This window comes from Triturus cristatus, chromosome 2_1 (assembly GCF_964204655.1).
Source record: "Triturus cristatus chromosome 2_1, aTriCri1.1, whole genome shotgun sequence".
NCBI lineage: Eukaryota > Metazoa > Chordata > Amphibia > Caudata > Salamandridae > Triturus > Triturus cristatus.
Window position 1 is genome coordinate 664,316,196 of NC_140581.1, and position 72,089 is coordinate 664,388,284.

The following is a 72,089-nucleotide window of genomic DNA, read 5'->3' on the forward strand; positions in this document are numbered from 1 at the left end:
CTTACATATTCCTTTCGCACTAATATGTGACAACCCATGAGCCATCGTCACAACAGCTAATACATATGCGTCTGGTAACATCCACCTCTGGCATTCCGTCAGGTCAACCCAACATCCATGCATATCCAATTTCCCTGTACTTTCTTTCCACTTGGTCTTTTCAGCTTCCGTAGCTTCGTTCTGAATTGCTTTCACACTTTCAACAGTATTTTCACACATACCAGTCTCCGCCGGCCACCTCACTAAACTCGTGACATACATTCGAGTCGCAAGATTCTTAGCCGTTTCTTTAGCAATCTCATCCGCAAATGCATTACCACGACCAACATCATCCGTCACTTTCCGATGTGCACTACATTTGACGATCGCCACTTGTTTAGGCAATGTGAGTTCATCCAAAAGATCATTCACAAGATGCCCGTGTTGGACCTTCGTACCATGCGATGTCATAAATCCTCTTTCTCTCCACAATCTTCCAAAATTGTGCGCAACACCAAACGCATACTGACTGTCGGTAAACACATTCACTCGCTTTCCCTTCGACAAAACACACGCTCTTGTCAATGCAATTAACTCTGCCGCTTGCGCGGAATTCTGGTTCAATCTTGCAGTTTCCACAACCGTACTCAACGTCACTACAGCATACGCAGTCGTCACATCACCATTCGGCAACTTGAAGCAAGAGCCATCCACATACAAAGTACCATCAGGATCTGACAAAGGAGTGTTTTTCAGGTCCACACGACCTTTTGTTTCTTCCTCAGTCCGTAAATAACAATCATGTGGCAGCACATCATCTGATTCCATATTAATCGGCAACAATGTCGCCGGATTCAGTACATTACAACGCTTGATCTGTACGTGACTTGCCAAAAGGGTCAGCTCGTACCCAGACAACCTTGCACTCGTCAGATGTTGAGTCTTTGTCCGATTCAAGAGAGTATCAACTGCATGCGGAACCATTACTATGAGCATATTGTCCATGACCAGACCTGCGGACTGCCGAATAGACGCCGCAGCTGCCGCTGTCGCCCTCAAGCAACTTGGCAACGCTCTAGCCACCGGGTCTAAGGTCGAGGAAAAATATGCACACGGACGCTGCTTATCACCAAATTGTTGCGTTAGAACACTCAACGCACAACCGTCCCTCTCATGGACGTATAATGTGAAAGGCTTACTGTAATCAGGAGTACCTAACACAGGAGCCGAACACAGCGCATCACGTAGTTCAGAAAAACTTTTCTGACATTCCTCCGTCCAAGGCAAAGGGGTTGAAACGTCCTTGCACGTGAGAGCTACCAATGGCTTCGCTAACAGTGAAAAATTCGGGATCCACTGTCTGCAGTATGACGTGATACCTAAAAAGGCACGCACATCTCTCTGAGTTGCTGGCACAGGCATTCGAGCAATTGCTGCAATTCGTTCAGGGGTCAACCTTCTTCCCGCCTTTGACAATAAGTGACCGAGATAGGTAACTTCTTGACAACAATATTGTAGTTTGGAAGGTGACACTTTATGATGTAAAGCACAGAGATGCTGTAACAAAGACACTGTAGTGGCTCTACAGAGCTGTTCAGTGTCAGCAGCAACTAACAGATCATCAACGTACTGAATCAAGGCTGCACCAGCCGGTAACACAAACGCATCAAGCTGACTCTTAAGAGCTTGACTGTAGATTGATGGACTCTCACAGTAGCCCTGTGGAGCGCGTTTGAATCTGAAGCTACGACCACCTAATGAGAAACCAAACAAATCTCTGCTTTCCTCAGCAATTGGAATGCTAAAGAACGCATTCTTCAGATCGATGACCGAGAACCATGATGCAGTGGCTGGAATCAGAGTCAATAAAGCTGTAATATCTGGCACCACAGGAAATTGCGGAACAACTACTTTATTCACCTCCCGTAAGTCGATAACTAGACGATACACGGGAGGCTTGGAGGGATCCGTTCGTTTCAGAATAGGCAACACGGGACTATTGCACACATTACCTCGTGTCTCCTCAATAACATCCTTGCCGATCAAATCATAAATGATCGCTAATAGTGCCCTTTCACCATCAAGGGAAATACGATACTGAGGTATACGTGGCAAACGCGCACCAACTTTTAGGTGGACAACATAAGGTGGTATATCCAACAGGCCCACGTCATTGGGACCTGTCGCCCACAAGGAGTCTGGAAGAGATCTCAATTCCGATGGGAGCTTGTCGATCGATAAATACATAGGGGAAATCACGCTCTTACCCAACGTGAGCTCCACACCCGTAGGAGAACAGTACAAAGTCGCATGTAACCTTTTCAACAAATCTAAACCCAAAAGATTCTCACCACAACCAGTAGTCAAAATCAAAGGAGCTTCCAGCTCATGAGACCCAATTGTAAGGGGCAAAGGGCTAGAAACTGGATTACTAACGGGGGCGCCAGAAAATCCAACGGAAACATTCGTTAAGCCAGACAAAGGCGCGCCAGGGAGTTTTGAATGCATAATGGAACTTTTTGCCGCACCAGTGTCCAACAGAAAAGGCTCAACAACGCCCATAGTGGCTACTGCAACATATGGCCCTCTCTGATCAACCGGAACTGATACTTCTCCCTTCCTTTGTCTATGGCTGTCCTAGTAGATACCGTCCGCATCAACATCACACTCAACATAACAATCATCTACATGATACTGTGTAGACCGGCCGGACGGCAGGTCGCGGCGATCGAAACAATTTTGCGAATCCGAAGACGTCGCAAAGCGTTCGGCCTGATTCTGGGTAACTCCGCGACCTCTACCACGAGAAACCTGTTGAGGGCCACTACGTCCTCCTCGAGCCGACACACCATTGTTCCTATCACGGAGAACCGGACAGTCAAACTTCAAATGGCCCTCCCCACGGCAATATGCACATTGATTATAGCCCAGCACAAGGCGAGGCGCAGGCGACACATTTCGCGGCTGTGATCTAGAGAACTGTGATTGCGATCTGTTTGGCTGCTGTGTATCACTGAAATTCGGACGCGGTGGGTAGGCTTGCTGCAACAAGACCTTAGTTTTGAGATCCTTCGTTTTCTTTTCTGCACGCTCACTTTCCTCCTTTTCTCTATTCTCATAATATTGGGCCGTAGCCAATATTTGGGCAGTGGTAGAAACAGCCCACGCACTCTCAGAATTCTTCAACTTGTTGCTAAGGTCGGGCAACAAATTCGATACAAACTTATCAACGAACAGCCGCTGACCACCCTCGGAACCCATGTCCTGACCACTATGGTCAATGAACGCTTCCTCAAATCTCGTAAAGAAATCGGAAACACTTTCATCTCTCTTTTGCCTGCACGCCGATAATTTGTCCCAATTGACGCGCATCGCAGGCATAAGCGTTTTCATGAGGGTAATTATCCTCTGGGGCAAAGCCACAATAATCTGTTCGGGTTTAGCCCCACCGACCTGCCGGGCATCTGCCGCCGTAAGGGCAGCCCAGTCACCGCCTAACTCGGCTACGTGATTCTCGTGACGAATTTTCGCCCAAATCGGCTGAGGCACCACATTGCCAAACAACATATCAACATCGGCTAGGTTCATAACAGTAGCATCCACCAATTGGGACAGTTCTTTATAGTACCCTGCAGGATTCTTACGGGGATCAGGTAGGGATTGCTTCACTTGCAAAACTTCCGATCGCTTCCAAGGGAGGTGTATCCACACCCTCTGGAAATGGCCTGGGACAGGAGGGTTAGCAGCAGCGTCACCTGGCATCCATACCGGGGGAACTTCCCGCATAGGATATTGGCCAGGTTGTGCCATCCATTCCGCGGTCGCGTCCTTAAACAGCGCACGCGGTTGCACTGTACATCGAAAGGATAACAAGCGTTCCAGAGCCTCTCGAACTTTGTCACCTACAATGACACCCGTGGCAAACCGAAGCTGTAGCTCGGAAACCTCAGGTGGTATATCATTAGCTATATCATCGTCCCACTCCTCTTTCAATGATTTACACAATTCTTCGAACACAAACCGTTGCGTGGGCACATTAAACTGGGAAAACGTTTCGAACACTACACGTGGGGTGTATTTAACAGGGTTGCGAATCCACCTACGTGCAGTTTTCACCAACGATTCACGTTCCCTACCATCAGGAAGCTGACTGCGTCTTTGAGCAACGTCTGAAAGAGTCGAGCCAAGTATCGGTCCAAAAAGCGGAGAATAAAGAGAAGAAACAGCAGTCAAAAGACGACTACGAACAGAAGGAGAAGAAGACGAAGATGCAGGCGTAGCAGCCATAGGGGTGGAAACGGTAGAAGTAGACGCAGCAGCAGGAGTAGCGGGAACGACAGGCTGAGGAGGAACATGGAAAGGCGCAGTAGGGAGAGAAGCCGGGACAAGAGGATGTACGATCTGTGGCCCAAGGGGATTCAGGAGTACGGGAGGAACGGCGGGCTGACCAGCAGCCGCCAAACCAGCGGGTTGAGGAAGAGGTGGACGAACAGGACCCATAACATCAGGAGCATAGGGAGGTGGCGATTTCATCAGATAAGACAAAAGCGAATCTTCCACCGATTCTTCTCCTGTCTTATCGGTCGTAGAAGGTAGCGCCGGATAACATTTGTCCACCGCCATGTGGTGAAGCCGAGCACTAACTTCCTGCTCTTTCTCATCTTTATCTAACTGATATTGTTCTGCATTGCGCATCACCGTAATAACACCTTCTCGTTTATTTTTCTTATTCTATTTGATTTCTTTCTGTTTGGCCTCTTTCCGCCATAACCGGAAGGAATCAAACATGGCCGGCCTAACTTTCCTTTTAAATAATTTAGCTTCCAAGTTATCTAAAATGGCAGTCTCGAAACTACCATGAGGTGGCCAACTAAGGACACCATCCTTTTTAGTGTAACGAACCCAATATGCATTATATACGATAGGACCCACGCCATGGCGACTATAGAGCTCGTAAAGCGGAGTTCCAGCCGGAGGTATCGGACATGAATCCTCCAGCCGGGAATCCATGCTGCAACATTTAAGAAACCCAAACAAAGTACTACGGCCAGGCATCGTGCACACTAACCGAGTATACAAACTTCAAGGGCTATCGGATTACGATGTCCTCGCAAAAATGCAAGACCCTCGGTTTTTGGCAATTGCAATCGTCAAATAAAACCCAACAACTAAGAACCACGAATGCTATGGAACCATGCAACCAACAAAGCAACACTGGGAGCGACCCACAAATACTTAACTGAAAGAACAATGGCGTCACCAGGAAGGCCCGTTAATCGTCTCGCCGTTCAAAGGACTACACCAGGCGCCAAAACAGGTCGACAGTCAGGGCATCGGTCCGTCGCAGCCGTCAGGAGGCGGGGATCTTCGCGGGAAAAGACGTCGGGCCACTTATTTCGACAACTGGATCGATGAAGCGGGGTGCACCTTCCCTCGGAGATTTCACACGAAGTTCCTCACGATCGTCGGGCTTTGGACCGGTACCGTTGATGTCGCCCCACGTTGGGCGCCAACTGAAGGACTGGGTTATTCTAAAGACCCAGCGGTGCCAGGGAACAACACCTGAAACCTTCGTGGGTTACCTGTTCTGGCGTACTAAACACAGAGACACGGGACACTTCCAGCGACGTCAGAGATCAGCGTTTATTTACTGCAGGGATACAGAGGTCACAAGAAGTACACAACGTGTAGGTTCTCGGAGACTGCTTCAAATTCGTAGAAGTGGATCGCTCCTTTTATACAGGTTTCGGCCATAGCACAGTATGGTGAACAAAGGTTACAACTCAGTTCCCACAATAAACTGCAAAAGGGTCGCATTCATGTTTCAAGAGGCCGGAACATAATTACAACAGTCTTGCCGGTTCCCAACTGTAAAAACATATCCCCTCCGCGATAAACACATTCCATCCTAACCATAAACGCATTAAGAGGAAAGACGAAAAACAGATGTAAGGAAAAGGACAAGGATGAACAACAGGTTAGAAAAGAGTGTTGGGGGCAATAAAGGAAACTCGATAGAGGGGTCAAAGACCTCGTGTCTAATGTATGCGTGGCTAAAACAATAGGCCGGAGCGGCAAGATGAGCCTCGAGCGGGGCCATCTGCTTTAGTCGCGTTATTCCCTCATCATAAAAGTCACCTCAAAGGAACACGTGTCCTTCGTGTAAGCTTGAGAGTTCCAGGGTCACGAAGCGGACAAGAAGCCCGTTCGCTGGCTACCTGAGGGCAAGAAACAAAATGGACGCTGTATCTAAAATGGAACCCGAGGGCTCGGATGAACGAACCCAAAAATGAGGCGAACCATACGTGGCTGCATAGCGAAACTTCGTACACCCACTATACTCGTCATTTGCGGTTCATAGATACCAAACTCATCCATATTCGTCACCACTCAAAAACTGCGGTCCCGTGTCATACGGAACCTCAAGTCATATACAGATCAAGCGTTGTAATGTACTGAATCCGGCGACATTGTTGCCGATTAATATGGAATCAGATGATGTACCACCACACGATTGTTATTTACGAACTGAGGAAGAAACAAAGGGTCGTGTGGACCTGAAAAACACTCCATTGGCAGATCCCGATGGTACGTTGTATGTTGATGGTTCTTGTTTCAAGTTGCCGAATGGCGATGTGACGACTGCGTATGCTGTAGTGATGTTGAGTACAGTCGTGGAAACTGCGAGATTGAATCAGAATCCAGCACAAGCGGCAGAGTTGATTGCATTGACAAGGGCATGTGTCTTGTCTAAGGGAAAGTGAGTGAATGTGTTTACCGACAGTCAGTACGCATTCGGCGTTGCACACAGTTTTGGAAGACTGTGGAGAGAAAGAGGATTTATGACATCGCATGGTACGAAGATCCAACACGGGCAGCTCGTGAATGATCTTTTGGATGCACTTACATTGCCTAAACAGGTGGCGATTGTTAAATGTAGTGCACATCGGAAAGTGACGGATGATGTTGGTCGTGGTAATGCATTTGCGGATGAGATTGCTAAGGAAACGGCTAAGAATCTTACAACCCGAATGTACGTGACAAGTTCAGTGAGATGGCCGACGGAAACTGGTATGTGTGAAGATACTGTCGGGAGTGTGAAAGCAATTCAGAACGAGGCCACTGAAGCTGAAAAGATCAAGTGGAAAGTGTTGGACAGGCCACATGAAGGGCTTGCTCCCTCCCCGCATGACAAGGCCCAAGCCCCGGACTCCCAGGTGTTACCCACAAGGGCAACCCGCACCCCGTCTCCCAACGGAACTCCTGCCCCCGGACAGCCATGTATCATGGGGCCGAACCACTACCGGCTCCCCCGGCCGGATCAGCCGCCATCTTGGACACTGCGCCACGAGGCCGCGTGGCCTCAGCTCGACCCTAACCCTGGGCCTGGCCCGGCCCCGACATCCCGGCACCACCATTCACCCAGGAGGTGAACGGACCACTTGGCAGGTCAATGGGGGAAAGAAGTGTCGATGGCTCTCCCCTGCCAGGTGCCGATCGCCCTCCAGCTCCCCCAGGCGCTGGCTCCACCCCCTGCTGGGTGTCTGGACTCCCTCATCCCGGACCCCCCGACCTCCAAGTGCGAGGGTCCGGACATCAAAGGGCGCCAGACCTATAACTAGGGCAGCTCCAGAGCAGGAAGGCAGTTGTATCCTGGAGTCGAGAGACACCGAGAAGAACTCAGCCTTGACGGACTACTGGCGCTGCCGTAGCCCTGCCTTGTGAAATATCGTCCTGCCTGCTGGCGCTGCCGCGGCCTTCTGCATCATCCATCCTCGTCGGGACCTGCTGGCGCTGCCGCGGACCGTTGTAACGACCACCTTCATCGGGACCTGCTGGCGCTGCCGCGGACCGTGTAACGACCACCTTCATCGGGACCTGCTGGCGCTGCCGCGGACCGTGTAACGACCACCCTCACCGGGACCTGCGGGCGCTGCAGCGGCCCGTCCAAGCTAGAACACCGAGCTCGAGGATTGTGAGCTATCCACCATACCATCTCAGCTATCAGATTGGTAACCAGACTGTCCCGCTACCCCCTTTTCCCAAACCAAGAGACTAGAACCGAGGGGACCCCTGAGTCCAGACCTCCTTGTACCATTTCATCGTACCTTAAGAAATCACCTATAAAGAACGTTAAATTCTATCCTTGTGTGGTGTATATCTGTGGGGGGGAAGTTATTCATCTGTACGATCGCTGGAGACGGCTCTCCCCGGAGACCTCTCCCCTTGTCCTCGGCCGACCCTCCCGGTCCGTCTAACATTGGTGGCCAGCGGCGCGATCCGAATCAACGCGTAATCGTACAGAGAGTAGCTCACCCCACGACAAAACCACGATGTCAACCAAAGAGAGCGGATCCACTGAGAAATTCCAGATGGATAAATTGGAAGAGTATAGCCATCGTGAACTGAAACAATTCTGCATGGAACTAGGCATTGCTACCACCGGCCTGAGTACCAAAGACGATTTTAAGCACGCCATTGAGTCGTGGGCGGAAACCGGGGTCGCCGGATCCCCAGACCAAAACGGTGCAGCATCGGAGAGGAACGCCACGGCTCCCGAGGAGCGAGGAACGGGCCTCTCGCAGGAAGAGATCCAAGAAAGAGAAAAAAACAGATTACATGAGTTGGAAATGGCACGACTCAAAATGGACGGTGAACTAAAATTAGCCGAGCAAAAACTGAACCTAGAACATCTGCGGCTCCGAGAAGAACGGGAAGAAAAACAGAGGCAGAGAGAGCTCGAAGAAAAAAGACTAACATTCGAACACGAGCGCAAACTGGCAGAAATAGAACTACGGAAGCAGAACAAAGAACCGGAGGTGCCTGAGCGACCGCGCACCCCGGGAGCAACCGAAAGGAAAGTCCACATCCCCAAGGATGTTGTCCGAGAGTATGTCCGAGAGGACGACATACAACAGTGGTTCAAAGCCTACGAGATCGCCATGACCTCCCACCGGATCGATCGGAGTGACTGGGGAGCCGGCCTATGGGGGAGGTTCGTCAACGAAGGCCGCGATGCCCTACTGCAGCTCCCAGACCATCAGATGTCATCCTATGACCACATGAAGGCTGCCCTCCTCACCCGATATGGGCTCACACCCGAAATGTACCGCCAGAGGTTCCGAGACTGCACCCGGATCCCGGGTACAACTTGGGTGGAATATGTCAACTATTTCAGCCGAGCCTTCGAGGGTTGGATCAAGGGAAGCCACGTAACGACCTACGAGCAACTTTTTAATCTCATGGTGTGGGAGCACCTGTCTAACAACTGCTTCGTCGAGCTCAGGCAGCACCTCCTCGACAGTAAATTGACTGACCCACGGCAACTCGCCGCCGAAGCTGACCGGTGGGAAAGCACCCGAGTGGGCCGGAGAGGGCCACACGAGCAAAACCGGAACAACCAAGGTCAGCACCGTCCCCGAGGAGGAGGAGGAGGCCAGGGGCGAGGGAGAGACACCGTCCCGGCCACTCCCGCGGCCAGCACCCCGCCCCCGGCCGGCCGGGGCAACCCCCCGATGCGCCCGGGGTTCCGAGCCAACGTCACGTGTCACCGATGCCAGCGAGTCGGCCACTACGCCAATGACCCGAACTGCCCGCAGAACCAAACGCGAAAACCCCGCCAGGTAGCTGCCGCCGCCCTGGGGGGAGAACAAATCTCCGAGGAACAAGAAGAATATGAGCAGGCACAACAAGAGTGGGAACCGGCCGCCATGGTTCTAGCGTGCCTAGGGGGAAAAGACATGGTCCCGCGGGCTCCCCTACCCGCCAACACCAGAAAATATAGCCAGTGGGTGAACATTAATGGGCGCCGGGCCGAAGCCCTACGTGACACAGGGGCCAGTGTGACGGCCGTCCGCTGTCACCTGGTAAAACCAGAGCAGATCCTGCCGAACATTCTCTGCCCCGTCCGCTCAGCCGACAATTCCGAGAGTCTATGTCGGATGGCCTGCGTCCCCTTCGAATGGGGAGGGGTCTCCGGCATGTTGAAGGTGACGGTCCGGGATGATGCCCCCGTGGACTGTCTCCTGGGGAATGATCTTGAGAGTTCCCCGTGGGCCGCCGTCGAAAGAAGAGAGCACCTGGGGATGCTGGGCCTCCCGGACTGGGCGTGCGTAACCACCCGGTCCACGGCCGCCCGTGCCATCCCCCGACCAGAAGAACCAGAATGGCCTGCACCTCCTCCCCCGATCGCTCCAGTAGAGGACACCGACTATACCGACCCCCCAGAGCCAACCCCCGAAGGGGTCGCCCAGCCCCAGGACCTTCCCGGCCTGGCTCAGTGGCGTCAAGAAGGGGGGCCCACCCAGGAACAGTTCCGCCAGGAGCAGAAGACCTGTCCCTCCCTCGAGGGACTCCGCCAGCAAGCCCTCGCCCAGAGCGCAGGGGACTCCACCGGAGCCCATTGGGTCTATTGGGATAACGACCTGTTATACAGTGAACAAAGAATCGCGGAGTTAGGGGCCAGTCGAGTGCTGGTGGTGCCCCTCCGTTTCAGAGACTTCCTGCTAAATTTGGCCCACGATGTCCCCCTGGCTGGACACCTGGGCCAGGACAAAACCTACAGTCGCCTGGTGACCCACTTTTTCTGGCCGAGGATGCGAAACGACGTCCTCAACCACTGCCGGTCCTGCCCCACGTGCCAGGCCAGCGGGAAGAGCGGCCGCAAGCTCAAAGCACCTCTGCAACCCTTCCCAGTGGTCACCACCCCGTTCGAGAGGGTAGGAATAGACATTGTGGGGCCCCTGGACCCCCGCACAGCACAAGGACATCGGTTCATCCTGGTACTGGTGGACCACGCCACCCGCTACCCCGAGGCTGTGCCCCTGCGAACTGTAACAGCTCCGGTGGTCGGCCGGGCCCTAATGGGGATCTTCTCCCGGGTGGGCTTCCCCCGAGAAGTCGTCAGCGACCGAGGCACAAACTTTATCTCGAAATATATGAAGTCCCTCTGGCAACAGTGCGGGGTCACCTACCGATTCACGACCCCCTATCATCCTCAAGGGAACGGACTAGTTGAGCAATTCAACCGCACACTCAAGGGAATGATTGGGGGATTGGAAGAGCCCCTCCGTCGCCAGTGGGATGTACTACTTCCGTGCCTCCTCTTCGCCTATCGAGAAGTTCCCCAGAAGTCCCTCGGTTTTAGCCCTTTCGAACTCCTGTACGGGCACCCTGTGCGAGGGCCCCTCAGCCTAGTCAAAGAAGGTTGGGAGATGGCTCCCCTAAAGACCCCTCCAGACGTCTTCAAGTACCTCCTGGCACTACGCAATCAGACCCGGCGATTCAGGGAAATGGCAAAAGCGAATCTTGAGGCCAGTCAGGAGGACATGAAAAAATGGTACGATCAGAATGCCTCCTCCGTCGAATTCGAACCTGGTCAACAAGTGTGGGTGATGTCCCCCACCGAACCATGTGCCTTGCAAGACAAGTGGACGGGGCCCTTCAAAGTGGTCGAACGCAAGAGCCCCGTCACCTATCTCATCGATATGGAGTCTCCCCGGAACCCCCTCCGGGTCCTCCACACCAACAGACTCAAACCCCACTTTGTGCGCTCGGAACTCAGCCTCCTGATGGCTACAGACAGTGGGGCGGAAGAAGACTCCGAGCCTCTCCCTGATCTCCTGAAGACTCAGGAGAAAGAAGGTTCCGTGGACGGGGTCCGGCTCTCCGATGCCCTCACCCCAGAGCAACGCCAGGGCTGCCGGGACCTCCTGCTGCAGTTTGCTACTCTGTTTTCCCTCACCCCAGGGATCACCCCCTGGTGCTTGCACGACGTGGACACTGGGGACAGTCCCCCTATCCGACACCGGGCCTACCGCGTACCAGATCGGGTGCGGGCCTGCATCCAAGAGGAAGTGTCCAAGATGCTCACGCTCGGGGTCATCGAGCCCTCGGACAGCCCCTGGGCCAGCCCGGTCATGCTGGTCCCCAAAGCCGCTGCCCCCGGCACCACTCCTGAACTCCAATTCTGCGTCGACTATCGGGGCTTGAACGCTGTCACCAGGACCGACGCTCATCCCATCCCCCGAGCGGATGAATTGATCGACCGCATGGGGGCTGCCCGCTACCTCAGCATCTTCGACCTGACAGCGGGCTACTGGCAGATCGGTCTCACACCCCGGGCCCAAGAACGGTCCGCCTTTTCTACCCCCGATGGCCACTACCACTTCAAGGTCATGCCCTTCGGCATGAAGAATGCCCCAGCTACTTTTCAGCGTCTAGTGAACCAGGTCTTGGCGGGGCTCGAAGAGTTCAGCGCCGCCTACCTGGACGACATCGCTGTATACAGCCGCCACTGGTCCGACCACCTCCACCACCTCCGAGAGGTCCTGCAAGCCCTCCAGCGGGCCGGCCTCACAATCAAGGCCGGCAAGTGCCAAATTGGTCAGGGGTCCGTGACCTACCTCGGACACCAGGTGGGAAGCGGTCTGGTGGCCCCTCTGCAACTCAAAATTGCTGCCATCCAGTCCTGGCAACCCCCAGTCACGCAGACCGAGGTCCGAGCCTTCTTGGGACTCACCGGCTACTACCGGCGGTTCGTGAGGGACTATGGCAGCATTGTGGGGCCCCTCACGGGTCTCACGTCCAAAAACCACCCGAAGAAGATTAACTGGACCTCCGACTGTCAAGCGGCCTTCGAGAAGCTGAAAGCCGCCCTGTGCACCGCCCCTGTGCTCCAGGCCCCCGATTACAGTCGGGAATTCATTGTGCAAACGGACGCCTCCGACCACGGCATCGGGGCGGTTCTCTCCCAGCTGAACCCCTAGGGTCTTGACCAGCCGGTGGCCTTCATCAGCAGACGCCTCCTGGCCCGAGAACAGCGCTGGAGCACAATCGAGAGGGAGGCCTTCGCAGTAGTGTGGGCCCTCAAAAAGCTCCGGCCCTATCTCTTCGGTACCCACTTCCGGGTGCAAACCGATCATCGACCCCTGCAGTGGCTAATGCAGATGCGGGGGGAAAATCCAAAACTATTGCGCTGGTCCATCTCCCTGCAGGGGATGGACTTCACTGTGGAACATCGACCGGGCCAAGACCACGCCAACGCAGATGGCCTGTCACGCTTTTTCCGCCTCGACGAGGAGAGTCCCCAAGAGGATGGGTGACTCTCCCCGCCTTCAGCTGGGGGGGACGCATGTTGGACAGGCCACATGAAGGGCTTGCTCCCTCCCCGCATGACAAGGCCCAAGCCCCGGACTCCCAGGTGTTACCCACAAGGGCAACCCGCACCCCGTCTCCCAACGGAACTCCTGCCCCCGGACAGCCATGTATCATGGGGCCGAACCACTACCGGCTCCCCCGGCCGGATCAGCCACCATCTTGGACACTGCGCCACGAGGCCGCGTGGCCTCAGCTCGACCCTAACCCTGGGCCTGGCCCGGCCCCGACATCCCGGCACCACCATCCACCCAGGAGGTGAACGGACCACTTGGCAGGTCAATGGGGGAAAGAAGTGTCGATGGCTCTCCCCTGCCAGGTGCCGATCGCCCTCCAGCTCCCCCAGGCGCTGGCTCCACCCCCTGCTGGGTGTCTGGACTCCCTCATCCCGGACCCCCCGACCTCCAAGTGCGAGGGTCCGGACATCAAAGGGCGCCAGACCTATAACTAGGGCAGCTCCAGAGCAGGAAGGCAGTTGTATCCTGGAGTCGAGAGACACCGAGAAGAACTCAGCCTTGACGGACTACTGGCGCTGCCGTAGCCCTGCCTTGTGAAATATCGTCCTGCCTGCTGGCGCTGCCGCGGCCTTCTGCATCATCCATCCTCGTCGGGACCTGCTGGCGCTGCCGCGGACCGTTGTAACGACCACCTTCATCGGGACCTGCTGGCGCTGCCGCGGACCGTGTAACGACCACCTTCATCGGGACCTGCTGGCGCTGCCGCGGACCGTGTAACGACCACCCTCACCGGGACCTGCGGGCGCTGCAGCGGCCCGTCCAAGCTAGAACACCGAGCTCGAGGATTGTGAGCTATCCACCATACCATCTCAGCTATCAGATTGGTAACCAGACTGTCCCGCTACCCCCTTTTCCCAAACCAAGAGACTAGAACCGAGGGGACCCCTGAGTCCAGACCTCCTTGTACCATTTCATCGTACCTTAAGAAATCACCTATAAAGAACGTTAAATCCTATCCTTGTGTGGTGTATATCTGTGGGGGGGAAGTTATTCATCTGTACGATCGCTGGAGATGGCTCTCCCCGGAGACCTCTCCCCTTGTCCTCGGCCGACCCTCCCGGTCCGTCTAACAGAAAGAAAGTACGGGAAGGTTGGATATGCATGGATGTTGGGTTGACTTGACGGAACGTCAGAGGTGGATGTTACCAGATGCGTACGTATTAGCTGTCGTGACGATGGCTCATGGGTTGTCACATATTAGTGCAAAAGGGATATGTAAGTTCTTGTCCCCTGTATGGAAGAATGAGGGTATTACTAAGTGTGCTGAGAGAGTGGTTAAGAATTGCATGGTGTGTTTGATGCACATTCCTGGCAAAGGCACCCCCACTCCACCTGGTCATTTTGCTCCCCCTGCCTGTCCCTTCGAGGTTATCCAACTGGACTTTATCCATATGGAGAGATGCAATAACCTGAAGTATGTTTTGGTTGTGGTCTGTGCGTTCTCTAGATGGATTGAGGCCTATCCTCTTAAGGATAATACTGCCCTGTCCACAGCGAAAATCCTGCTGAAGGAATACTTTCCTAGGTATGGAATGCCACGGATCGTGTAGTCGGATAATGGAAGTGAATTTGTGGGAAGTGTGATGCAGAGTGTGTGTAAGGGCCTTGGAATTCGTCAAAAATTCCTTAGCGCTAATCATCCTCAGGCAGCGGGTTTGGTTGAAGGGTACAATGGTACCCTGAAACTGAAACTTGCAAAGATACAAGCTACGACTGGTCTATCATGGCCTGATGCCTTGCCTCTGGCTCTCCTATCAACCAGGGCGACTGTACACTCTCGAGTAGGGCTTTGCCCATATGAGATTGTGTTCGGCCGCCCTGCGAACATTTGGGGAGTCCCGAGACCTAAGGCCTTTGATAGTCTTGAGTATCCAATGCTAATAGATTACCTTCATGATTTGACCACTAAACTACGGTTAATCCATCAACAGGTCTTTGAAGCTCTACCGGCGCAGACAGAGGGTCCTGGACATCAGCTCCGGCCAGGCGATTGGGTCGTTACCCGAAATTTTGGTCGGAAACGTAACTTGGAGCCAAGATTCGTAGGACCCTTTCAAGTCTTGTTGACAACGAGGACTGCGGTTCGATTGGAGGGCAGGAAGAACTGGGTTCACGCCGGCCACACGAAAAAGGTACCGATCCCCTCACCAACAGACGGTTGGGTGAGAACTGGGATTGCGGCAACGGAAACTGAGACTCCTTTAAACTTTGTGCCGTTTAGTGACGCTCAACCTGTAGGGGATGATTTGTCGCTGCCAAACCCACTTGTGGAGTCATCAGTAGCAGAGAACCCAAGGTCTGACTCGTCGTTCACTTCATCGAACACTGTTGCGCCAGCTGAACAATTGTTTGTGGAGCAAACTTGACCGGGAAGAAGTCGATACTTTCTTCGTTCAAGGACTAATAAAAATTAGTCGTATATTTGTTTTCCCTTTTTCTGGTGCTATGAACATTATGGACAATTATATCCTTTCTTTTTGAGTTTTTATGTGCTTTTCACTGCTAAGAGATTTGTATTAAAACTGAACGTTTTGAGGAAACCCTACCATCCGGGTTACCGTAGGGCCGTGCGGGTACTCCTTTCTGTTTAGCAGGTTTCTGACGCTAGGTCGGTTACTTTTGTCGATTCCTGGGAACTCCTGGGAATTGATAATCGCTACTCAGAACGAAGTGCGTCAAGTACGTCACGGACGGTTTGTAGAGGATGGCATTCTCTAAGCTGTTGGAAGTAGAAAGGATGTCGGCGCAGAAATCAGAATTGCATAAGGTTGTACGAACAAAATGTTTTTTGTTTCAGGTGTTCCTACTGTTTCTGACTGTGTCTATGCTATTGGTGGGCGGAGTGTATTTTGGAATACAGTTGTTATTACCTTCTGTTTCACCTACTCTTTCTCCTAAACTAAGCTCCATCACCACTGTTTCCCCACATTCTTTTCATCCCTTGCCTCAACACGAACAGGTTAGACGTGCGGAATTTATGAATAACTCCTTCGTTCAACTCCTACATCAGCATCAGTTGGTGATGAATACTACCAACTGTTGGGTGTGTGGGTTAATGCCACATACCATGGATAGGGGTATTCCGTATTTGGTCCTTCCTTACAGCTCCCAGGGTTCAGCTCGAGCATTCCAAACTATGTTTCGTAGTGCACTAGATTCCTACCCCAGTCGAGAGCCACGCTCTGTCAATTTTGGTCCCGGTCCGTACCACAAGCCTTTGGCGATAGCGATAGCGGATTTAGATAGAGATGTTTTTGATGCATCGCTTATCCCAGATGAAGAGGTGCAAGCCTATAAGGATCTGAGTGAGGCTGAGTACAGTGTTTCAGTGGGTGATAGACAGCTTAAGAGCTCGTCCCCAATATGGATTGTACCACACCTCGGTAATTTCTGCTTGAAAGGTTTGGGTCGAAATCCGAGAGCACAACTTGGGAACAGTGCTTGTACTGACACGTATGTCCTACCGATGCTCTCTTCCCCTGTTTTCCTGACTGCTAAGGGCACTTATTTCGTATGTTATGAACGCGCATATACATGGTTACCCCGTGATTTTTCGGGTACCTGTTATATTGCGAATCTTTTACCACCGACTTTCACAGTTGCCTCAGACTATCACAAGACTAGAGTTGTGAGAGGCGTTATTAGCAAAGAGGATACTGCCGGTCAAGAAGCAGGAGATTTCTTTAAGGGTTTCTTGCCGTTTTGGGGACCTATGGTTAATAGTAGGAACCTAAGACAGTTGACCCGTGTAGTTGAGTCGACTGCTAATATTACCGCGAGTGCCCTTGGTAATTTAACAGCTGAACTTCAGGCGGATAGACTCATGACGTTGCAGAACCGGATGGTTCTAGATGTTGTTCTTGCAGATAGAGGTGGTGTGTGTAAAGTTATCCATTCGAGTTGTTGCATTTTCATTCCTGACAATGCTCCAACTGTCTACCAAGCCATCTCAAAGTTGCACAAGATTTCCGAGTCCATACACGTGGACGAAGGTAATTGGACACTTCTAGGATGGTTTTGGGGTCTGATGTCAACTTGGGGTTGGAAGATTCTGATGATCGTAGGGGTTGTTGTAACGTTTCTATTCATGTGTTGTCTTTGTGTACAGTGTGGTCCTGCCTTATGTGGCCTCTGTGCTACAACGTGTATAAGACGGCCATCTGTTACCAAGGAGACGTTGATGAATAGAATGATGTTCCAGCAGCAGGTGAACGATCTGATGAATATTGAAATCGATTCCGATCTTGATTAGTGCTTGCCTACATGAGGGCAAAAGGAGCGTCTGAAGTTCCGTGTGAGACGGAACGACACTTTTTGAGTGGTGACGAATATGGATGAGTTTGGTGTCTACGAACCGCAAATGACGAGTATAGTGGGTGTACGCAGTTTCGCTATGCAACCACGTATGGTTCGTCTCATTTTTGGGTTTGTTCATCCGAACCCTCGGGTTCCATTTTAGATACGGCATCCATTTTGTTTCTTGCCCTCAAGTAGCCAGCGAACGGACTCTGTCCGCTCCGTGACCCTGGGACTCCCAAGCTTACACGAGGGACACGTGTTTCTTTGAGGGTGACTTTTACGATAAGGGAAATGACACGGCGAAGGCAGATGGCCCCGCTCGAGGCTCATCTTGCCGTGCTAGTCTATTGTTTCAGTCATGCATGCATTGGACACGAGGTCTTTGATCCTGTTATCAAGTTTCCGTTATTACTCCCAACACTCTTTTCTAACCTGTTGTGCATCCTTGTCCTTTCTTTGCATCTGTTTTTGTCCCCTCTCCTAATGTGTTTACGGTCAGAATGGAATGTGTTTTATTGCAGAGAAGAGATGTTTTTACAGTTGGGAACCGGCAATGCTGCTGTAATTATGTTCCGGCCTCCTGAAACATGAACACGACTCTTTTGAAGTTTATTGTGGGAACTGAGTTGTAACCTTTGTTCGCCATACTGTGCAATGGCAAAAACGTGTATAAAAGGAGCGATCCACTTTTGCAATTTGAAGCAGTCTCCGAGAACCTACACGTTGTGTACTTCTTGTGATTTCTGTATCCCTGCAGTAAATAAACGCTGATCTCTGACGTCGCTGGAAGTGTCCTGTGTCTCTGTGTTTTGTACGCCAGAACAGGTAACCCACGAAGGTTTCAGGTGTTGTCCCCTGGCACCGCTGGGTCTTAGAATAACCCAGTCCTTCAGATCGGAGCTCCCTAACTGCGGACCAGAAAATATTGCCCTTTTTTGAGCTTGCAGCCTGGGATAAAGTTTCCCAACGTTCATTCAAAAGGGTTCCCTTCCTTTTCCGGGTTGCGATATTATATGCCCTCCTAGCCAGTTGCACATCTGCGGCACACCTTGGGTTAGATGACAGTGCCCTACGGAGATTTCTATTGGCCCGTGCACACTCATGATCGAACCATTTAGGATTAGTGACTGCCAATGGGGTGGGTTTCAACAAGAGTGTTTTGGTGGCTAGGCACAGTTTTGAAAAATCTTGGACTATCTCAGAATGTGCAGCATGTGATGATAAACAGGAGTTAATAAGGTGCATATTACTACTGACTAGCATTTTAAAAAGTTCCCCTCTATCGACACCCTTCCAAACTAATCTCAGATTGTCAGTCGGGGGTATGAGGTTTTTTGCTCCGCATTCAACAGAAAACACGGGCCGAGGTGCAAAGCTCAACATTATTCTAATGGGGTTATGATCCCCATAATCCGTTTTAATTACTTCGGCACCCGTTAGTTGGTCTTCAAGGCAGGGGGAAATGAAAATAAAATCGATAGTTGACGTGCAGCCCCTTCCACTAAATGTTGGCAATTTTCTGTTAGTTGTATTCGGGCTGCTCACCAGGTCCATTACATTGGTCAAGTTATTTGATTTTAAAAGCAAAGTCAACTCTGCTCCCCTGCGGGACGAAGGCCCGTAGTTACTTATGCCTTTAGCATGTACTGCACCATCGATTGCGGCGTTAAAATCACCTCCCAAGAGGATCCCAGTAGATCTCCCCATGTTTTGTTGACTATCTAAATTAGTAATAAAATCAAAAAGTCCAATGAAGTTTCTATTGGGGATTGAGTGAAAATCATTATTATAAAAATGTACCAGGTATGTGCTGATCTTCCTTTTAAAAGGATGACTTGAAAATTTCTACTGTTGGTTGAAAGGACCTTGAAACTACCACCTGCAGCCACATTAATCCTAATAAATAGGCCCCCAGATGGTCTTCCTAGTTTGGGGGTGGGGGCTACAATACTGAACCAATGAAACCCTTCGATATGGATATCTTCGGTGGCCCATGTCTCCTGAAACATGACTACGTCTTGGTCCTTTACTAGGCGCAGCCAATCTTGTTCTCCGAGCCTGGATTGGAGCCCCGCCACGTTCCAACTAAGAATACTTAAATAGGCTCCCATATTTGCCATAGTTGATGCCAAATCAGCATAAGGGGATGGGGGTATGATATCTAAGTAATCCCCCTCATGGGCCTGCTAATTGGCTGGCAACAATTGTTGTCAGTCCTGGGCGTCCAAGTTGGAAAGTGCATGGAACCTATTTGCTGCCAGGGGTATTACATGAATGTCTCTTGGCTGGAAGGCTGGTGGTTTATAAAAATGGCCTAAAGGAAGTGCGCAGATATCAGTATGTGGTAGAAAGGATTGCTCCTCAATTCTGAGTAGGTGACGAACCATATATGGTTTTCGAAAATTAAGAACAATACAATCCCCACTGATATTCTTAACCGAGGGACCGACCCACCCTACTCTCCTTGCCATGATGATTTCGTCCATTGAGGAGGGGTGGAAATTTTTGTGTTTACCTAGCCAGTCTACAGATTTATTGCAGAGGTCTGACCAGGATTCCCTCTGTCCCTTGGCAAGGTTGGGGGCACCAGCCAGAACTAACAGATAGGGGCTGGAGGCTGGTGGCAGGCTCAACACATCTATATTAGGACTCAAATGTGGGTCTCTAGGGTGGGCCATAGCCATGTTATTTAGGTCGTCCCCAATAATTCCCTGCTAACGCAAATTACAATTCACACTGCCTGATGTTGCATTGACATCATTGATATTACACATATGGGGTATGCCCAAACCTCCCCTCTGGGTAGTGATTGAATTTAGCCCAGGTAAATTGTTTTGGTTACAAGAGGGAACATTAAGATTTATAGCGGGAAGTATAACTATGGGGACGGGAGTAACATCCATAAATTGCATGGCAGGCCCATGTTTATTAACCGCTGATGATATATTATTCCCTCGTCCTTCTACATCATGTCCTTTATTCTGCCGCTCGCCTCTTAGGCTATCCGTGATACAATCTAACTGATTGAATTTCCCCTACAACAGTTCAAAGTTTTTGACAATCATGTCCTTGAGAGAAACCAGCATAGACTCTATGGCTGCCATGTCGACCCCTATTTGTGTGGCTCCCCCCGCAGCACCTGTATTAACCCCCTAACACATAGGTTCAAAGCTGTCGACTGTCTGGGTTGCAACTGAGTTTGTGATGGTAGCCACCACAAAATGTGTGTTCCCAGTTGTTTGGCAGCCTTTGGCATTTTTAGGGTTAGGATTTGCAAAAACAGTATGCTTTTTCTTATGGGGCTGGCCTTTTGGTTTGGTAATCCTTTGTGCCTTAGCTGCATTGCCCCTGGTATTAATACGGGGCACATCTAAAACAGGCGTTACGGGCGTGTTAGGGGAGTCTTCAAATAATAGAGATGTATTAAGGGGGGCGAGGACCGGTCTTGCCATAGATGTATTAGGTGACATATTTGATGTTTGGGGACATGTTGTGTAGACATTAGCAGGGACGGCCAAAGACAATCGTGATTGTAGCGTGGCAGGGTCCAGAGACAGCCTTCTTTCAGTCAGATGGATTTCGTGGGACAAAAGTGACTCAGCCCTTACGATAAAAGCATCCAGGGTCCCAGCTACGCCTTTCAATTTGCTCATTGTACAGCACAAAGTGTAGGTGCCCAATTGCGCAGTTGTATGGCCACCAAGGGACAAAAGATGCAGTCAACAGCAAGCGTCCTCACATTACCTTAGCACCAAATAGCCATGGATACAAGGACGATGCACAGATAGTGGCCCCCCGAGATCAAATAACAGGGCCCAGCCCGGCCTCCCTCGGCCTCGGACAGCCACAGACGGTCCCGCCCTAGTCCCGGGCTTCTCCCGGCGCGTCCTCGCGGGCCAGGGACAGGGCTGACCTTTAAGCGCGTCCTGGCGCGTGGTGTGCTGACGACCTGGCCCAGGGGATCCTGGGTATCGTGGTCCTCCGGCGGAGCCAAGCCCGGCCGGTCCTCCGGTGCAAACAGGGGGGGCGGAGCCAAGCCCGGACGCGGGAACAAAAGGAAAACAAGGAGCAAGCGGGTGAACGGCAACCTCACAGGCGTCCACGGGAAACGATATATACAAAAGTACTATGGAAGGTTGTCTTAGCTGTGGGTAAGAGGCATGTCGGCCAACTGTGGGGTAGTCTTAGACTCCCCAGCGTGGAACGATGGTGTGACAATGTAGACTGGAATATTGGCAGAAAAAGAATACACCTGAAAAGGGGCTATCCAAAGAAATGTGACAAGTGTTTAGGAAGAATGTTAAACATCTGTTTATTTGTGTGCATGTTAGATGGCACTAAACTTTCACTTCCGGGGAGGGGGGAGGGGGGAGGGGTATGGCTGAGAATTGTACCTTTCCCGACTCCAAATGCCGGATGGCAAGGAATGGGTCATATGTGCCTAAAACAGTATAGCCAGTATGGGGAACATCGTGTCACGCTGCCTGACTCAGTCTTTTTTTAAGCATAGTGATAATAGTTAAAAAAAAATACAATGACCTCCTCATCTGTCGAAGATAACTCTGGATGGCTGTTATACATCTGATGCGTGAACATGCACTACACGTAATGTAAAAGTAGTGCATATTAAGCATGGAGGATGGAAATAATAAATGCAGAATCGTCGGGAACCAACTTATCATCTTTGGAGAAATCCGGGAATGGTTTATTGGAGTTATAATTTATATTGTTTTAGATACGGTATAGTTTGCAGTCTCTGCATTTAACACGTCTGGACGGCTCGTAGAAAGGCAGTCTCTAAGCGTGCGTGCTCTGGGCGAAACCACTCTGCAGGCGGGAGCAGCTCCGAGAGGCAGGATGATGGTATGTTTAGCCCTTGGAATGTGCTTCCCACAGATCCCTTCCACTGCCTGCTTCTGTAAAGCAAAGCCTGTACGGGTGTGGCTCTGCTGTTGAAGCATCGAGGTAATCTTTACTTGAAGTTTGCGCTTATCATTGTTACACAGGGATTTAAAGATTCTGTATTATTAAATGCAGTCGTCCATAGAAATGGCTCAGACGTAAATCTCACACGTTCCGCAGCTTTTCTCGTTTTCATTTCACATTTTAATCACAGCTGGGTTATTGATCCGCTTGTGTTTGCACTGACAGGCCGGGCGGAAGGGCCTGGCGCGGGTTTCTTCGCAGCGCCTCGCTGTGGAGTGCTCCCAGCAGTGCGGGGCGTCGAGTGACTGTGCTTGGAGCTCTGATGCCGGGATGAGATGCCAGTCCCTGTCTTCGGAGAGGTAACCCAGGAGACCGGCGATGCATAATCAGCTCCTCCTGTCCTGGGCGAAGACCTGTCAGAGCCCTGAGCGACAAGTAACCGAGGAATGCTTTCACGGATCCTCTGTTAAACACGAAAAAAGGAACGATAAGACGAAAAAGACCATGCCTCATAGATGTTTTATGATTTGAGTCATTTGCTCACTGCCCGATATTTCGCTAGTCTGAAAGGGATTGATCACATCACACCCCTGCTTTAAAACCCCTCCACTGGCTGCCTTTCAAACACAGCAAGTTTAAAACACGGAGTAGTTCACAGGGTCTTGAGGGACACAGGTCCCATCAACCTATCTAAAATCTGAAGTGGTACCGGCCGACCATACCACTATGGTCAGTCCCAACAAGGCCCACGTTCCTCGCACTGAAATAGAGACTGTTTGCGGCAGGTCTCACCACTACCAGGGTCCTCCTCTCTCGAGCTCTCTTTCACTGCCTCTTTTATGAAAACTAACACCAGACGACAACACACACCAAAGACCCACATCCTCGGACACACGTTTGGTCTCAATTGACTTTCCTTCCATCTCCAGTTCTCTACCACTCCCTCCTTTGTCTTTGAAGTGCTGCACCACCCATTGCTCTCACAGGCATATGGAAAACAGGGTAAATATAAAACATATGAAACATATTACTGTGATACTCGCCACAATATGCAACGTGCATTAAACCACTGCTGAAACAGCCGTAAGTAGACCTGCTAGACCCGGTAAACTAGAGGCTCGTAGTAAAGCAATGCACCATGGACAGGCTAAGCAAGAGTGTTGTATGCAAGCCATATCTTCCGCTTGAACAGATCTTTGGATAATGCCTTGACTAGTTTCCATCCTAGGTACAGCAGTGAGTCCTGAGTGATTGTCATTTGGGTGACCACAGGTCAACAGCTCACTTGAATGGGTGCCAGCTTTCCTGTTATTCTAGCTCTCGGTAACCTACGACAGTACATCAAGGCATCCTCCCACCCAGGCTCAGGAACTTGCAATTCAAGGGACTGCTGAGGACTTGAGGTCATTGTTCCTCACAGGGAGGCTACACGTCATTTCACCTCTGCCGTCGGAATCTATGAACATCTACCTTTCAGCATCCAAGCAGGCAAGATTCAGGACTCTACATTCACAACCCTTCTTTCAGTACCCACTTCAGTTGTCTACCAGACATCATCCACATTTAAGGCCTCTCCTGGCACAGCTAAGGCAATGACATACATATCACCCTTACACTGGGAAAAAGAATGCACCAACGACCTCTGCCTGTAGGCGCTCAAGAAGAGGTTGAACAACAACCCCCACTAAACACAGCCCAGGAGTGGATATGGAGGGGAGCAGTTTACCAATGCTGCACAAGTTCACCAGTTCAAAAGCAAGATGTACATCTGTTCATCAGTCAAGCCTAGCCTCTTATTAGTCAGTCACTGGGATTGTGGCACTAGGTCCTATGAAACTGCACTCAGGGCACAGAGCTAGTCTTCTCCCGGTTATTCTCTGTATTGTTCACCAATAAGGAAATAATTATTTTCATTTATCTACATTATTGCATAAGAGTAACATGTCAAATGGATCAGTAGTCTCCATTATTTGCATGTTAGCCCAAATCTACCTGTTTGAAGGCCTGAGTGTTACCTAACATTTTTTTTTTTTATCTCTAACAGTTTTTTTGCTGACAAACGTAGCCTTGAAAATTGATATGGGCCCAAAACTTGCTTCAGTTGGCCAGATTACCTTGCAGAAGACTCTATGCCAGGTTATTGGTAACTTCTTTCATAAGGACCCGTTTTATCTTTCTCCACTGGCACTATTTAGTTACGGTCATGTGATTTGTATAGTACAGTCCAATGTCAGTCACCATGACCTGGAACAAGTACACTGACATAACCCTTAAACAATGTGAAGAGAACTCAATGATCCCAACAATAACTGAAGAGGAGCATACTACAATGTGTATCTCTGGTGTATTAAGCCCTTATCTTGACAGCCAAGCCACTCCTGTGATCAGGATAAATATGTTAATCTCCTCTTTTTCTGTGCTTGAAACTTTACTTAAAATCCTGACAGTACTGCAGCCCCTGTACCCTTGGACACATAGAAATAGAAAGATTATTGTTTGTTTGCGGGTACCCCGTAACTTTAACAGGAAACCATCAACCACTTTTAGCTTTTTGCTTCTTTTACGAGAAACATAACTTTAAAGCAACACTGACGTTTTAATATGAGGTGCCTCTACAGCTTTGTGATGTCATAGTCACAAATACTCTCACGGTCTCTCGCAGCAACCGTCCTGACCGTGAGAGTATTTGTGACTATTACGGAGGGCTGACCAGGAGACAGTGTTTCTGACCTGCCCAATAAAAACCCTTGGCACAGATTAAGGATGGTTCTCACTTGTGAGAGAGGTGACTTCACCTCGTGTTTGGGGCGTGTCTAGAGGCGCTACAGACCCGGGTCTGTAGTAGACGCGACCCTTGAAAGAATTTGTTATTGTTCCATTGCCCTTTTCCTGAGGAGGCCAAGAAGAATACCAAAGGCTGAAACGCGTCCGCGTCGACATTAATTATGGAGGAGTCTTCATCAAATTTATAAGGAGTTGTTTATTAACTTTGTTGTGACACAGTAGAGCTAAAGGAAAAGAAGTACCTTTGCCTAAAGTGTTCATTTAGACTATCTCTGAGTGTATCACCCAGAATAAATGCGTGAACACTAGTACTAATATTTTTGGGTATTGGCAACGTAAAGTTGAGTTTAGTGTTTTGTATATATCTTTGCATATGTTATTTTGTATGCTCTTATGTTCTGTCCATAGATCGGTGTCAATGTATATGTGTGTCTTAATTAATTTGACAATATGTTTGTGAAGGATTAAAAACTGAAGATAGGGTAATTGAATGTCCCCTACTCGAAAATAAAAATCATGTATTAATTCCTCCCTGCCGAGATTATAGGCACAAGCTAAAAGCTTAGGGCTCCTAGTGAGAGGGCATGGTCCCGGGGCCGCCTGATCCAAGTGGACGGTCCTTCAAGCCCATCCTGGAATGGACGATTTATTTGCAGCTTGGGGCAGGGCTAATTCCAGCAACCTCACAGGAACCAAACCCATGAGCTAGAGACTCATGGCTCTCACGAGCAGCTTTCAAAACTACTGAAAAAGTGAAATGCAAAACTACTGGGAGGGAGCCCAAAATGTGCAGCGCCCTGAAAATTCCAGTGCAACGCTGGCCTGTCATGGCTAGCAACTTCTGGGGAAGATAACTACGCCATCACGATGATCACGAATGCGATCTCTACTGTCTGTCGCTCAACATGAAGGTCTGTGGCCAGCACCTTTTCTTGCCAAGGGGTGTTTTGAAAGACCACTGGGTTGTGTGGGTGGGCAGGTAGGGGGATTGTTTCTCTGTATGTGAGCCTAGGGCATGAGTGGCTTCTTTATTGCTTAGCCTCCCTGATGCTGCGAATGATCATGAATCGACTTGAAATATGTGTTCACTAATTTCTCTCCATTACATTGTTCATAAACATAAAATGTGCAACATAAGGGGCTCTTTTTAGTCACGCCTTTTTTGTTTATTTTTTGGAAAGAGATAAGCAAGGAGAATGTAAAAAAATCCAAAGATTAAATAGCAGAGCGTAGCTGTACGACTTTATAGCTCAAAACATCTTAGAGTCGCACATGGAAGAGCTAACAGTTTGAAAAGTTGTGGGTGGGCTGTACATGATCCCCAAACATTTAAACAGCTCAAACAAATGGCACCGCTCCTCCAGCCAGTGAATGGGCATTCTGCAACTAGGTTGGCAAAGACAATTTCTCAATAAGGAGGGATGTTATTTTTGTAGCTGATGGAGTATATGTTTTTAGGTAAAGCCTTCATTCCTGCATGTATAAACCTTGAGTCACTCAGTACACTACAGCGATGATTCAGCTCACACATCTGTGGGAGCACACATCTCTGTGCACATGCAGGCCTTTACACAGCACAACCTAGCGAGAGAGAAATGGATAGGCCTGGGTGGAGTTTACCGACTTTTATTCCGCAGAACTCCACGAAGTGTCAGAAAAAATCAGCGGAGTTCTGCCAGAGGCGGAGTCTGTTAAGTCGCGCTGCTCACACTACTTTTTAGCTCTGGGAGTTAGTTCAGCACCATAAAATCAGCGCAAAAGGCACTAAGTGTCACTCCAGAGGGCGCTGCCGCTTTCTGCCGCTCAAGTAGGCATTCTACTCAAGAGACAGTTTCCTCAATGCTAGCGTCAGATTTCTCCACCCAACCTGCCGCGACCACCTGCACTGAGAAATCTCGCAGGGAGAAGGTCTAGCACACGATTAAACTTAACTTTGGTGAGCTGCTTGTGAGAAAAACGTCTGCTCTGTGTCACTTAGTGGAGTTTTGCAAACCTCTGCACGGAGTGGGCAAAACACCTCGAACTCCGCCGGTGGAGCGGAATTCTTCGCCCACCCCTAGAAATGCACCCACACTGAGGTTGTGAAACCTTGCACATTTATGTACATTTGCAGATGAAACGGGAACTCCCACCAGCAGCAGTAGTTTCAGGGCACAATGCAGCCGGGGCAGAGGTGCGGCCTTTCAGTGCAGACAGTGCCAGGTGCAGGCACTCACCCATTAGCCTGTCTTGGGTGTAGTGCTGGTTGCTGTCCATCCAGGGGAAGGTCAGGCCCATCAAGTTGCTGATGCTGTCTGCGCTGGACATGGTGGGCATGCCAGTCAACATAGGTAGGTGCCCCCTTGCTTCCAGGGGCAGCCAGTGTGCCGGCACTAAGATTACCTCGACCAAGCTAAGACCCATGTTGTAGGAGCCAAGCAACAAGCCCATACAGCAGGTGCTGTTGGTGTAGCCAGGCCTAGCACCCCACCACTGTAGCTTCCTGTCATGGTACTCACTATGCAGCCCAGACCTTAGCACAAGACCTACAAGCGGGACCCTGAGATCATGCAGCTGCGCTGGTCCGGGGAGTTCAGGATCTTATCAATGCTGAAACTGATGGGCTCGGGGTGTCTCCGGTGTATGTGGTGGGTGCCCATGAGATCCATGCCTTTCCGCATCCATCCTGCGATGAGCCGGTCACACTCCCCTGGGCACGGAACTCCATGGAATTCAGGAGAGTTTTTTGGTAACTCCATGGAATTCTGAAGAATGAGACTACACGAGCTCTGCCAAGGTCTATTTAGAACAAAAGAAGAGTAGGTGTTCTTCTGTTTTATCATTGCTAGTACAAAATGTGCAGCTCTTAATACCATCTATTACGGAAGTCCAACGTGCAGTGAAGGCAGCGATAGGGAGGATACCGTACCTAAACTGCAGGAACAGGGAGCGGGAGTGTATTGGTCTAATATAATCCAAGAGCTCCTTGGCCTTGGGTACTGCTTTATGCATAAACACATGTAATCAGTGTTTCTCTACCACTGGCCTGTTCAATCAGAGAGCATGCCTTCTCCCAGTATCTCTGTTTAACCATTCGAGCAGCATTTGTCGGGATAGACGCTGGGTCATCCCAGAATCTTGGTAATCCTATCTCAGTCCATGAACTCCTCGGATTCTTTAAGCAATTGGTCTTCTGCATTGCTTTTTTGCAGCGCATGATATCACTAAGACCAGACCTATAGCTTTGCAGTTCTCTAGTTGTCTATAGACGGACCCAATACAACAGTGGTCTTAAAGCAGCAAGCTTAGCAAAAGGATAAATTCCAAGGCTGAGTACCAGGGGCAACAGGGGGGTAGCGTTCCCCACTCCTGTAATAGCTCTAAGGACGTTTTTCTCCTTTACACTCAGAATACTCAGATTTCCTCAGAGATCTTCCCCATACAGGGATCTGAGGGGCTAAGATCCGGAGTCCGCCAGTCTGACACCCAGATAGTCGATCTCAGTGACCCTTTCCAATGTCTCATTATTTAGTGTAACTATGCCATGCAGCCTCCTTTTTTTCCTGTATTCCATCAGATTGGTCTTGGCCACAATAAATTTCAAGCCAAAATCTTTGCAAAATGCACAAAAGCTGCTCACTATATTCTGCAACTCCATCCTAGTTTTGGCTAACGAAAGGGTATCGTCAGCATAGAACAGGCCAGGTATTATTTGCCCAGGTATTAAAGGGGAATCATTGACAGAATTGTTAAGGTACCTTATGCAATTAATAATATAGAGCAGAAAGAGTGTAGGTACCAGAACACATCGCTGGTAGATCACTTTGTTTATGATTACCAGGTCCGTATGTCTGCCCTGGTTGCCACAGCTGATCCTAGCGTAATTCCCTTCCAGCAACCATAAAATGATGTTTAATAGTTCTTTCAGGACTCCTATCACCCAAAGGTTAACCCACAGATTCCCTCTTGGTACTAAATCAAAAGCTGGATTCAAAAGCTGCGCAGCGATTTACAAAAGCCACAAATATATCTCTTCCTCCTAGGTCCACAGTCTTCCACTTAATCTGTTTGAAGCTGTACACTTGGTCAAGGAAGCTAGTTAGAGGTGTAAAACCTACTTCGAGATTTGAGATTGCATTATTCTCATCAATTCTCTCCACTAACCGGTACAGAATTTGCTTAAGGAACACCTTCTGGAGGTTATCCAGAAGGCTAATTGAGCAGAGGTTAGATGGATCCCTGGGTCTTCACTTTTTAAATATGGGCACTATCTCGGCCCCCTCTCACATCGGGGGAATTGGTGCTCCAGCAGGAATCGCCTTTGTAATGGTACTGATATACAGCACCCAGATGCTGGTATTAGACTTATATAAATCGCCTTGAATTTTGTCTAAGCCAGGAGCCATCCCATATTTAGGTGCATTAACTGCTGTAAAGGTTTCTGCGAGTGTAAACTCTATTGGGAGCGAGCTGCGTCCTCGGCTGTCAAAAAGGAGCCTCACTGGGGTATTATTTGTAGTAGAGGGGCACAAATAGAGATTGCTAAAGTGGGCAGTCCATTCGCACAGCAGTATTGAGGACCTAGGGGGGACGGGAGATTCCAACTGCCGCTGCTCACACGCTGCTAGAACCTCTTTGTTAATTAATTTTGGCAGCTTCAAGTAAATCTGACCACAATTTAGTCGCCCCCAATCTCTTTTCACCTATTTTAATTTGCACCTATAAATGACTCTAGTAGCCCAGATCTATAAACTATCCCCTGCCATAATTGCTGCTAGTAAGTTGCACTTAGCCTTCCAACAGCTTTTATTAACCCAACCTTTATTGCGAATCTGCCTTCCTAATTTAGAGGACCTAGACACAAAAAGATCCCTCAATGAGTTAAATGTTCCTTCATAATCTTCCCAATGTCATCGCAATGCTCGCGTATAGCCTCCATGTGTTCAATAAGGGACTGGTGTAGTTCTGATGTTGCAGTAGAGGAACAGTTTACAGCCTCCCATTTAACATTCCTTTCATTGTTGGTCAATTGAATTTGCTGTTCATAATTCCTAGGATTTGGCAAAGGTGCTAATGTTAACAGTTTACTAGTAGTGAGTACTAAAGGATCGTGGTCGCTTTTATCTTGCTCAATTATCTCCATATCGGACAAAAGTTTCCACAATCTAACGTCTAGCAGGACATAATCAATGTGACTTTTATAAAAACCCATGCATTAATGTTGGAGCAGGATGGGCGCCTGAGGGCAAATGGGCATCGCATGCATGTAGCCCATGGGCCAGAGTGATACCTACTACTTGCAAAGCTGCTCTGGATCCCCCAGATTTGGTCATCTTAGTGGGTTATATCCTGGGCAATAGGTTTGGCTCGAAGGTCAGGTTAAAATCTCCCATAATAATCGTATGATGCAATCCCTTAGAACCAATGAGAATATAAGATTGTCTTCTATTCACTCCCTGTGCTAGCAGTAATTGCACTGACCATGGGAATGCTACTGACTATGGCATTGCTGCTCATTTGGTAGTTGGTAATGCCAAAAGACTTCTTGTCTTTCCTTCAATTCACTTAGAACTCGAAAGCTAGATTTATTTGGAGGTTGAATAAACAAGTGTTTAACTCCCCCATTTTGAGACGTGCCATAGTTCCATGTGCATAAACGTATGTTATTTGAAGTGTTCTGTGCCATTTTCCTTATCTCCTACCTGGTTCCTTATAGCCAAAGAACACCAAGCTCTGCCTTGCCTTGCACTGTTTTTTCATCAGATTTGGCTTGGTAGCTGGTCTTTCTCCCATCTTGTCCCCAAGCTCTGGAATAGTCTTCTCTTCTCCTTATGATTTCAACGCAAGTTTCTTCCCTTTCGTAGGCTCTTGAAAACATGCTTTTATTTATTGACACGCTAGTCATTTGAATGACCTCAGCGACCCCCCTCCCACCATAGCACCTTTTTTGGTATGTGTGTTTTACAACTGAAAACAGAACACACATTGTAGATGTTCACATAGTAGTGCTGAGCCCCACTGGGATGAGCACCACATGCATCAAAACTCATGTCACTTCTAAACAAGCATTTGCAATGCAATCAGTCTCGCCTTTGAGGCCTTATAAGCATTTACCATACAGCACATTGTTTGCAGCTAAAGGCCAGCAGCGATACCACCGGGCTGGCGGGGTCCAATACTCTAAAAGAGGCAGGAGAACGTTAGGAGATGGAAACCAATCTGTGAGGGGGGCATAGGAGGGGCCCTATTGTGAATAAGAGGGCACAAGCTTGGTAGGAGTGCAGAGGCAAATGCTAAGACGGAGCAACACGTCATGAAATGAAGCCGCCATGATGCAAGTGGATAAGGTAGCTCAGTGTGTTAAACACTTGCTGTCAAGAGCTGTGTGTGCATCCTGCACATTACAGGTTCGGATCCAGTCCAGGAGTGCCAGGGGCAGGTGCTCTTTACCACATTACAAAACGGCACCACAAATCTCACTATCTCAGACAGCAGAGATGGGTAGATTTTACGGGCTCACAAAGCAGTGCTATTGTTTGCCGGCTTGAACTGAGCATGTGCTACATCCTAATTTCTGTTCCCATCGGCACTTACCTGCGTTTGCTGGGGTACACCCTAACATCACGGACACCGCAGGCTCCTAGCTGCAACCCCAGTGGAAGAGCAGACGGAGCATTAAGCAGAAGGCGCATGGAAGTGCACAATAACCTACTCGTGATGGCCATAGCATGTCTGGCCGGAGGCGGGCGCAAATGTGTTGGGGATATATCCAAAAATTCAAGCGCACAGGGCAGGCTTTCAATTTTTACATAGTAAAGTGTGTTTTATCGAGGAGTTTGTCCCCTGTTCATGGCTCTGCTTCTGAAAACGGAGCAGAGCAACAGATAAATGGTTGGATGCAGCGAGCGGTGGAAGTGCATTAAAAACAAGATTAAGACACTAGAGGGAGAATTGTTGTTTATGGGTGGTGCGCATGCGTTAAATTTCACGGCAGGATTAGTTATACAGTGTGGGGGTTGTACATGCGCTGATCTGTCTCAGGAAGTTATGCGCGGATGCGCATTCGTGCCGGCTGCCTATTCTTCTGTTATGTTACTGCTGTTATCAGGGCCGGCTTTAGTGCTGGTGGCGCCCTGTGCGACAATGTTTGTTGGCGCCCCCCCCAATGACCACCTGCACCACGGATTCTCTCACTAGCACCCTTTAACAGTGACCAAGTCACCATAACCACACTCTCTCAAGCTGCAGTGAATTAGTTATATAGCGCCACTCATACCAGTGTAGGGTGTTGGAGCACTTTGCATCACACACACATTACACAGAGACAATCAATCATACGTGTGTAAATCAGTGTATAGGAAATGTTACATAAGCCAAAGGACTGAAAGTGTAGGAGTCACATGTCATCCATACTGGTAGGCCGTATAGTTTAAGAGTGCTTGGTGTGGAGAAGCACAAACTCAGAGTCGAAAAAGAAACAGCAGAGTTGGGAGTTTTCTTTAATAATAAGAATCGATTTCTAGCCAAATTAACCCTTTTTGCAACATTAATCAATGTTCTAAAAATATATACTTTGCAGTGTGTATGCAGTTCTGGGATGAAAGTTAATAGCTCACTATTCTATATTCGGATTTTAAGTTATAAGTTGCAAGTAATAAAAGGATGCAATGCAATCGGTCTCGCCTTTGGGACCTTATAGGTTTTTAGCTATGCAGCATATTATCCTAGGTGCTAAGAAATGTAAGAAAGACAAATTTCTTTTTGGGCCCATGATGAAACTGTTAAAAGGCCAAACTGCAAAGCCCATAATGCAGCGAGCACATGGTTGAAGAAATCTAAAATAAAAGATGGTTTCCTCTGTCCTCCAACCAAAGAATGGGGTTGTGAAATGCTACATAAATGTTAGTTCCTGGCCTTCTTACGTTTCTTTCTCATAGGCAATGAAGGGTTATACAGCCCAGAGGGGGAGAGGGCAGAGAGGCCTTTCAGATGTAATCATTAACACTCCTTAGAAAATCTGCGCTTGGCGTTCTTTCCAGAACAATAAGAGCATTAACAGTTAGAAGTGTCCAAACTTGACACTCAGAAATATGGATTTCGTTGACTGCTTACACCACCACTGTGAAGTACCCTGCATGAGCAGGTGCAACCCAGGCTGCACTGCTAACCAGCGACAGACGTCAGGGAAGTCAGAAAGGGATTTATAATTACGTAAACTTCTGTAGCACTAATTTTCTTATTTAAAAAAAAAATTGCACCACAGCAGGAACTTAAGATGCAGTCCAGGCTCCTTAGTCGCAGAGTTTTTTAAACTTGGCTTTTGAAGTTGGCACTGCTTAAAACAAAAAGTGTGATGCTGCAATGCCACTGCCACAAAACCTCAAGCGCGCTAAAATGTCCTGTTATTCTCAAACAAACTTGTTCTCTTCTCTCCTGATTTCTAACTTCTTGCTCAACTTTCACTGCTTATCTCTTGTTTACCAGCCTTCCAAATGCAACCTACACGACGGTCGCGCCTCACAGCATCCCGATGTTGCAGTTTCTCTTGTACTTCTCTCTCATTTCTACTCGTGCATCGCAATGCCAAGGCTTCCTTGCATTTAAATTATTTGCCACAGTCTCATTCATACACCTTCAACTGTGTGCGGCTCCCTACAGGAGTGATCGCATATGTACTAAATTCGAGTTTTAAAAACATGACTTTTATTTGAATATCATTGTGTTGAGAACTGTTTTGCCCCCATCTTCCTGAGGATCTGATTCAACTTCTACAAAATCTTAAATAAGTAAATTCAAATTTCGCACCTCATGCCTATCCTTTCCTACCACACTGACCACGGTTTGCACACGAGCATCGTACATACACCATAGTGTTTACCTCTCTTGTCCAACTATCACCTTTTAACAGTGGACACAGTCATCAAACGCCATGTCGGTACCCTGTCCACTGCTTGTTATCATGTAATGGGGAGCTGTTCTAACACTCCTCCCTGCTATTAGTCATTAAATTACTGCCCATGCTGACTGAGGGGTGCACACAACGGTTTAGAAACGAGCCTTGGGGAGCCATGGAAGTGAGTGGCCATATTTATCCGAACACTTTGTGCAAGCAGTAAACTGCTTTATAATATATCTACTCTTAACAACATAGCGTCAGCATATTCGTGTGACATCTATTCTCACACATTCATGTGCTAATCAAACAAATTAAACCTGACGATCACTACTGTATTTAGCCCATTTCATTTCGCTTATATGCTTCTGTGCCCTGGTGGATTTCCACAGCTACCACTCGCTTTTGCAAAGCACTACATTCACAGCGGTCTGCTGTATTGAAGGGTGTGCTCGTCCACTATTAAAACAATCCTGTAAGGACAAAAAAGAAAACAACATTCAAGTCACACATGTTTAGACAGGTGGGCTCCCGCTTCTTAAGATTGATCTAGGCGCTTTGTGCCGAGCCTCTAAGAAGGCAAGAAAAGGCAAAAATAACACCTGATAAGATAAAACAAAGATAAACAAAATAAATAAATAAACACGCACGAGATGCGCCTGCCTCCTTCCTTTCGTCTATGAGCTCAGCACCGAATCAGCACTCCACCAAGCACAGTAACTATTTCTCGCTGTCCCATGTTTCGCTGCAGTCCCGTTTGCAGGCGCAGGTTCCGATACATGGGCACAACTTCCTGTTCAGAAAGGAAATCGAAAGGGGACCAGCATACATTTCTAGTGACTCAAGCCTCCGGAAGGCTGCCATAGCGGGTTAGAACTCTCGTCTTGGCTGTAATAGTAAAAGTATTTTCCTTGCATCGCATCTAAAGCAGACTCAGGAATGTGACACTATGGCGCGCATGCGTATGCTGTAATTAGCGACCGGGCATTGCGCGCATGTTAAATTTAAATGACTGCGCATGCTTCTGCACGGACACTGTACGATCCTGTGTCAGAACGAACTACTTTAAAAACAAGCATTTGCAATGCAATACGGCTCGTATTTACGCGAGACGTATTGCATTACAAATGAGAGTGACGACCGCGACCGCTGAGCGACCGCTGAGCCTCCCCAAAGGCTAGGTCGCCCCACGCTCCACTGCCTCCTGCCTCCTGACCTGCTTCCCGGATTGCGCCTGATTGCCGCTGCTCCTCGAGGGCGACCCAGCCTTCGCTGAGCCACCCACCTCCTCTTTTCCCGCCGATTCCTGCTGCCGGATTTTCCTTTTCCCGCCGCTGCCTCCCTGCGGCCCCGCCTCCCCTCCTGCCCATTCGCCGCCCCGCTCCTGCCACCCAGCTGACCCTCCCTCCCGGCTCCTTACTTATGACGCCCCCTAAGCGACCGCGCAGTGGACGCGTGCAGCGGGAGCGCCGAATGTGCGCCGAAGGTGCGCCAAAGGTAAGCCCGTCTGCGCCTGGACCATGCCCAGTGCCAGACCCCCTGGTCCTCGTTGCCGCCAGCGCACCCGACTCACCTACGACGCCACAACCCTCCTCGCACTCAACGCCGGACAAAACAACGCCTGCCACCACGCCACCCCGAGACGCACCCACGGACCCTTCTCCTGCCATGCCTGCCGTTTCTCCTGCCTCCAACCCCGCACCGCACCAGCCAAACCGGGCCCCAGCAACAACCATCTGAAGTGCATCCTGCTCAACACCTGCTCCATCCACCATCACGGCTGACCCAGGACCACCTCGCCTTCAGGAAACAGCTCAAGACCTGGCTGTTCGAGCAGTAGCAGACCCCCTCCCCCAAGCGCCTTGAGACCCTTCCGGGTGAGTAGTGCGCGATATAAATTCCTTGATTGATTGATTGATTGATCACGCCGTCGAACTCTGGAACCTCCTCGACTCGACATCACCAGACATCCCCTTCCTGACGGAAACCTGGACGAACGCCTCCTCAGCGCCCGACATCGCCATAGCCATCCCGGACGGCTACAAGATCACCAGGAGGGACCGCGTCAACCAGACAGGAGGTGGCATCGCCATCGCCCACAAGAACACCATCCGCATCACGACCAACTCGGATGACACCCTCACCTCCGCCGAACACCTCCACTTCCAGATACACACCGACCCCAAGACCACGCTCAGGGGAACCCTCGTCTACAGACCACCGGGACCACGCACACAATTCAGCGAAGTCATCACTGATTTCGTCAGCCCACACGCCATCAACTCCACCGACTACATCCTCCTAGGGGATCTCAACTTCCACCTGGAGAACAACAAGGACTGCAACACCGTAGCCCTGCTGGACAACCTTGCCAACCTCGCACTCAAGCAACTGGTAACCACCCCCACCCACTACGCCGGCCACACGCTTGACCCAGTCTTCTCATCCAGCAAGCACGTCGCCTTCAGCCACTCCACCAAACTCCAGTGGACCGACCACAGCTGCATCCACTTCAACTTCAGAAAAACGATGACCCACCACCACGCGCAACAAGCCCCTCGAAGGAACTGGAACAAGATCACTAACGACCAGCTCACCACCTTCCTCAGCCAGAACCCCCCCACCAGCTCACTGGACCCCAACGAAGCCGCCAACAACTTCACGCAGTGGATCACCAACTGCGCAGATGCCCTTGCACCACTGAAGAACCCCCCAGCAGACACGGCAGCAAGAAAACCTCCTGGTTCACCGACGAACTCATCACCTCCAAGAAGAACTGCTGCTCCCTGGAGAATACCTGGCGCACCAACCAGACCACAGACAACATGACGGCCCTCAAACACGCCACCCGCAAACACCACCAACTGATCTGCGCCACGAAGAAGACAGCCTTCAAGGAACGATTGGACAACAACACCCGCAACAGCAAAGAACTCTTCACCATCGTCAAAGAGCTCTCCAACCCCGATGCCGGAAACAACGACATCACTCCCTCGCAGGACCTCTGCGACTCTCTCGCCGCCTTCTTCCACGACAAGATCGCCGACATACACAACAGCTTCGGCCCTCCAACCACGAACCCCACCACCGAACCGATGCCCCCCACCGCCACCCTCCGCACCTGGACCCCGGTCAGCACCGAAGACACAACACGCACGATGAACACCATCCACTCCGGATCCCCCACGGACCCCTGTCCACACCACATCTTCAACTCGGCCGACGACATCATCGCACCCCAACACCGCAACATCATCAACGCCTCCTTCAAAACCGCCACCTTCCCGGATTGCTGGAAACACGCCGAGATCAGCGCCCTGCTGAAGAAACCTACAGCAGACCCCACCGACCTCAAGAACTTCCGCCCCATCTTGCTCCTCCCGTTTCCCGCCAAAGTCATCGAGAAGACCGTCAACAGACAGCTAGCCGCCTTCCTTGAGACCAACGGCTCCCTCGAACACTCGCAGTCTGGTTTCCGAGCCAACCACAGCACGGAGACCGCCCTCATCGCAGCCACAGATGACATCAGATCCCTACTGGACAACGGGGAAACAGCAGCCCTCATCCTCCTGGACCTCTCCGCAGCATTCGACACTGTCTGCCAGCGCACCCTGGTACAACGCCTGAACAACACCGGAATCCAGGAGAAGGCCCTAGAGTGGATCACCTCATTTCTCGCCGGAAGAAGCCAGAGAGTCCGCCTCCCCCCGTTCCGGTCCACGGCCACTGAAGTCATCTGCGGCATTCCTCAGGGGTCATCGCTCAGCCCCACCCTCTACAACGTCTACATGAGCCCCCTCGCAGCCATCGCACGCCAACACAACCTCAAGATCATCACCTACGCCGACGACACCCAGCTGATCCTCTCCCTCACCAACGACCCGGACACCGCCAGAGCCAGCCTACACGAAGGGATGAAAGACGTCGCCGAATGGATGAAGAACAGCCGCCTGAAACTGAACTCAGACAAGACGGAGGTTCTCATCCTGGGGTCATCACCCTCCGCCTGGGACGACTCCTGGTGGCCCCCTGCCCTGGGCGCCACCCCCAAGCCAACGGACCACGCACGCAACCAGGGCTTCATCCTGGACTCCTCCCTCTCAATATCCAGACAAGTCAACGCCGTCTCGTCCTCGTGCTTCAACACCCTGCGCATGCTGCGAAAGATCTTCCGTTGGATCCCCACTGAGACCAGGAAGACGGTCACCCAGGCCCTCGTCACCAGCTGGCTGGACTACGGGAACACCCTCTACGCCGGCACCACCACCAAACTCCAGAAGAAACTCCAACGAATCCAGAACACCTCAGCTCGACTCATCCTGGACATCCCCCGTCACAGCCACATCTCCGGACATCTGAGAGACCTTCACTGGCTCCCTGTCAGCAAAAAGATCACGTTCAGACTCCTCACCCACGCACACAAGGCCCTCCACAACCTGGGCCCCAAGCTCCTCAACAACCGCCTGACCTTCCACCAGCCCACCCGCCGGCTCCGCTCCGCCAGCCTCGCTCTTGCCGCCATCCCACGCATCCACAGAGCCACCGCCGGAGGAAGATCCTTCTCCTACCTAGCGGCCAAGACATGGAATTCCCTCCCCATCCACCTCCGGACAACCCAGGACCATCTCGCCTTCAGGAAGCAACTCAAGACCTGGCTGTTCGAGCAGTAACGTTCCCCCCCCCCCCAGCGCCTTGAGACCCTCCGGGTGAGTAGTGCGCTATACAAATGCCGCTGATTGATTGATTGATTTAAAAAACCAAGAACAGGACTGGAGGGGGTTATTGGGGGACAAAAAGTGACGAACTGCGGGAGGGGGCAGCGGGGGGGGGACATAGGGAATGAAATAATGTTTGAGTAAAGGGGCCAATAGCCTCGGATGTGCACAAGTTACGACATGGCCATCAGGAGGAGGGACTTCCAAGTATAAAACGAATGAGAAGGCAGCATTTAGGCTGTAAGCCACACAAAAAGATGGGCGGAGAGTGGGCGGAGCTTATGCGAAGCTTCCCCCACTATAGTATAGACTACATGCCTACGTGCATCAAGGAAAAACAAAAATACCGCCCGCCGTCTCTGTTACTCCGATAAAATGTATTTTTTAATGTCACTCTCTGGCGACCTCACTTCCTGCAGTGCAGGACCACGTGAGGTCACATCCGGATTTAATTGGCATGCCCCTGCACCTCCTATGTTTTATCGGCAGAGTGTGGGCTGTGTCAGTCAGTGACTGACTCAGACAGCCTGGCGCACGGCGCAACGGGCGGCCCGGTAAATAATTAATTAATGCTGGCAGGCGACTGAGTGAGACCGCAATTGTAACAATTTAGCGCTGCAGCACTCAGTGACGCAGCCAGAGCTGAGGTCACGAAATTCGCCATCCCTCCACTCCTACAGCCTCGCGTGCGCACACACACACACGCACGCATCCACTCCTCACACGCTTGCTTCGGCATGCTGAAGTGGATGCCTGCTTGTGCCCCGGGGGGACCAAAAAGTGCATTGTGATAGAGAAGCATTCTATTAGGTTCCTGCTCGTGCCCCCGGGGCACTGTGAAATGCTCGCAATCAAAACAGAGATAAATCCCTTTAAGGGCTTGTCTTGAAGCGAGGAGCGGTGGCGCAACATATAAGGCTGCTGACTTTGAAGCTGGAGAGCAGAGTTCCATCCTGGCTTAAGGTGTATTAATTATAAATAATTAAAAGAAGGTCCTCGGTGTGGGCTGTATTAATCATAAAATATAAATAATTAAAGCGAGACTTGGGCTGTGTTAATCCTAAATAATTAAACAGAGATCTCAGAGTGTGGAGAAACAAATAAAACAAGCATTGTAGGGAGAGACAAATTAAACAAGCATTGGCAATGGGGTTGTGAGAAGGCATCGGAAGAAGAAAGTAGTCTGTGCAGTAAAGGGGCCAATAGCCGTGGAAGGACACAAATGAAGACATGTCCATCATAAGGAGGGACTAACAAACCTACAACCAATCAGAAGCCACTATTTAAGACACCAGCCAATGACAATGATGGGTGGAGATTAGTGGAGAGTGGGCGGAGCTTATATACACTATAGTGTATACTGCATGTCTCAACGAGACAGCGTAAGCGCTGCCTAGGCGAGACCTAAAAACAGATGGACCTTTCTTCAGGAGGCTTGCCAGTAGATGGAGAAGGCACATATCATATAATAGCCAAAGTGGTTCATTCAACATTATGCAGAGGTTTCCATGGCACAATGATAGTAATATCAATCTTCTTGCCCCTCTACGACACACATCTTGGAAGTCTTGGAGATTGAACAAAAAGAGAGCAAATATATGTGTATGGTAGAGTCATCTTAAACACTGCAACATCGACCAAAGAAATTGATGTTCCCCTAGCTGTCATCCATCTTGGAAAAAATGACCCATTTTGTTTATTTTGCAGTCAGCTATCATATTCTTTCCCCCTCTGCCATGTAATTCAGGAAGTATTGATGATTTGGGGAATTTTAAAAAGAAATGTTCACTTCAATTCAGTTCAAAACTTTATTCAGCAGCAGTGTGGCAGCCATTAAAGTTATTCACGAAAAGAAATGATAAGAACATTTTACTTCATAACAATTAAAATTAAAATGTAACCAATACACAAAATGCCTCAGCTACAAAGATAAAATATCTTGTACAGTATCAAATTGCATCAGCATATCTCATCAGTGAGTCGAAGTTCGTGCCCGCGTGGCAGCCTTTAAAAATGCGTCTACATTAAAAGACACTTCATCATTAGGTAAAAGCAATAAGAATCTTTGAGGAGGTCTGCCTTGATTTAGACCATAACAGTAATTCTCTAAAATAGTGGCCAAAAACAACTTGGAATATAGTTAATAACATTTACAGAAAGAGGCAAAATGAAATATAGTCTGTTTAGAAGCATTGTCACATGAGGGAATCACTTTGCCTCTGCACCTGCACAGTATTATAAATGCAGGCACAAACAGCCCTTAGGAGCTGCACTCATAGTGAACCATTCTCAGTGCGCAATAACTGTGATAGGGCACACTGTCTGTGTTTGCACCTGGTGCACCTGTTTAAAGGTGTTCGCGCTGTAGATTGGGAGGGATACTGACACACAAAGAATGTCAGATTGAGACGAGATCTGCTTCTATCTATCTGTTTCCCCAAACAATAGAGTTTGAAAAAGGATTACAGAACAGTCGAATAGCATCAATTTAAGGAGTAGGTAAAGGACACTCCACAAAACATAAACAATCTAAAAACAGTTGTCTGCTGTTCGGGATTCCCTTTATCACATTCTTAGAGTGGTCCAGGGACAGTTATTGTGGTTCTTGCACTTAACGTATAACATGAAAGTGGAACACTGCAGAATGTAGGGTCTGATTTAGATCTTGGCGGTACTCCCATCGTCCCTACGTGCCGGCAGTTACAAGGTCAAGCTGACGGAGTCTCGCCTGCCGTATTTAGATGGACGCTAGCTGAACTGTTTACCATCGCATAAGCTGCATACTTCTGTCAATGCGGGGGACTCCCCTGCTGGCTGACCGTACTCCATCGCAGTCAGGCCGGCAAGTTTTTGCTGAGCTTATTTTGGTTACCCTGCTGTGCTGGTGTTGTCGAGGCAGTGGATTACTGACGGAGTGGAGACTGGTAAATACTACTGGTGAATGTTTCAATACACATATATATTGTGTTCGTTTCTAAAATATATGTAGGAAATGTATTACGTCCCGAATTTACATATAGCATTGCATGCAAACAACACACACACTATTGAAATCACACCAACAAGGACCACAAGTACAACACCCACAACCACCAAAACAACATATATATATTTTTTAATGGCAATACAGGTGTGTTCATTTTATCATGATAAGTACTAAAATGAACACTAATGCATTACACATAAAAGAAATTTGCATGAAAGAGTAATGCAAAAATGCACGAGGCTAAAGCAATTGTCAACACAAAATTCATAGTAAGATAAGTGTAAAAGTAGCTTGCTTTACATCCCGACGACAACGGAGTTGATTACCGTTGTGGTCAAGTAGACTCAGCAGAGGAAGGGCCTGAACAATGCGATTCCAAACAGAAGTGGGAAACATAAAAAAAGATGTTTTTGTAATTGGTGTGATATATCCTATTATTCCCTGGGAGTTTCTAACTGTGATTGCCCCTTATTTCTGAGATCTTATTTGATGTGCCCACTTATCTCCTCCCTTGGCCCACATTTCCACACAGCCCTCCTTATTCTTCTATTCCTCAAGTTGTGTTATGTTGCTAGCATTTGTATAGCACAGACATCTATAAGCATGGACTTATAGTGCTGTTTTGGGCGCTGAATCCAGGGCATCCACCAAAGACCAAGTTCTCTCAGGACTGTAATGCTTGCTTGCTTCGATCGCTCACCAGGCAAATCGGAAAATATATTGTTTCATTTTACGCCCTACCAGTTTTAAACTTCACGAGCCACCACAGTTTATTTTACCAGGTCGACATGGCAATTTAATAACTGCACACACAAGCTCCAATGGCAGACCTGAGGCATGTGTAAAGGCCTAATTAAGGCCTACTTAAGTGGGTGACACAGTCAAGGCTGCAGGCCAACTAGAAGCATTTAATTGACATGCCTTGGGCACAGGCAGTTCCACTTTACTAGGGACTTACAAGTAAATTAAATATGCCAATTGAGTGTTAGCCAATTCTACCATGTTTTCAGGAGAGAGTACTTTAGCACTGGTTGGCAGTGATAAAGTGCACAGATCCTAAAGCCAGTAAAACCGAAGTCTGTAAAACAGGAGGGTTGAAGGTAAAACGTTAGGGGTAAAACAGCACCAAGGATGCCAAGTCTGTCTGTTTTATTCCAGTGTATGGATAGGACTATTTTACCTGGAGCACTGAAATCTTTGCACCGCCCCAAGCTACTACCATCTTATCATTTAAATTTAACCCCCACAGAAATAGAGAAGCCCCTTCCATAATGCACCTTAGATTCTGTTTACCGTCATTCAATGCCCCGACAATAAATCCCGGTTTTTGTGAATCTGTTTTTATTAAGTTTTTCATATAAGCGCACTGTGACAATTACATATACATGCGCTCTTGGGCGTTGCAGTTGCTACAAATCACGCCGCTTGCAGGGGTCTATACAGTATTGGTACATGTCTCTGTGTAATACAAGAAGTTTGAAATGACAGAGTCTACATGTACATTTTCAGTGTATCACCATGACATAAGCGGGGGAGGAGAAAGGGAAGGGAACGAGGGAAATAGGGAAATGGCAGTCTATGCATAAGTCGCAATTTTAAGTGTCCAGTGTATCTTGATCAGTGGTTAATGGTAGCCGTCACATGCGTGTGCACATATGGTTGTGCAGGGTCTTTGTTTGCACTGGCGATCTTGCACAATTAGACATCAGTAAAAGATTCACATAAAAAAACAACAATAAAAAACGGGGGTGGGGGGGGGGGAGAAGGACCCATGTAACAAAACATGTACAGAACTCATAAAACATATGACCCGCAACCCACATCAAGGCGTGTGGACAATGCTGCAAGTGGTCCATACGATTCATAGATATCAACTACTGACAATAAATCCCTGTTTACAGTTATAGCAATGCCTCCGTTGTTAATGTTGACTCTAGTGAGCTTTTTATTTCAGCTTCTGTTCGGATTTTAAAAGTTTTCATTTCCACCTCACATTTCAACAATAGCGGCTTGCAATAGGTTAATGAAAATATCATGTTTGTCATCAAAGAATCTACATTATTCTACATTAATCATAGTTTATTTGTCAGCCTACTCTCTTGACACAATTTTCTCACCTTTCTCACTAAGGGGCATATTATCAAGGACACCGTTAAAAATTATCGCCGGTTAAGCAACAGAAAACTGCCGCTAAAGCGGCAATAATGGGCTTGATAATATGCTGCAGAGAATTCCAATAGAAGCCCATGTTCTGGTGTCAACATGGGCTTCTATGGGAATTCTCAAGGGCAGTTTTCTACCGCTAAACCGACGATAATTTTTAACGCCGTCCTTGATAATATGCCCCCTAATTGTCTTTGACGTGCGCTGGATACTCTTTGTGACTTCATGTTAAGTGTGGAGCCTTCTACTGTTCATGATACATAAAGGCATTCTGCGGGGAATTCGATTTGAAATTTGCCAATGTTTGATGTCCCCAGTCCGAGTAACCTTAATTCTGTGGTTTCTTAACAAGAACTTTAGTAGGGGGTGAGTTTTTTTATTTTTCTGTTGAGTTTATCCATGGAGAGGCGTTTGGGTTGGAAGTTGGACTTTTCTACAGAAACTCTTTTGAGGGGGACAATTAAGACAATGCCCAAGAGACAAGCAAGAACGTTAGCCCTTTAAACCTTTTGACTTCAACATTTTTAATGGATATTAGGCAGATGCATCAATCAATGTATACTTTTTCTATACTTCATTCCCATTTTATTTTATTCCTTTTTTTCTGCGTAAAATAAAAATAGTTCAGTCGCTTTTGTGTCACCTCCTGTCTGCCCTGGTGTTTTATCCAATAGTAGTTTGTGTTCTGTGACTTGCAGTTTCCTTTTTAACATTGTAGGTGTAAGGTATTGTCCCCATACCTTTAAAATGGACTTTGCCATTACAGGAGGGAATGCCAAGTTCCCCTGCCAGCATGTGTTCCTTATGCCTCCAACTACCAGAAAGCAATGTACAGCCGCATCACTGACTCAGCCTGGGAGTGCACCACTCACACATACCTCTCTTGGCCCTGCCCAAGTGACCATGAAGGACAATGCACCTGCACTATCACTGTTGGTGAGCATGCACAGTCTCACAACAGACCATGCAGAGGATGGGAGGGTGGGGTTAGCCGCCACCTGCTCTGTCTCGGCCAGATATTGCTCCCCAGGCACCTGTGGAGAGGAGCTGCCACTGTGCTACATATCCCCATGACTGAGGTCCTCCTTGCTTTCTGCTCCTATGTTGGATGGGTCCTGAGGATGGAATGGGCCAGCCTGCAGTGGTATGTATGTCACTGTTTTCCCTCTGCACCCGGAGAGGTTACTGACAGGTCTGTCCTTCAAGATCATCCGGCACCCACAGCATATTCTTCTATCTCCTGATTGACTTTAAAGAGACTTTTATTCTTTTTTCCCAAGCTTGGGAGGCCCTAAGGGCTACATGGGAGCATCTAGGAGATGTGTCCTGTAGAAGGGATTCGCCATCTGGCATCTGCCCTGAGAACAAGCATTTGTTGCCTCTATAAACGTTTACAGTTTGGACTTGTTTTCTTGCTGGGACTCGAGGGGAGTGTCTATTCCAGGAATCAGTTCTTAATGGTATTTTGAGATTGCCGACTGCCAATAAACCCTGTGGCTGCCATTTAGCCTTGCATTTGCTCTGTAAGCACCATCACCCTATGGGCATAGGTGGCGTGCCTAAGATTTATTACTACCATCTCCGTAGAGTTTTCCTTACTGAGACGTGGCACAGCCATTCCTGTAGGTTAGCACATTGGGAGCCAGCTTCATCAATATTCAGTCCAAGCTGACATTGTTCTGACATCCTGCCATACATCTTTGGTTCCTCTTAAGACACAGACTGCGAGTTAGGACGAGGTAGTAATGGCCACTTGCTGGTAAAGATTCTGGCCCCTTTCTATTTGCCTCCTTCCAAAACTAAACTTACCTGCAGAGAGAGTGCATCTCCTGCTTCTTGATACCGTACAGTATTGCCAGTTCTCTGCTTGTTCACCGAATGCCAGTGGTCAGTTGAGTTCCACATCATGTGAGAGGGTCGGGCCACAGCAGTCTGTGGTTCTTTCTTTGCAGCCCTGGGATGCTGAAGCCTCGATTGTTTCCAGACTCCATATTCACCTCTGGGATCACCACCTCAGTCCCAAACCAGCAAACATATCTCTGCTGTGCCCTTAAAGTCCCAGTTTAAGGAAAGGCAGAGCTGAAATTCTGCCCCGGTAACTTACCGGTAATCTTCATTACTCTAAGTATTGTCTTCCTCGCCACCAGAGAACCCTCCAAATCAAATTATCATACCATGCCTCCCATCCCTCCCCAACATGGCCGATCACCGTCACCCTTGACCCAGTATAAGTGGAGGGACGACCCATCCCACTTCCTGTTTCTTTTGTTCTGCACTGCAGACTCTCCATGAGCGCGTTTCAGGTAAGTGAGGGTGAGGTCCTGCTCTAGCCGGTCACACAGCCCTGGGGAGGAGGCCCTGCACAACCGGGCTCAATTTCTGGGTTCCCCTCCTTTCCCCCCACACCTCGTGGCTACCAAATGGTGGCAAGGGAATCTCCCCAACTAAATACTGATGCCTGTAGGACGCTGTGGTCCGGACTGTAAGGTCGTCGAGAACATTGACAGCTTCCTGGCTAAGTACATTTGCTGGGTCGCATTTCTACCCCTCGCATAAGATAAGTTACCTTGGGATTTCTCTGTGCTATTATAAGGATATCCAGCTGCCTGGCTACAGTGTTGCTGTGCTGTGATGTTCCCTGTTCATTCCTTTAAGATACACATCTCTTGTGGCTCTCCCGCCTGCCAGCGGTCCACCTCCCTGACTCGTAAGCTAGTTGAAAGAATTGAAAGCATGTTGTTCTGTCAATTACAATCTTTGCAGAGAATTATCTTCCCTTTCTCATTTTGATTGTATTAACCATTATTCTTGTTTCAAATGGACGCCTGACTAATAACATACCTTGCTTTGATCATTATATCACCTATTTAATGGTTTTGTTTTATGCCATGTGGAATAATTATGTACCAACTATAATTTTATTTAAAACATGTATTTAAAGCCCTATAAAATTAGAAAAAAATGAAGTGATATAACAAGCCTTCTGCTACAGTAAACTGGCCAAAATATCAGTTGAAAATTTCACTTGCACGCTTACAATACACAGGATGCAACGAGTCCCATGGTGCATCCTTAATCACCTATTTCTCCATATTAGGTGTCATACCAGTGCCCAGAGGCCATAGTTACAGAAAGCAATACGAAACCCTAGACTGTAGGGACAACTGAGATACAATGCTGCACATGTAAGCACAACACAATTGGCAGAAGGAACCTTTGTCCCCCTGATATGTTTTTACATGTGAAACTTTAATGTATGTGACAGCCACGGTTTTTCAGATTATGAATATATGTTGCATGTTCTACTAAACAACCACAAGGCAGGGTAATGTATTAATACCAAGCACATCATCCCAACTGATCCACTATAATTGTTTGAATCAAGAGCCACATTAAGGATTAAGTAGATACTGCATTGTATTTGACATTAGTGCCAGGATCGTCGCGGTTCTGGGCGGACTCTGAAAAGGAAGTTATGTGATCTGTTGGGAGGTCTTAAGGTGTGGCTATTAAAATCATGACGTAATGTGTGTAGTGTATGATCGTACGACAAAGAATAGAGATGGCTGTTACAGACCCTCTGTGTGTGACTAGTTCATTTGCATGCGTGTGGGCTGGGGAGGATGCTACATCTGGCGACAAGTAGGAGATACATGCCCAGAAGAAATGAGACTGCTCTCCCTGAGAGATTGTAATGGTACAGCAAACTGCTCGTGCACCCCAAATCGATGCAAAGCAGCCTGAAGTTAGCATATGTGGAGGCAAAGTCCAACTACAGCCATTGAAGGAGTTGAAGGCCGTACAGAGGATCACATGCAAAAAGCCCACCAGAATCTGCTGTTAAGGCTGAAAGAAGAAATATTGCGCTGCGCCATAACACAGAGCTATCATACTTGCAAAGGAAATGCTAAACGCAGTGACAACCAGGTATGAAAGCAGAAACAAACTTACAGACACAAGCGAGTGAAACGCTTTACGACCTTCGCTCGGGTGTGGAGCTCCAGGCACAAACGCACGGGGTTGTGTTTGCAGAAGTTGTATGTTCTTGAAGAGGCAACGAAAGCTGTCCGAACAGCACATGCTCTGCACCAAGTGGACAGCATGGATTGAGCCGTTCAATTGTATTGTATTGCAATTGCATTTATATAGTGCTTACTACCCCTGACGAGACATCGAAGCACTTTTTTCGGCGAGTAGCACACTACTCCGGAACCCATAAAGGATTAGTGTTGAATTAGTATAGTGAAAAATGAAAGCAATTTGAGTGGTGGATATTAGTCAGTTATTTGGATTGACAAAAGGATAGCGGAGGGATAGAAGAGGGAAAAAGGTTTACATCTATATTGCGCTTGTTACCCCTGATCGGGTGTTGAAGCGCCTTTTTGGCGAGTAGCACGCTACTCTGGAACCCATAAAGGATTGGTGTTGAATTAGTTTAGTGAAATATAAAAGTAATTTGAGTGATGGATATTAGTCATTTATTTGGATTTAAAAGGATGGAGGGGGGACAGAAGAGGGAAAAAGATTTGCATTTATATAGTGCCTGCTACCCCTGATGAGGTGTTGAAGCTCTTTTTTGGCAAGTGGCAGGCTACTCTGGAACCTATAAAGGATTAGTATAGTGAAATATGAGTAGAGATGTTAGTTTGTTATTTGGACTGAAAAGGATAGCGGAGGGATAAAAGAGGGAAGGATTTGGATTTTTTAAAATTTTTATATTTCTTTGTTTTGATGGTTTTGGAGGTCACAGCAGTAGGAGGAGGATTGGGATGAGTAAAAGGGATTTGGAGGGGAAGAGTCAGAGGGAAGGGTTTAGAAAGGCTTGTTTTGGGTGATTGGTATAGTAAAAGAGGTATGAGCTGATGCAAGGAGGGGTAGAGTACGGAAGAGTCTAGAAAGGGTTATTTTGGGGATCATAGCAGTGGTATGGGTTTTGAGATAAATGAGAGAGTGGAGGTAGATGATATATTGATAGGGGTAAAGGGTGAGAAATAGGGTAGTGCAATGGATATGCTGAATTAGAAGGAAAGTAATAAATATATAGATCCATAAGAACAAAGAAAATATATAGAAGCTGAAAGGAAGTGAGTATATGTAGATTAAAGATATCGATAGAGGTATAGGGTGAGAAACAGGGTAGTGCATTGGAAAGAGTAGTAGAAAGAGGTTTGAAATGTAACAGAATGTTGAGGTAGAGGATATAGTAAGAGCGGTATAGGGTGAGAAATAGGGAAGTGCATTGGATATGTTGAATTAGCAGAAAATAAATAAATATATTGATCCAAGCACGTGGAAGGTGTGTAGATGCATAAAGGAAGTAAGTATATATAGATTAAAGATGCTTTAAATAAATCCGGCCTTTCAAATGTTGTTGTACTTAAAAATGTAATTTATTTATTTGTTTTAAAACAATTATTCTACATGTTTACGCAAAGCAATATGCATATATAGGTGCATATCTATAGTACAAATAAATGCTTATTTACAGAGGGATATGCTGTATATTTCTGTTTGCGTATGGTGCTTATGTGGGGAAAAGCCAACTATTGAGTAGTTTTCTGAAGATGACCGGTGGTTGTCAGTGGATCTTATGTTGGGGGTAAAGAGTTCAATAGTCTGGCTGCTGGAACAGAGAAGGATGTGCCACCTATGGATTTTTTCTTGTATCTTGGGTGTACTAGTTGGCCTCTGAACTTCGTGAGAATGTCCGGCCTGCATGGCAGCCTGAGATGGGGATGGATAGACCAGCGATCCATAGGGCATTCCCTAATGAACTTGTATGGCAAAATCTGGCTGCAAAGTTGCGGCATTTTTTGTTTTCCGCTGTGGCGAAAAGGTCTGTAGAGGGTGTGCCCCACAAGTTGAAGATATCTTGCATGACCTCTTCGTTTAGTACCCGTTTTCGCTGAGAACCCTGCTGAGCGTGTCTGCCTGGATGTTCTGCACACCTGGGAGTTGAACGGCAATCAGATTCAAGTTCCTGGTGAGAAGCCAGTACCAGATCGTTTGAGCTTCTCGTGACAGGACTCTGGACCATGCTCCCACCTGCTTGTTCAGGTAGTACATGGTGGGGGTATTGTTCGTCTGAATAACCAGGGTGTTGGTCGTGAACAAAGGATGAAATGCCTTGAGTGCCAGGTGAACAGCCCAGAGTTCCAGGAGGTAGATATGGTATGTCTGTTCTTTCAAGGACCATGTTCCTTGTATTTGCAAGTGATCCATGTGGGCTCCCCACCCCAGCAGCGAGGCATCCATCACTATGGTCTGTGCTGGATACTGCTGGTGAAAAGGCATTCCCCACAGGTGATTTTTCGGGGAACACCACCACTGGAGGGATTCCACAATATGAAGGAATAGGCTGATCTTGTCCTCCCAGTTCCCTGAGAATTGGTTCCACTGATCCTCCCAGCACTCCTGGAGAGAACGCATGTGGAGGCAAGCATACAGAGTCAGAAATATGTAGGAGGCATTCGAGCCGAGGAGAGAGGTGACTATGCGGACTCTTGGACGATTTCATAGATGCACTGGAAGAAACAGACAATAAGAAAATCATTGAGTACTCAAAGAACCTTGCTGGTAATAGAATGAAAGAAGTGATAAAGAAGATATCACAAGCTAATGCAGTATCATACCATAAAATCAAGGAAGCGTTAGAAGCTAAGTTTCATCCAATGCCATATGTCAACAATGAAAGGTAATTTTCAATCAAGAATGGCAAAAAGCTGGTGAAATGATGAATGAGTTTGTTGAGAGACTTGATTTGCTTATCAAACATTGCAAGTTCAGTGAATTCAATGATGAAGACGTCATGTGCACGAAAAAAATAAATAAAACGAATTTCGTTGCGCGCGCTGCATCGCCAAATGCGATGCAGCGCGCGCAACAAAATTTGTTTTTTTTTTGTTACTTACCTGAAATCGTCCGTATGCCGCATTTTACAACCCTCCACCCTGCCCCTCCCCAACCCCACGTCACCGCCCGGTGGCACGCCCTATACGGGCCGTGGTTGCTCCATTGAGAGAGTTGACAAAGCGAGATGTCCCATTTCAGTGGCCTCCTGAGTGCGAGCGAAGTTTCAAGAGAATAAAACGTGATTGAGAATGAAACTGAAATGGCTTATTTTAACCTCAAACTGTATACTGAGATCACAGTAGATACAAGCCCGGTGGGGCTGGGTGCAATCCTTGCTCAACACAATGGTCATCTAATTGCTCAGAGACACATTGTGGCCTATACCAGTTGAAGCTTGTCCGAGACTGAATGTGCCTATTCTCAGTCGGAAAAGGAGAGTCTGGCTGTGTGGGCCTGCAAAAATGTTCATGTGCTTCTTTATGGTAAACATTTCACCATTATCACGGACCACTAGGTGTTGCTCACTATCAAGAAAAGTGGAGAGGTGCACTCCCAGATTTATCGGTTTCAATAATAACGAAAGATCAGTTCCTTTGTGAAAAATTGATTCTTTATTTCATATTCTAACAAATGGTGTAAAGAGCCTCAGCCAATGCGATTCGTTCAAATAATTGAACTTCGTCAGGGCATAGCGAAAGGAGTACGAATTATGGCCTTTGGATAATCAGGTGTGGAAATGGTCAAATTGCCACGTAAGGCTCAAGATCAGTATTAGCGAAGGTGAAGTCACATGTCAATCAGTGACTCCACGTACAGCGAGAGCCTCCTTGATAAAGGGCCCAATAAATAACCTGGAGCAGTGAAAGTGAAGAGCTCCTTCCTGGTATCACCTCATAGCATTGTGGTGTGTTGCTCACTATCTTTGGAAATCCAAAGGCTAAGATGCCCACTGGCAATGGTAGGTGGGGGTTGCGACTGCAACAGTATGACTCTAAAATTGTGCACAAGCCGGGGAAAGATCAATACCCTGCTGATTACTTTTCCCAAGTGCCCCTGTACCATCACAGGTCAACATCCAAAGCGGCTGAGGAGTATGTACATTTTATTGTGAGATCTAACACACCATTAGCTCTATCCATTGAACAGATTATTGCTATCACTGATACAGACAAAGATATGCAAATCCTCAAGTACATCATTTCAACTCACTTGTGGAAGACACGTTTTTGACCTTTTGCCACTGATGTTGAGTTTCAGAAATTCAAGAATGTGCAGGATGAACTGTATGTCACCTGAGAGAGTATCATATTGAGAGGCTTGAGAATCGTCATTCCCCAGAGTTTGAGACAGAAAGTTATTGAACCACCTATACAGAAAAAGACAAGCATATCCTCAATGACATCATATCGACTCACTCATGGAAGACACGTTTTCGACCTTAAGCCACTGATTTTGAGTTTCAGAAATTCAAGAATGTGCAGGATGAATTGTATGTGACCCGAGAGAGTATCTTATTGACAGGCTCGAGAATCATCATACCTCAGAGTTTAAGACAGCAAGGTATTAAACCAGATCATGAGGGACCTCGTGGTTTTGTACCCACCAAAAGAGCCTTAAGAGACCATGATTGGTTCCCTTGCCTAGATGAACAAGTTGAGAAAGAACTGAAAGTATGCCATCTCTGCAAATGCTTATCCCCCAAAATGACGCAACATCCATTGATTAAGTCTGACCTACCTGCGCCTGCTGGGAAAGAGTTGCAGTTGATTTCTTTGGCCCTCTAGAAAATGGACATCATCTCATGGTAGTTATTGATGAATATTTGTGTTTTCCTCTGGTGGGGGACTTGTCCTCGACAACCCATGACAAGGTCACTGAGTGGCTTTATGCCATCTTTGCGGTGTGGGGCATTCCTGGTGTCCTCAAATCTGACAATGGCCCACTGCTCAATAGCAGATAATTCAAGGAATTTTTCATCCAACTCAATGTCAAGCGTCAGAAGAGCACACCTCTGTGGCCTCAAGTCAATGGTGTTGCCGAACGATTCATGGGTACTTTTGGAAAATGGCCCTCTCTGAAGGGTCACCCAAACTTATTGCCTTCCTGTCCCCTTTTGCTGAACTCTTTTTGTTGGCCTTAGGACTCTGAGCACTTTACCACTGCTTATGTGTGCTAAAGTGCATGTGCTTCTCCACTAAACATGACGACATTGGTGTCTAACTAATTGCACATTGGTCATTTTCTAGCCGCATTTTGAACATCTTAGTTGTTTTTACTTGATCTAGCCAACTGTAATGGTTTCTTTTTTAACTGTTGTAATTGCACATGGGTTATTTGCAAATTGCACTTCGAACATTCTAGCAATTCTATTGGAGTTGAGCCAGCTGTAAGGATTTTATTAACTATTGTAATTGTACATTGGCTATTTGCATATTTCACTTTGATTACTTGACGTTTTAATCAGATTTTGCCACTTGTCATGGTTTTTATTAATTAAACAATAAAGTTTTTGAACTGAACTGAATTAATGATAAATCCTCCTTTAGTGTGAGGTTGGATTTACCATTACTGTTTTAAAAATGTCACTTTTAGAAAGTAGACATTTCTCTGCACTTACTGCTCTATGTGCCTAATAGCCTGTCTCCAGTAAACATCTAGGTTAGGTCACAGCTAAACTTTATACATAGACAGCCACAAACACAGGAAGGTGAGGCTCATCTGCATTCTGAGCACTCAACTGCATTCAATCTGCATTATGATGGGTCTTCCTGGGGAAGGGAGGAATGGGAGGGGCTGACACTTATACTTCAGTAGGTAGTGTCCTGTCCACATACAAAGCACTGATTTTCCCCCCACCGATAGCCTGGCAGATAGGACTGGGTTGAAAGGGATCATTGTGCACTCCAGAGAGCTGCTTTGAAGTCACCCTGCACATCAAAGCCACTTTTGGATCTAAGAACTGTGTCTCCGACCCCGAAAAATCAGACACTTCTGGATTTTGAACTGAACCTCAGTCAGAAGGACTGCTGTGCTATTTAAAGGACTCAACTGGACTGCTTTTCTGGAAGGACTGCTTTTTTGCTTGTTGCCCTGCTGCTCCCTAACTCTGCTAAAAGACTGTCCTCCTCATTGAGGCTGTCCTCAATGTCCTCACCAGAACCTGAGTCATCTGTGTGGCCTTTAGGTCCCCATGGGTTGATTCTTGGAAGTAAGGGAACAGGGTTCCTTTTATCCCTAGGAAGTGGTGGAGTTGGGCACCTTTCTCCATCCTCCTCACCTCCTTCTCCCTTTGACTGGTCATCACCATTTACAGAGGTGTGGGCCTTTGAATACTCAGCCAATAGCTCCTGGAGCTTTTGTTTGGTTGGATGATGGCCCATTGGTATATTTTTAATTTTACATAAGGACCTTACTTCTTTGAAAGACAAGTGAAGGTAAGGGGTGAGGTCAAGCTCCTCAACCATGTCCTTTACGTCATTATGGTTATCTTCACTAATAGCTGGGTTCTGTTTTTAGACATTCTAACAAAAAGGTTCTAACCCCTCTACCCTTGACGACAGTGACATTTTATTTTCTAAAATTCTAAAGGGACTTAAGCAAGGCCCTAACAAGACTTTTAGTAGTTTGGTAAAAATGCCAATTTGAAAAAAATCTGAATTCTAAAGGCAATTTAAGAGTTCTGTCATGTGATCAGGTGGTAACCAAGTAGTCCAACAAATGCAAGCTGTATATCCCACCGCTGATCCACCAATGTAGGAAACTGGCTCTATATATACTGCACCAAAATGAGGAATAGTGTGTATAGAGTCCAGGTGACCTCAGACGTAGGTTAAAGTTAGATAGAACTCTCTATTTGTGGTAGAGTGGTCGAGCAGTAAGGCAGTATCAGAGGACAGTGTTAAGCATTTGATGTACACACTCAGTCAGCAAATGAATTCACACACTCAAGAACTGAACTCTAGGCCAATTGTTTTTGTATAAAAAAATATACTGTTGTTTTATTTTTAGATCCAAGCAAGCCTGGCACAGGTAAGCATTAAATACTTTTCAGTAATAAGTTGCTGAATATAGGACAGTTTGAAAATGCAATAGAAAGTGTACTTTGTTTGATTTACAGGGGATGCAGTAGGTTGCAACACTTAGCAAATACAGTACATTGAAATGAATAGGCTTTTTCAGTGAATTACAGGTAAATTACTTTTTACGTTACTTTTCGAACTCAGTGTTGGATACCTAGATTCAGCACTGGGACATTTCCTGCAAACAGGTAAGTAAATACGTTGGTTATTTGTGCCATTTTTAAAGAATAATTTTAGGTTTCAAAACTCCACACTTAGAAACTTTTTGGAAGAAAATTATCAATGTTATCCTATAGAGGAAAAACAGGTTATCGGTTCACAGGTAAGTTATCGACTGTGGGAGTTAAGGTTCTGGGGTTAGACTCAGGGGTCCCCCCGGGTCTGTGATGCACTCTTGTTACACCCTCAGCGGCACTAGGGCGGCCGGGTGCAGAGTGTTGAGGTCCAATGTTATCCTATGGGGGATAGGCGGCCTCCGGTTGGTGGCTGCTGGCAAGCAGGCCACTGGGTTGTGGGAGCAAAGCTCTAGGGTTTACGTCAGGGCAAATGGGGAAACAAAGTAGCACAAAAGGTGCACCCTCAGCGGCACTGGGGCACCCGGGTGCAGAATGCAGTTTCGACATAGGGCGCCCTGTTGTTTTCTATGGAGAACCTCCGGGTTGCAAAAGCACAGCAGGCAGGGGGACGAAGGACTTCTGGGTGTGACTACCAATTCGAGAGGTAAGTTGGGAAGTTAAGGGTTGGTTAGGCACCGTCCGTTTGGGCACACAAGGCCGTGGGGCATCGGGTGCAGGGGTGCCTTTTGGGATCAGATCTTCTTACCAGCTCCGAGATGCTCCAGTCGTCGGCTGGAGGCTTGAGGCAGGTCAGGGGTCGCCGGATCTCGGGTCAGGATCACCGGGGTGACCTTCTCGTGGTGTTTTTACACTCGAGCTCGGGCTGGGTTCGGCGGGTGCAGAGTGGGCTGGATTCGCGGTCTCCAGCTGCTGCCAGAGGTTGCAGTTGAACAAATCCGGTGCTGACGGGAAAAGCAGTCTTTGGAAGTGAAGGCAGTCAGGTCCTCCGGGTTTTCGAGGTTGCTGGCTGCAGGACACACCGGGATTTCGCAGGAGCAGGTTCGAGGGGAGACAGGCCTGTAGGGCTGGGGCCAAGTCAGTGGGCGTCTTCCTCTTGTTAGCTGGCTGCAGGGCTGTTCGGTCCTTCTTCTTCTTTTCTTCTTGTCGTTTCTGGATCTGAGGAAGCAAGGTTCAGGGTGCCCCCTAAATACAAGATGTAGGGGCGTTACAGGTAGGTAAAGGGCAGGGACTGTTCCCTGGGGTGGGTACACCCCTATCGTGCCACCCTCCAGTGGGAGCCTGTCCCTGGTTGGCTAGGTCCCCCCATCATCAAGATGGCGGGGACTCAGAGTTGTGCTTCACCTCGTCTCACCCACCGGAGGGATGAAGTTGGCAGAGGTGGGCATACCTTGTTCCCTCACATGTTTTTCCAGCCAGTTCTCTCGCCCAAAGTGGGGGTAGAACCAGTGGGGACCAGTTGCTGAAAGCAGCAAATGGTCTGGAGAGGCTCAAAATGGCAGCATGCCTTTGAAGCTTCCCCTTCGTGAACCCTGCCCATCCTGGGGGAGGAGGCTTGGCATCTCGTCTCAGGATATGCATTGTTTCTGGCCCCCAAGAGCAGCAGGCTCTTGACACAGGGGTCCAGAAGCATGTCTGTTGGTGGCCGCCTGAGCAGCCACTCAGTCGGGTCACTAGAAGTTGGTCGAGTTTCAGGGGGCATCTCTAAGATGCCCTCTGTTGTGCATTTTACATTAAATCCCACACTGGCATCAGTGTGCTGAGAAGTTTGACACCAAACCTCCCGGTCTTCAGTGTAGCCATTATGGTGTTGTGGAGTTCGTAATGACAAACTCCCAGCACCATATACTCTTAATGGCAGCACTGCACTTACAATGCCCAAGAATGGACTTGGGCGCTGTAGGGGTACAGGGCTCATGCACCTGTACCCTCACTACTGGTATAGTGCACCCTGCCAGAGGGGTGACTGATCTATGCCAGGGCAGTGATTTGTGGGCATGGCACACAGAGATGTGTGCCATGTCGACTCTTCACTTTGTTCTGCACCAAGACACGCAGCCTGCAAAGGCGGTGTATGTGTCAGGGTACAGGACCTCTAAGGGTGACACAATAAGTGCTGCAGCCCTTAGAGGCCTTCTCTGGTCACATTGCCCTGGATACCAGCCGTACCACTTACCAGGGGCTGACATGTGGCCAGATATGCCAATTGGGTTTAGGCTTCAATGCAATGTTAAGGAAGGAACATAGGCCGTGGGTACCTGATTAGCAGGAGCCCAGGGCACACTCAGTCGAAGAACATTTCAGCAAAAAGTGGGGGCATACCATGCAAGAAAGTGGGCATTTTCTCACACAGTCCAGCAACAACAATATTGGTGGCAGCATACCAGCAGTGTCTTCATATGAGTACAGATTTCATATCCCAAAATACCTGGTGCACAGTTGTAATGTGGGAATGACATAGATAAATGGTTGGCATATGAAGAGGCTTTGAAAGTGCAGAGGGTCCCAGAGAGACTCGGGGGTTAGCTCATGGTGTTACATGTCCACAGTGGGTAGGGACGCACTCCTTACATTAGAGGTGGAGGACCAGTCCACCACACTGCCATGAAGACTATTTTAGTCAGTAAGTTTGAGTTGACACCAGAGAAGTACAGGCAACAGTTCAGGGATAGTCACATATTCTCTACACAAACATGGGTGGATTTCTTGGACTAAGCTGGTAAGGTACTGAAGGGCTGGGTGAGGGGCAGCAAAGTTAAATATTGTGAAGGGTTGTACAACTTGGGGTGGTTCAGGTTCATCCCAACAACTTGAGGGGGAGGTCCAGAAATACAGGTTCCAGGGGAAGGGGGAAGGAAAGGGATACTATTTACCTTCTGAGAAGTGTGAGGGAGGTTCTGGTGGACAGTTGTCCTGTGTGCCCAATTTCCAACCCAGCTGCTATGATTGTTCTCAATTAGGATGCAAAAAGGGGGACCCTGCCTTTCCAAAGATACTACCCAATGGTGAAATGTAGTCTCCAGGGGCAGGTCATAATGTAACATACCATAACATGTGTATTTGTGAAGTGCACGTTCACCCATAGGCATCTTGGCACTAAATAACAGATGTTTATTGTTACCCAACTCAATGGTACTCATAGAACATGCCATGATCTCCCTCAGCTGGGAGATAGACTCAGAGGGTGAGTTGGTGATCCTTAAGGGGGGAAGATATCACTTCCACCAGATGGGAATGAATGGGGTCCCAATCTCTGCTCTCAGGGATACTGAGGCTAGAAGGACTATGGTTGTTGTAGAGCTAGTTTCCCCAGAGCAGTACCAGCGAGGTATGTAGAGTGACTCCAGCCCATTGGCAGGACTTTTTACGCTCTATGGCCCTGTTGCCCCTAGGGTAGGGTGGGGAGATGACCCAGAGAAGGGTCACAGTTAGTGCCCATTGCCTGCATTCTGAGGAGTGAGTTACCCCCAGTGTCTGGAGAACAGGGAGGGGAAGCAGCCACAAGCGCCCTGACAGTTCTGTTTTCTGGGGTCACCACTCCCAAAAGGAGGATATAGAACCCCAGATGGATGGACAGGGGAGCAACTCACTCCGCCTTCTGTCCAGCCCAAGGGTATGGACCCTGAGTTGCAGGACCAGTTGCAGGATACCAATCCTGAACTGGTGGGAGGCGGAGTGGAGAAAGGATGCAAGGCACCTGGGGCTATCCTCTCCCACTATGAGAAACCACAGAGGACAGAGACCCCCGGGTGGCCTGGCTCTTGACACTGGCCTCTGTTGGTTGCTGTCCTTATGGACAGAATTTTCCTTGGGTTGGGTGCAGACGTCAGACCCAAGGGGTGGAATGGGCCACATCACTTTATTGGGCATGGTGGTACTGTCTACCTACTGGGATGCATCTGTGAGCAAATTAAAGTTAGGTGCTGCACAAATGGGGTCCACAGGTAAGGAGAAGGAATGCCCACGGGTTAGCTCAGTGGCCCCTGAAGGCATAGACATAGGGATCCAACTGGGTTCAGAGAGGCACAGAACTGGTAAGCACACCTACAGTAGTGGGCCACTGCCCATGTTCTATCGCCCAGGGAAGTCCATCAAGGTATTGATTAGGCTACCCTGGCTTTAGGCTGGGGAAGGGTCATGTTGGAAAATGGCTCTCTCTGAAGGGTCTCCTTAAACCTTTTGCCTTCTTCCTCTTCTTTTTGTTGAACTCTTGTTGGCCTTAGGACTCTGAACACTTTACCACTGCTAACCAGTGCTAAAGTGCATGTGATTCTCCCCTAAACATGATGACATTGATGTATACCTGATTGACATATTTGTTGTATTGGTAAGTCCCTTGTAAAGTGGTACACCATAATCCCAGGGCCTGTACTTCAAATGCTACTAATGAGCTGCAACACTGATTGTGCCACTCACAGAACTTGCCTTACAAACTTGTTTCGGACCTGCCACTGCAGTGCCTGTATGTGCAGTTTACTGCCACTTTGCCTTGTCATTTAAAACTACTTGCCAAGCCATAAACTCCCCTTTTATTACACATAAGTCACCCATAAGGTAGACCGTAAGCAACCCTAAGGGCAGGGTGCCATGCAATTAAAAGGTAGGACATGTACTTTTATGTGTGGCATGTCCTGGTAGTGACTAACAGCCTATTTTCTTTTTCACTACTGTGCGTCCTACCCCTCTCATAGGCCAGCATTGGGAATTCCTTAATACACTTTTAAGCGGATATTCCTGATCAGGGAGGAGTAGCTTTTTCATGTTTCCTATAATTTGAATAGTAATGATAAACCTTTTTTACTGGTGCGGTCGGAATTAACGATTACTGTTTTAGAAATGCCACTTTTAGGAAGTGCAACCAAACACACAATGCGTCAGTACTGACTTAGAAACTACAAACTATCATTTTTGTTCATAATCACTATATTTATTAACAGTGATCAGCTTTTAATTTCTTCTTGTTTTTTATATTTTAAACTATTTATAACAAAATATTCATTTGAACATGACACATTGAAATATGCATACCATACAATGTAAACATCCCAACACTTATCCAGCGCAAAACATTGTCACCCACCCCACACACAACAAAAAAACGAATACAAAACTGAATCATTACAAATCAACATAAAACATAAATCAAACAGTTCAGAATTTAAATGCCCAAGAGAACATTTTATATTGTTTCCAACTGGTGCTAATAAGTAAGTTCCTCCTAGATGGACCTACTTAGCCTTGTAGAACCAAGCTCGTCAGGAACAAAGAAGTGGCCTTATGACTACTCAACATCATCCACCGACGTTCTTGCACTCACTAGTTTCCTGTAATTTCAACTGAGGAAACATCAACACGTTTCGAACCCTTTCCATTTAAGGTTCTCATCAGGACTCAGAACTGACACGCACTGAGAGAAGTCATATGAACATAATCAAAACACGCTCTCAATGGGAGGATCGACTGAATCTTCAATTATGTCATCAGCCCATCATTTGTCTCATGTCTGTTTGGTCCACGCATGACAAACACCAATTAGAAACGCCTCTTGGCAAACCATATGGATCTGCAATAACCAAACACCACTCATTATATAACTTTATCTGCTCATACTTGGAAGAGGTTGACAATTGCTCATTTGCTAGGTCCTACTTACTGAAACCGACTTAACCTCTTCTTTCAATATTCAATGAAACCCAGACCAAGGATCAATGGAGAGGATCGGATAGATTCTTGTTCCGTAGGGACGGTTAACTTCGACATACTGAAATGCATAAAAAATTCGTTTAACACTTCATGCCAGATTAGACTACCAATAAACCATGGTCCCATAACCTCAAGCTGAAATTGGGTGTCATAGTTGAAATGCCATGACTCTGTGTGCATGCCATTCAGTGTAACATGCACGGGTGAATCTCATCTAGTTAACTCGCGATAGAACTACAGAAATCAATACTTCCGTCCTGAGTTTGCAGGACTGACTGCTGCGGTGGTCCAGGGTTGGATCATCGAGGCCAGCCTACTTGCCCCCGCCCTCCCTTCTACCGGTCTCCTGACCCACTGACCAGCCGGAAGCACAGTGTCCGATGCCTGGATAGCGCTGGCGTGGGTGCTCCCCTACGTCGGCGTCACCCTTGAGCGCCTCTTGAGGCCACAATAAAGACCTGTGACCCACACGCCTGCAGTGGCTAACGACATGGCGGGAGGGCCCTGGGCTGGACTGGGCCGCAGAGATCCCCGGCCTGCAGTGTACCTGAGCCCACCGGAAGTGTGAATGGGCCGGCAGAGACCCACACAAGCCTGCAGGATACGGGGGAGGCCTCCGGCATCACGTCGACTGGCACCTGTGCTGCGGTTCTTGGGGTTCCCTTTGCCGCTGGCTGCATTCCCCTGTCCCTCCGCGGCGGCCACCTGACCCTGCAGCATATAAGGCATCATCGTGGAGGATCGCGGCCCTGCCCACGCCGAGCCATTCACACCGGAGCCACGGAGGAGACCTCTGGACCAGTGGAGGCTGAGCCCCTGGGAAGGACAGATACGCGTTACTACTGTGGGTAAGAGATGCCCAGGGGTTGGGCCTGAGTAACGCAGCGCTTTGGAGGCGTGGGGCAAGGCCAGCGGCAGGCAGCAGGTCATACCTGGTCGTTGGGGGAGAGCTGAGGGGTCTCCCGGGCCTTCCCTTGTCATTGGCACAGGACACCTGCCCTAGGTGCCACCCTGCGTGCACCGCAGAGCGCTCTGACTCCCTTGGATCCGCCTGGTGGGGCATTTCTGCAGGGCGCGGCACAGATCCGGATCTCACAGGGGAGGACAGGGGTTGTTCCCTGGACCCCGGGGGCGGCGGAACCCCGAGAGCGGGGGACGCTGGTGGCACCGGAGGCGAGGGGGTATCAGCCAACACCATTTCGACACCTCCCAGGGCGAAGTCAGGCGGTATTTCACGAAGAAGGCGACTGCTACACGGGGGAGTTGCATCTGGGGGAGTAGTCGCCTAGGCAAGACGTCGCCTCTGAACTGGCGATAGAGAGACTTCCAGACCTCTCCGGGACCGGCGAGGGATCTTTGCTTGATGGGTGGCGTTGGCACTGTTGCCAGGAGCACTCACTCTGATTTCATAGCCCGCACAACAGCTGCCTGTTGAGGTCCGACAGGATATCCAAGGCTAGAACCGGCAAAGTGAAGCCTCTTGAAGACATCTTTGGCCGCGCGCAATCCAATCCTAATATGGCTGCCACAACCTCAGAGGCTGCAGCACAGCGATGCCCTTCGTCCACTGGAGATGAACCTATTACTAAAGCCTTCCTGGAATCACTCACTCTTCCTCACTCTTCAAGAGGACATTCAATCAGTGAAAGTGGAATTTGCTACGGAGCTCAGGGAGATACGCCGAGATGTCGACGGCGTGGGGGAGCGGGTGGCCTCTCTCGAGGAGAGAAGTGACACCATGATGTCGGACTTATCTATGCTCCAGGAGGAGGTGATCCGGCTTCAGGATCAAAACGTCGACATCCAGACCCACATGGAAGACTTAGAAAATCGATCCCAGAGGCACAACATTCGGATCCGTGGGGTCAAAGCCTCAGAGGACACCTGCGACCTCAACGCCTCTTCCGACACATCCTTGGGGATACCCACAATTCTGAGGTGGTCCTGGACAGGGTACACAGAGTGGGGCCGCCTCGCGCCCCCAATGCACCGCCAGCGGACATCCTGGTGTGTGTCCAAGACTTTAAGACTAAAGAGGACATACTCACTAAAGCGAGGTCCCTCCACCCCATCGTATACCAGGGACATTCCCCAGTGCTGTTCCAGGACTTAGCCCTGATCACGCTACAGAGGCGCCGTCAGTTTCGCCCAGTCACGGAGCATCTAAGACAGCAGGGGATCTCATACTCTTGGGGACATCCTTTTCGCCTCATCTTTCGCCATAATAGAAAACTCCATCAGATCCGCTCGCTTGTGTAGGCCAGCCAGATGCTGGGCCTGGTGGAACCCACCGAGGATGATGACGACCGCAGCTCTACATCAAGACCCGAAATATCCCCGTCGGGATGGCGGCGTCAGGATGGACGGCGGCGTGTCTGACGGCCGCCCAGATCAGAGATTGTCAAAGGACAGCAGGCAGCCCTTTCCGCAGCTACTGAGGCTCTCGCCGGAGATGACTCGACCGCCAAATGAACGCTTCTGAACTGCCGGATCTTCATCTCGCATCCTGTCATGGCTATGGGCTGCGGCTCTAGGGGCATCTTCTCACACTCTCCAATGCGTTCACTGTGTGGCAAAATTCACTGTACTTTTCCTGTGGTGCGCTACTGTTGGCGCTGTACTCGGTATCACCAGCGACCCTAAAGATTTGCTGCAATGTCTCTTAGCCTAATATCTGCACTGCTTAAACTGCCTAAAAGAACACTGATTGTGCCACAAGTGTATGATGTACATCGAACCGATGCTGAACCGAGTCATGTCGCGCGCGAATGCTTGCTGGTCTTGCATTCCGCGTTAATACACGAGAGTTTTTCCTTTGTATTCATGAATATTGCCTAACGTTTTGATTTTGTTTTCTCTTTGTATTGACTCCCGTATACACAGGAGGACATCGGCATTAGTCTGAGGCCACGCCCCTTCACGAGCGTAAGACAACGTAATTGCATCTCGGGCGGATCCCTGCTATAAATAGGGACCGCGCCCGTCCTGACGCGCTCGCAATTATGTTTGCTGGCTTTCCTCGCGCTGATTCCTCCTGGGCAGACCTACGCGGTAAGATCTCAGCTGCTCGAGGAAACTCCCCGATTCCGGAACAGAGAACGAGTGTTCGAGGAGAGTTTGGATGCTCAGCAGATTCGCGGTAAGAGCGTTCCATTCTCTTTCTGAAGGCGTATGAATATTCAAGGATAATTTTTTGAACATACCATATGCATCATAGTTTTTTGGGGAAAAAGACTTGATTCTTTGAACAATAGTTAATTGATCCAGGATTGAACATAATTTTTGGGACTTTGACATATCTATGCAAGGCAATCAATCGTAAAGGGACTAAGACATTTAAAGAAAGGACAATGTTCGTTATCAACGATTCCTACATGTAAAAAGTTGCGAGGCAGGACCTGCACAAAAGAAACCTCTGTATAGGAATAAGCCGGTACATTGCGGAGGAGAGCAAAACTGGTGGTGTGTATTATTTGATAATACTCTTTCACATATCAAAAGACATTCATTACAAGGGAATGTTGGTTGACTAATAGGAATGTATTTCTCATTACAGTGCTGTCTCTCTTCACAAGGTAATCCAGGCTACTCTACAGGGAAAATTCAGGTGAATATTCGAGCAGTAGTGTAGTATGTTACAGGATAATTCAGAGAGGTAGTCTGTTTAATGTTCTATACTTTTCTTACAGATCTCCTTCCCTGCTGTTCCTACCCCAACACCCTTTCCCCCCCGCGTGGCCACTCTAATGATCTGTGTCTTAACGACAATCAGACTTGGAGCTGCATGGAGGTGGGTCTTTTCTGTCATCGTGCAAGCCCAGAGGAAAATCTAACTTTGACACATCCTTGCTGATGGTGGGGGACAGCGGGGGGAGTGAGCCCTCCTCTCAGACACACGCTGACACCTATTTTGTTGACTGACCAGTTGTCCTGGGACGACGGACTATTCTTGCTAATTGGACTTGTTGATTTGATCCCCGTCTGGGATATGTTCTGGGTATTTTCTTCTTATGGGTTTTTGGGTTTCCTTCTTGTTTCCCCCCCCTTTTTTTTATTCTATTGGGTGGGTCCCCCTTGTCCACATTTTTCTTTTATCTTGCAGCACAGACCACTTCAGGGGCCGCCACAGTCCCTTCCTACTCTCACTTCTCCCTTACATGGCCTACATAGCGCCCATCTTAGCCCACTCCCCTGTCGTACGTTAGATGCCACATAGGCCACTTAAGGTTTTGACCCTCAATGTCCGGGGCTTGAACAACCCCGTTAAACGCAGGGCTGTCTTTAGTTATCTGGAACACTCGGCCGCCGATATCTGTCTCTTACAGGAGACCCACTTGTTGTACAAAGACCATCACAGGATGAAATCCCAAGCCTTCCCTACACAGCTGTTCTCCTCCAGCTCCACCAAGTCGGCAGGGGTGGCAATACTCGTTTCCCGTTCCTTTCACGGCAAAGTACTCCAGAAGGATGCCGAGATCAAGGGTCGCCTGCTCACATACCAATGCCTAGTAGCTGGAGTGTCCCTCATAATAGGCTCGGTGTACGCTCCCAATGAGGAGCATGAAGAACCGAGACCTTATGGGCCTGGCGGCGCAGGGTACGCCTTAATCTCCTGAGTTCACCTGCTTTGTCGAACAGAGACACGGGACACTCCGTTAGGCGAAGAAGGTTTGGTTTATTAGCTGCAGCTAAGTACAGTTGTCCCAGAAGTACACTCGGTATGTTCTTAGGAGACTGCCACTTTACTTTGTGGCGCACAATCTTTTATAACACACATATTCACAATGAACACTCCCAATGCATACAGGGTTAACCAATGAGAAGAATGTGAAAACAAGATATTAAGTAACTCAAATAAGCCTCTCTTCCATCTGTGTTTGTCACCTTTCCCCACAAGTTAATCAGTGGTAGTGTTTATAATTCGACTTGCAGGTGGCAGGACACATTTGTATGCCCCGGAGGACAGTTGTGAAATGAGAGAATACGAGTAAAGAATAGCGAAGGCCAGAGGATAAGATAAAGTCAGGAAAGAATGGTGCGAACCAACAGATAGTCGAGACAGGGATCAGTCAAACCAGACGAGGATTAGTGGAGTCGGCCAGACCCTGACACCAGCTTTAAACAGAGGCAGGAGGTTATTTGAAACTTTGCAGTAGGAAGAGGGAAAACAACACCTCGTTCCCCGTGCTGCCTGAGTGAGGGCAACACAAAATGGCGGCGGGACACAAAATGGTGGCTAAATACGAACGGGATCGGAAAACTGAATTACCTCAGACCCTCCTTTTGCCATTACTCAGGCAAGACGCACAGACTCATTTTAATCTGAGTCGACGTCAATGGCAATGAGGGCATCAAGCTGTTGCTGCAACATCATTTTAATGCTCTCCGTCTTCCGTGACACAGGCCTTGGGACACACATAGTGGCACAAAGACCACAGATGGCGGGGCCACACTGCATACAGAGACAACAGGAAAAAATGATGGCCAAAAATCACTCCAAGGAATGTTAATACCTCCCATCCCCATTTGGACAGTAATCCCCAAAACCATTCCAATAAAGACCAATCTCTTTCGTCCTGATGAATCGACTCGGAGATCACATGTAATTTGGAGATGGCTTGGTATACCGTAGGGGCATCGTCAGGTATATAAATGCAACAGCTAGATCCGATCAATTTACAAACTCCACCATGATCCGCAAGAATAACATCCAGAGCAATCCGGTTCTGCAATGTCATGAGACGATCCGCTTGAAGTTCAGCTGTGAGATTACTCAAGGCTCCCACAGTGACATCTCTGGTAGTCTCAACAACACGAACCAATTGTCTCATGTTTCTACTGTTGGCCATTGGGCCCCAAAAAGGAAGAAATCCTTTAAGGAAATCACCTCCCTCTTGTCCTGCCGTGTCTTTAGAATCAATAATCCCTTTGCCATATCTGTTTCTGTGATGTCCCGAAGGAGCAGTGTATGTAGGGGGGAGAAGAAAGGCTATATAGCACGTTCCTGAATAATCCGTCGGTAGCCACGTTTACGCTCTATCGTGGCAGACAAAATACATGCCCTGGGATGGCACTAACGGTGGTGAATTCTGAGATGTGTGAATGTATGTATGGGAACAAAAACTCTTTCCTCGTCCAGTGTCAGTAGTCTGGCCATTCATTTGTAAACAAAAGTTACCTCGATGAGGCACAGTCCAAATTGGTGGAGATTTTCCCTGTTTAACTCTATCTGTAAGGCTAGTAACGTAACGAGTCACGTTCCAACCATCGTATTCCCGTTTCTCATCAACAGGAACCCTACTATTCTCCACAATTCTAGCCTAGCCACTATTCCTTTTATCAGAGAACTATGACTAAAATCTTGTCCACTACCATATGAACCAACTGGACGTCTAAATCGGTTCTGATATGCATTTGAAAACATCAGAAAATAGGCCCAAGCAGAACCTTCAGAAGAAAATGGAAGGGCTAAATATGGCATACCGTTGTCTGTGGTATGAGGCATAAGTCCACACACCCAACAGTCGGTTGTGTTGACTACCAATTGGTGTTGATGCAACAACTGGACAAATTAATTGTTAAAATATTCTGTTCTCCTGATTAGTTCATGTTGGGGAAGCGTATGTAATTGATGTGCGGAGATAGTAGAATGAAGAGGCAAGGAATTAGAAGTAGGGACAGATTTGTGCTGCATAGCATTAACAATCCAACCTACACAAGCCAATAAGGTACTAAAAAACATAAGAACACATAATGTTATGCCACATTGACTGTACACTAATTTACAATATTTGTTTCTCATCTCTTCCTTCTTATTATTCTTTCCCAATTTCACATCCATCCTCTAAAATTGTTGCTCACGGCAATCTTCCTTACTCACTTGGCTGTGATTATTAGCCGTCCTATGACACTGCAAGTCCTGGGGGCCTAGCCACTATACAGGTCACGAACCAAGACTCCTACCGTGACCCTGCAACCTGGACAGATGATACATGTCACGAAAGAGATGAGAATCTCAGGTGTCCTTGACCAGTCTAGGCCTTAAATTATATCGAGTTCTGTTCAGTACAGTTTGGTCCTGAAATAGTGTCTGTGGATCTGTAGTGTTCAATCGGAGATGTGGCGGTACGGCTTCTTGAAAAACGTAGTCATCTTCTTTCTCTGACCGAGTTCCATCTAGGTGTGCACTACTGAAAGGTACAAACCGGGGGACCCTTTCGCCTTCAAAATCACCTACACCCTTACGGACCCACTGGTCAAAAGGCAAGGGCAAGGGCACCTTTTTTCAGTGCACGCCATGGATCCAGTTCTTTTTCCCTTAGACTTTCACTGCTGTACGTGTCACCAGAAGAACTTGTTGAGGCGCTTTCCAACGAGGTTCTAAATTCCTTGTCCTCTGAAAATTTTTCACACAGACCCAGTCTCCCGGTTGGATAGAATGACCTGGGTCTGTGGAGGCCTCTGGTAAAGCGTTTTGAAACTGTTGGTGGAGAACACGTAATTTAGTGGTGAGGTCATGTAAGTAGTCAATCAGCATTGGATACTGTATGTCAGAATTCTTTTTAGGGCGAGGGACTCCCCAAACATTAGCCGGGCGCCCAAAAACAACCTCGTATGGGCTGAGTCCCAAACGAGAATGCACTGCTGTTCTAGTGGATAGGAGAGCCAAAGGTAAAGCATCGGGCCAGGCAAGTCCCGTGCTAGCCTGTACCTTTGCAAGCTTAAGTTTGAGAGTGCCGTTGTAGCACTCTACCGAACCCGCTGATTGGGGATGGTTCACCGCATGGAATCTCTGCCTGATACCAAGACCAGCACACACCTTTTTCATAATCTGGCCCACAAATTCACTTCCATTGTCACTCCAGAAAATGCGTGGCAAACCAAATCTAGGGAAGAACACTTTCAGAAGGACTTTGGCAGTGGACAAAGCAGTGTTGTCTTTCAGGAGCTAGGCCTCTATCCATCTGGAGAAGGCACACACCACCACCAAAACATATTTGAGATTATTGCATCGTTCCATGTGAATATAATCAATCTGCAACACCTCAAAAGGATATGTTGGGGAAGCAAAATGACCTTCTGGAGTTGGGGTTCCCTTTCCTGGATTATGCATCAAGCAAACGATACAATGTTTCACTAAATTATCTGCACATTTTGGAATCCCTTCGTTCAGCCACACTGGAGCCAGAAGCTTACATATTCCTTTCGCACTGATGTGGGCTGGACCATGTGCCATAGCAACTACAGGCAGTACATAGGCATCTGGTAACAGCCAACGCTGATGTTCTGACAATTCTATCCAACATCCCATCGCGTCTAACATTCCTGTGCTCTCTTTCCACTTACTCAACTCTTTCTCTGTAGCCTCTCCTTGAATCGATCTCACACTTTCAATTGTATCCTCACACATTCCATTTTCCTTGACCCAATTTGCAGGGCCCGCAACATACATGCGACTTATAGCATCTCTGGCTGTTTCTTTCGCTACCTCATCCGCAAATGCATTCCCGCGACCAACATCATCAGTAATCCTCTTATGCGCACTACACTTTATGATTGCTATCTGGGTAGGCAAAACAAGTGACTCAAGAAGATCAGTTACCAACTGACCATGCTGTATTTTAGTACCGTGGGAGGTAAAGAATCCTCTTTCCTTCCACAAACGACCAAAACTATGTGCCACACCAAACGCATACTGGCTGTCGGTATATACATTCACTCTCTTCCCCTTAGATAACACACACGCTCTGGTCAAAACTATCAGTTCAGCCGTCTGAGCTGAATTATGTCTGATGCGTGCTGTCTCCACGATTGTATGCAAGGTGGTAACAGCATAAGCTGAAGTTGTTTCACCATTAGGGAGTTTAAAACAAGAACCATCCACCCATAGGATCCCCTCCGGGTCCATTAGTGGTGTATCTTTCAAATCAATCCTACCTTTTGTCTCCTCCTCAGTACGGAGAAAACAATCATGTTGTTCCTGAATACCTTTCTCCTCTGGAAGCGGTAACAATGTGGCTGGATTTAAAGTGTGCGTATAACAAGAGGGAGAGAGAGGACTAGTTAGCTAGTCCGAGTCCCCGAGGGTTTATATGTGATTAAACAAAGAGGACTAGCTTAAGTTGACCAAAGTGTTACAGTACTCAAATTAGTTCTGTCACGGGCACCTTGTTGGTGTATTCATGAAGCCCTCACCCACCAACCTAGTTGGTGGCATGCTTCATCATCGGGCCCACCCAGTGGCACCTAGTATGTCCCGGGTGTGCTACGACGCCTGATTACAGCGGAGCTGGTATATTGCTGAGAGTGCAGTGAGGTTGGGTGAGTTGTGATTTAAAACGGCTTGGTGGTGGTCCCAGTACCCGAGGGTAAATACAATTTTAATAACTGAGCCGTCACCAGCGGTTAAAAGTAAGGCTACAGGACGCGTGAGGGTGGCGAGTTACTGCCCCCTGCGTCCTTCAGATGGTCGACATGTTTCAGCCAGTGCCTTAGAGTATTCTGGCTTTCCTCAGGACCGTTTTTTTAAAAAAGGTGTGGTGAAATAAAACAGACTTAGTGTTGTGGTACAGACTATGTGATACACTCACTAAGGCGTTTTTCTATATGTGAGAGGGGGATTCCCTTCTCATGCATACGCTTTGGGTTATTAGCCAAGGCTTCCTGGAGGGAAGCGGTAAGGGGATGACCAGTCTTTCTGGTCAGTGCCTGCCTTGTACCTGTTGTCCCGCCGTCGTCCTCTGGTTTGTCAGTCCAAGGAAGGGGTTGGGGTGTGTCTTTCAAAGTGAGTGCCAACAAAGGTTTAGCCAACAAAGAAAAATTTGGAATCCACTGTCTACAATAAGAGGTAATTCCCAGAAAGGCACGCACTTCTCTTTGTGTGGATGGCACAGACATTTGTGCAATTGCTTGAATACGTTCTGGGGTCAGTCGCCTTCCCTCCTTCGACAAGAGATGACCTAGATAGGTAACCTCTTGGCGGGCATATTGTAATATAGAAGGTGAAACCTTATGGTGAAGGTCAGACAAGTGACGCAATAGTGCAATAGTCACGTTCTTGCAAATATCCTCTGAATCAGCAGCAATCAATAAATTATCCACATACTGAATAAAGGTAGCCCCTGGCGGCAAAGAAAAAGCATCAAGCTGGCACTTCAGAGCTTGGCTATAGATGGAGGGACTTTCACAATAGCCTTGGGGTGCGCGCTTGAACCGGAAACTTCGGCCTCCTAAAGAGAAGCCAAAAATATCCCTACTCTCTTCAGCAATGGAGATGCTGAAGAAAGCATTTTTCAGATCAATAACAGAAAACCAAGCTGCCGAGGCAGGTATCATAGTTAATAGGGCAGTGATATCTAGAACAACAGGAAACTGTGGTACAACAATTTTATTAACCTCCCGGAGATCAATAACAAAACGATAAACAGGAGGCTGAGAAGGATCAGTGCGTTTAAGAACCGGGAGAACAGGACTATTGCATACATTTCCCCTCGTCTCCTCAACCACACCCTTCTGAACCAAATCATAAATAATAGCAAAAAGCGCTCTTTCACCATCACTGGGAATTTTATATTGAGGGATGCGTGGCAATTTAGCATTGGGCTTGAGGGTAACGACATAGGGTGGGATCTCAAGACAACCAACATCATTTGGACCCGTAGCCCAAAGTGTTGCAGGGAGAGAGAGCAATTCAGGTGGAAATTGATCTTTAGACAAATACATTGGAGAAGTCAGTTTCTGCCCCAAAACGAGATGTACAACAGAAGGAGAACAAAATATCCTTGCATGCCATATTTTCAATAAATCCACACCCAACAGATTTTCGCTGCATCCGGTCGTTAAAAGAAGCGGAGCTTCCAAATCATAAGAACCAATTGAAATAGGCAGAGGACAAGAGACCGGGCTATGAACTGGGGCGCCAGAAAATCCTACGGATACGTTTGTTAAGCCAGACAAAGGTGCCCCAGGGAGTTTGGAGTGAATAATAGAACTTCTCATCACACCAGTATCTAAAAGAAATGGCTCTGAAACACCCGTTGTAGTGACATTAACATAAGGCCCATTCTGATCTACTGGAATCGATACAACTCCCTCACTTTGTCTATGGCTGTCCTAGTTAGCGTGAAGACCGTCAGACCGTCATTCTCACCTTCAACATAGTAATCATCATTGTAATACTGTGTAGAATGAGTATTTTGCTGATCAAAGTAGTTCACAGAATGTGAAGGTGGAGGGGAACGCTGTGTCTGGGGCGACATACCTCGACCTCTACCACTGGGCGCTAACTGGGGTCCACCACGACCTCGTGGAGTAGATAGTCCTCCATTACGCTGTAATAAAACCGGGCAGCCATTCTTAAAATGACCTTCCTCCCTACAATAGGCGCATTGGTTAGGACCTAACAAAGGCCGCGGAATATTGGGCTCAGGCTTTTGAAACACCCTCTGAAACTGGGGAGGCTGTTGAAACTGGCGCTGAGCAGAGC